This window comes from Carassius auratus, unplaced genomic scaffold (genome assembly GCF_003368295.1).
Source record: "Carassius auratus strain Wakin unplaced genomic scaffold, ASM336829v1 scaf_tig00005797, whole genome shotgun sequence".
Taxonomy (NCBI): domain Eukaryota; kingdom Metazoa; phylum Chordata; class Actinopteri; order Cypriniformes; family Cyprinidae; genus Carassius; species Carassius auratus.
Genome location: NW_020523696.1, coordinates 5,399 through 77,487, shown reverse-complemented (window position 1 = coordinate 77,487; position 72,089 = coordinate 5,399). Strand labels below are relative to the sequence as shown.

General features: G+C 39.1%; 2 protein-coding genes across 2 annotated transcripts; both read right to left on the bottom strand.

Moving 5' to 3' along the window:
• Positions 1-32,373: 32,373 nt before the first annotated feature.
• Positions 32,374-36,627, bottom strand: LOC113071041 (uncharacterized). The gene is made up of 6 exons (XM_026244407.1): positions 36,128-36,627; positions 35,912-36,020; positions 34,824-34,907; positions 33,849-34,257; positions 33,189-33,348; positions 32,374-32,894 (listed from the first exon to the last, which is right to left on the bottom strand). The coding sequence occupies exons 1-6, from the start codon at positions 36,321-36,323 to the stop codon at positions 32,722-32,724; spliced, it is 1,131 nt and encodes a 376-aa protein (XP_026100192.1). The 5' UTR covers positions 36,324-36,627; the 3' UTR covers positions 32,374-32,721.
• A 1,554-nt stretch (positions 36,628-38,181) lies between these two features.
• LOC113071045 (zinc finger BED domain-containing protein 1-like) lies at positions 38,182-40,085 on the bottom strand. The gene is made up of 2 exons (XM_026244409.1): positions 39,614-40,085; positions 38,182-39,230 (listed from the first exon to the last, which is right to left on the bottom strand). Exons 1-2 carry the CDS (start codon positions 40,083-40,085, stop codon positions 38,182-38,184), a joined length of 1,521 nt encoding a protein of 506 aa, XP_026100194.1.
• Positions 40,086-72,089: the final 32,004 nt, after the last annotated feature.

The following is a 72,089-nucleotide window of genomic DNA, read 5'->3' as shown; positions in this document are numbered from 1 at the left end:
ATATCGACTATGCATTCCATTAGTTTTTCAAATTGGTGTGTTTCACCAGGCTGCGAGGAAATATAGAGCTGCGTATCATCAGCATAACAGTGAAAGCTAACACCATGTTTCCTGATGATATCTCCCAAGGGTAACATATAAAGCGTGAAGAGTAGCGGCCCTAGTACTGAGCCTTGAGGTACTCCATACTGCACTTGTGATCGATATGATACATCTTCATTCACTGCTATGAATTGATGGTGGTCATATAAGTACGATTTAAATCATGCTAATGCACTTCCACTGATGCCAACAAAGTGTTCAAGTCTATGCAAAAGAATGTTGTGGTCAATTGTGTCAAACGCAGCACTAAGATCCAATAAAACTAATAGAGAGATACACCCACGATCAGATGATAAGAGCAGATCATTTGTAACTCTAAGGAGAGCAGTCTCAGTACTATGATACGGTCCAAATCCTGACTGGAAATCCTCACATATACCATTATTCTCTAAGAAGGAATATAATTGTGAGGATACCACCTTTTCTAGTATCTTGGACAGAAAAGGGAGATTCGAGATTGGTCTATAATTAACAAGTTCTCTGGGGTCAAGCTGTGGCTTTTTTATGAGAGGCTTAATAACAGCCAGTTTGAAGGTTTTGGGGACATATCCTAATGACAATGAGGAATTAATAATAGTCAGAAGAGGACCTATGACTTCTGGAAGCACCTCTTTTAAGAGCTTAGATGGTATAGGGTCTAACATACATGTTGTTGGTTTAGATGATTTAACACAGACACTTTCTCTAGCAGCCAGATCTTCTAACAGCAGCTGCGGTGACTTTAACATTTCAAACCCTTGCCCCCAGAGAGCAATTTAAACCCCCTGGAAGGAACCAAACCACACACCTGAATCTGATTTTAACACAATACTTGATCAGGCCAAACATCTGTCGATCAATACATGTCAAAAAACTCATGTGGTTTAACAGTCAAACATGCAGAATCATGCTGAAATATTCAGGATGAGAGATACATATAAGACTGAGAGAAGAGAGGAATAGAAACTGACACATTTATTTTTGTGACTGTAGTCAGCTTTAACAGGAACAACCACACGAGGTTAATGTTTGTCATTTTGTTCTATAAAATGAAACAGATGTCACTGGGAAGAATAATTTCTTCTGTTGGCCAGTAAGATATTGTGTTGTGGGATGCAAACTACTTGAAAAATGAATCCACATATCTTGCATGGTCAAGACTAAAGATGTAAAGATAATCAAATCAATGAGTAAAACGAGGCTATATAAAATTAAAACTACATAGGTTGAATTTACGTAAATTCTTTCCAAACGAACAATCAAACTCTTGGACAAAATGTAACCTGGGGCTTTTTTCACAGTACAGTGAATATTAAAAGGTAACAACAACAACACCAAAGAAACACCAAAGAAAAGTGCCGTCTTCTTTAGAGGAAGCCCCGTTACACTGTAACAGCCAGCTCATTTTTTAAAGATTGAATTTTAGGTGTCAGCTCACCCTTTCCCAAGTTGGGATTTACCTGCTTGATGAAGTGGAAAGTGTTTTTCATGTACTTCAGATAGTCCAAGTGCAGGGCATCAAAAGTGCAGGGCAGAGTCCGAAGAGAAGACAGCAGGCCTGGGGCAGGTTTCCTGGTTCCTTCACTAAGCTCTGAAAGGGTTTAGCTCTGGACTTTCTCGATCCAGGCAGACCATTCCTACTGGAATTTGTTGGTATGAGTCCTTGTCCTTGACATCCTAACAAAGAAACAGATTGACAAGACACTATCATGTCAGTTAAATAATACGGTGTTGTCAACTTTAATGTAATTCAACTAAAAATGAAAATCACCAATGTAAATAACATTTAAAATGCATAAGAAAAAAACTGTAACGTTATTCGTTACTGGATATTTTACACACTTTCAAGCCACATTCAGTGCAGTTTTGCTACCAATACTTGTAATGTATAATCCCATTCTCCTTCAAACTCAAAAGACATTAGTAAAAGGTATTACTTGCAGTTGTACTTGAAGGCTCTGTTCACCCAAACATTTTAATTCTGTCATTAATTACATTCCAAACCTGTAAGACTTTCATTCATCTTCAGAACACAAGTCATTATAATTTTTAATGAAATTGAGAGTTTTCTGTCCCTCCATTGACAGTCTGCCAAACTGTAATTTTCTTTATCCATAAAAATAGTAAATATAATTATTATAAGTATTCCATATGACGGGTTATAACCTACATTTTATGAAGCAATGTGAATGCTTGTTGTGCGCTAAAAAAACTACATATTGTTATTTGGAAAATAGATATCTGCAATGCACATTCACAAGCACCAAGACGCTTTACCACCTTTCTAGGTGAACTGGTAGTTACATAGACTGACACTAAAGGGTCTGTTAAATCTGATAAAGCCCTCAGATTTCAATTAAAAGATCTTCATTTGTGTTTTAAAGATGAACAAAATCACATAGGTTTGTCAGGACATGAAGGTGAGTAGTTTTTATTTCTGGGTGAAGTAATCCTTCAAACTGCAGAAGTTTAGTTTAGAGTTCTGTTCTTTGTGTACTTCACTCTTGTGCACTTTGAAAGTGGAGTAGACATCGCTTTAAATGTACAGTCTTTGTAAGTGCACATGACTTTATGGTGTACTTTTAAATGTGCAGTATGCAGGTGAGGGAAGTAATCAGGCTCAGTACAAAACTCAGCAAACCCACAGGACAGACAGCTAAACTTAACTGGTACATCTGCACCTGACTGTTGCTCAGATGATTTGGTGTGAAATTGGGATAAGTGAACTTTTAAGACATTGAATGATTTAAATGTACATAGCCATTCCTGATGCAAATAAGGAAATGGTTCAGTTCTAGCATTAAGTTCATGTTTGAGTCTATAAATAGCTGTGATCTTTGTTTTCAAAGTTAACAGGACAATACTTACACTTCCAAAGCAGTTCTTCCTGTCATCTGCAACACAATAAAAAAGACAGCTTATCAATAGAGGGCATCCATCCGTTTTTTAATGTATAACATTTTCATCAACAACAATTTGTCAAAATGTAAGTTTTTTCTAACTTTAGTTTAAATTCGCTCACCAGATTTAGTAAACAGTGGTCTTCATGTCTCTCTTAGCTGTAAATCTGGCTGTATGTGTCGAACATGAAGGGGTTAAAATGGAACAGCCATGTGCGAGTGAGAAAACAGGTTAGGGTTAACAGGTGAAAATGTCACGACCTGTAATAAGCATGTTATTGCTCACAAGCAGCCCATCAATAATAATAAAAATCTCAAAACAATAAACAGACGAAAAAAATCAGATTCATTGGTCAGGAGATGAGCGGGATCCTGTTCGCCGCACCTGTTACACTAACTCACAAACATAATTTTGATGGTGAGAGAGAAAAAAACAACTGAACAGCCGAAACTATGTCTGCTAAATTCGCCTGTGTTTCAAGTTCAAGCGGGACTAGTGTGAAGAAAGTTAAAAATGACTAAAAAAACGTTTACACTAATGTTACTTGCAAACAAAAATAGGTGAACAATAAAACTGGCTAAAATATTTGCTTTATAACTACCAAAGTCCTTTCAGGCAAGTCGTGCCACTCTGCCGCCCGCTTGGCAACGCCTCCTCCGGGCAGCTATTTCAGATTAACAAGACCAGCTCCTATCTAAATGAATGGGCAGAGAGTCAGAACTGCACTTTCACTGGTCACCGGGACATAGAAACAGCATGAATAGAAACAGCAGTGAAATAGGATAAAAATCGCTGTCTGTGTGTGTGGTGGGTGGGGGAAGGGGCGTGGTCAGTACACAACAATTTTAATCCATTAAAACAGTGTATTTTTCTTTGAAAGTATTTACAGAGAGTTTAGAAAGAGCCTTGCTTCCTCCGACTTTGTGCACCAGATGTTTTCTATGGGTGAAAGATCTGGACTGCAGGCTGGTCATTTCAGTACCGGTTCCTTCTTCTACACAGCCATGATGTTGTAATTAATGCAGTATGTGATCTGGCATTGTCATGATGAAAATGCAAGGTCTTCCCTAAAAGAGACAACGTCTGGATGGGAGCATATGTTGTTCTACAATGGAAAATTATTTCACCCACATTTTGATATTTTATTTTCCCAACACATTTACATTTTTTACTTTTGCTTTCTATGTATATAAGTCCACTTTTGTAAATCTATTTTGATGTGGACACTTAAACACAGTACAGACCAAAAGTTTGGACACACCTTCTCATTCAAAGAGTTTTCTTCATGACTTTATTTTCATTTTCTTGATGAGCTTCAAGAGGTAGTTTAAGAGTGACTATCTCCTGAAGCTCATCAAGAGAAAGCCAAGAGTGTGCAAAGCAGTAATCAAAGCAAAAGAAGAACCTACAATATGACATATTTTCAGTTGTTTCACACTTTTTTGTTATGTATATAATTCCATATATAATTCCACATGTGTTAATTCATAGTTTTGATGCCTTCAGTGTGAATCTACAATTTTCATAGTCATGAAAATAAAGAAAACTCTTTGAATGAGAAGTGTGTCCAAACTCTTGTTCTGTACTGTATATATATATATATGAACACACACACACACATATATATAAATAAATACCCAGACAAACTAAACCTTTTTTGCATTTTATAGGTTTCTGTGGTTTGGGAGTTTGTTGGAATCGATTTAACTGGTCCATTACCCAAAACTGCAGAAGGCTTTCAATATATCCTAACAGCTACAGACTACTTCTCAAACTGGATTGAGGCCTTTCCTTTAAAATCAAAGATAGCAGCTGAAGAACAGAGTAACTGGTTACTCGTGTTCAGTGCAGAGAAAGAGAGACACATATCACGGACAGCGACACTGAACCGAGCTCTCTTCTGCGAAGAGAAAGGCGTCTCAAAACACTTGAACATCGAATTTGCTTATTTTTGCTCTTGTGCCGACAAATACATAAAAAATATGTCAAAATATCCACCTTGGAAATTATGCTCGGAAAAACTGTCAGTTATTTCTTAAGTGAAAGTAAACAGTTGAGGAAAAATGGGATGTGTATTATATTGGACGTGTTCATTATCTCTTAAAGGGACCGCACCTAATTTAGCGACTGGCTGCTGTACTGTTAATCCAAGAAAATGAAAATCACTCACTGAATTTCTTTGTAGTTTTTACAGTCAAACCTAAAATTATTCAGACACCAGATATAATTTATTTTACATATTATACCCAAAGAATCTTCATACAGTGAGCTGCTAGTGAAATTGATAAAAATGTTAAATATATATATATATATATATATATATATATATATATATATATATATAAAATGCCCACTGGTACAGCCTTCACCGGGGGCCTCGCAAACCCCAGCTGATTCCAGTGTTGACACATGCTTATGATGCTAGGGTCCTAAACTAAACCTGGATTTCCCCAGTTTTTTTTAGATATTTAAATATTTTTTTTATATAGGGTGGGGGTGTGGGAGGGATGTGGAAGTGTAAGTCGTGTAGTCTATCTCTGTCTGGTAGATATGACCCACTAAAACATTTCAGACTTCAGCATCGGCATTTGCAACGTTATCCATGCCCACACATAAATTGCCCATGTACTTTTAAGACATGGAATGCTTTGCACATTCATTTAAGTAGAGTCCATCCTAAACAAAAGACCCAGGAGCTACAGGAACTGTCAACATTTAGTTGTCATTTGTGCACTTGTAGTGATCTTCCTACAGAGAATGATTATTTTTCACACATTGGAACTCATTTTAAGAGTAATGAATGAGTTCTTTGTATGTTTGGGGGTTGTAATTTTCAAACAAATGAATACGCAACATTTCACTCTCACAATAACAGGAAACACATTCAACTTACATTGAAAGATTTCAAGCCAGATGTAGTAAGACACACTCGAGTTTCACAAGAATCCTCGTATAATCCTGAGGGAGTTGACTCTGCAGTTGAAGCAGACAGTGCATGTTCAAATAGTGATGTAGAGGTAACCACTTATTTGCCTGAAGTAATTGAGAATAATTTTGCAGCAGCGTTGCTCAAGTTAGAGCATTTTGCACATGTCCCAGGCAAAAAAATTTATGAGTTCTTAGAGGAACTGCACTACTTACATTCAGCAACAGAGTCCATCCGCATTGGCGTTGGTGGTTCCAGCTCGATGTCGCACGTCAAAGTGGAAGTCCTGGAGCGCTAGGAACCACCGCGTTACCCGGGCCATCCACTGCAACGGGGCATGATCGGTGAAGAGGGTGAATTTCCGTCCCAGTAGGTAATATTTCAGCTCCAGGACTGCCCACTTGACGGCCAGCGCCTCCTTCTCCACTGCCGCGTATCGTTGCTCGGTGGTGGACAGCTTTCGGCTGATGTAGACCACCGGGTGCTCCTCACCGTCTTGCACCTGGGACAGGACGGCTCCTAACCCGGTGTCGGATGCGTCCGTCTGCAATAAGAAGGGACAGTTAAAGTCGGGAGCGCGCAACAGTGGCTCAGATGTGAGCGCTGCCTTTATCCTTCTGAACGCCTCCTCTTCCGGGGTTCCCCACTTTACCTTCTCCGGCTGTCCCTTCTTAGTGAGGTCTGTCAGGGCTGTCGCTAGGGAGGAGAAGTTGGGTATAAAACATCGATAATACCCAGCCAACCCCAAGAAGGCCCGTACCTGTTTCTTGGTGGAGGGCCTCGGGGCCGAGAGAATGGCTGTCACTTTTCCCTGTTGCGGACGGATTAGGCCCCGGCCCACCTGGAAACCGAGGTACTGTGCTTCAGGTAGGGCGAGGTGGCATTTCTTGGGGTTGGCGGTGAGCCCTGCCCGCCACAGCTCAAGAAGCACCCTCCGGAGCCGCTCCAGATGGTCCTCCCAGGTCTCCGAGTGGATGACCACATTGTCAATGTAGGCAGCGGCGTAGGCTTGATGGGGTCTCAGCACAATGTCCATCATCCTCTGGAAGGTAGCCGGAGCCCCGTGCAGCCCGAAGGGGAGAACCCGGTACTGCCAGTGGCCAGTAGGGGTGGAGAAGGGGGTCTTTGGTTTGGTGGTCTCTGTTAACGGTATGGTGAGATCGAGCGTGGATATGAACCAGGCTCTCCCCAGCCGCTCCAGCAGCTCATCCACACAGGGCATCGGGTATCCGTCGAACTCGGAGACCTCGTTTAGGCGGCGGAAGTCGTTACAGAACCGGAGGGTGCCGTCCGGTTTTGGGACCATGACTATGGGACTGGACCAGGGTCTGCGGGAGGGCTCGATGACCCCTAGCTTCAGCATCTCTTGCACCCCCTCTTCAACCGCGTGTCGCCGGGCCTCCGGAATTCAATAGGGCCGCTGCCGCACAACGGTCCCTTGTGGTGTGCGGACATCATGCTGCAGTAGGTTGGTCCGCCCGGGCCGTGGGGAGAACACATCGGAGAACTGACCGACCAAATGTTGAAGCTCTGTCTTCTGGGCGGCTGACAGGTGGGGGCTGACGTCAACAACCACGGGTGAGGAGGCGGCTAGGGCCGCAAGCTGAGTCCCCGTCCCCTCCCAGCGATTCAGGAGATTGATGTGGTAGTTGGCTTTCCTTCCAGCGCCCCGGCTGGCGTACTCTGTAAGTCACGGGTCCCACCTTCTCCGCGACGATGTATGGGCCTTGCCACTTGGCGAGGAATTTATATGCCGCTGTGGTGACGAGGACTAGAACGTAATTCCCTTGCTGGAATTCCCGTGGTTGGGCCGCCCGGTCGTATCGTCGACGTTGAGCTTCTTGGGCGGCCGCCAGGTGCTCCCGGACGCGGGGCATGACGCGGTCGATCCTCTCCCTCATCTCCCTCACGCGTGCTCGATCGTGGTTCGATGGGCGGTCAGCTGCTGCTCCCAGGCCTTTCGGGTGACATCGAGCAGGCCACGGGGCTGCCGTCCAAACAGGAGCTCGAATGGTGTGAATCCAGTGGAGGCCTGGGGGAATTCCCGGATGCCGAAGAGGACGTACGGCAGCATTTGATCCCAATCCCGTCGGTCGTCCGCAGCCACGCGGCGGAGCATCTGCTTCAAGGTTTTGTTGAACCTCTCGACCAGCCCATCGGTCTGTGGGTGGTACACGGTGGTCCGAAGCTGCTTGACCTTTAGGAGGTGGCAGAGGTCAGCCATCGTCCGGGACATGAAGGGGGTGCCCTGGTCGGTCAGTATCTCCCGGGGTATGTCGACCCGGCTGCACAGCAGGAAGATCTCCTGGGCGATGGCCTTGGACGTGGCTTTGCGCAGTGGAATGGCTTCGGGGTACCGGGTCGCATAATCCACGATGACGAGGATGTGTTCGTGTCCCCGGGCGGACTTCGGCAGCGGCCCTACGAGGTCCATTGCTATCCGCTCAAAGGGCACCTCAATGATGGGCAGCGGGATTAGCGGAGCTGGGGGAGGAGCTTGGGGGGACGTCCGTTGACAGTCCGGACATGCCTGACAAAACCGCTTGATCTCCGCCGGTATCTGGTATCGGCCTCGATATCACATTTTCTAAAGTACTCATACTCGTTAAAATTCCCCCGATACCGGGGACCGATACCACGGTCTGAGAAATGTCTATGTTTGAGCGGCGTGTAAGGGGTTAATCAAAGGCGCCGAGTGTCCGCCCCCAGGCCCCGCCCCGGTCAAAGTGAATGAAGACGACAAAACAAAGGCAGACTGCAAATTGTGCTCAGCGAAATTGTCCAGAGGAGGCTCAAAATGTAGCGCATTTAACACAAGTAATTTAATCAAGCACCTAAAATCCCAACATGACAATGAGTACAAAGAGTTTACCCACGCTTCCAAACCAACACAACCCACGCTGCAGCAAATGACTATTTATATATAAACTAACAATGAGGCAATAATAATTGGCTCAAATAAAACATCAAAACCAAAAAATTACATGATTGTATTGAACACCACTGTTAAAATACATACTGTTTACAAAGCTCCTGTGTAAATACGTGCTAGATGGATATATTTGACCATTTCGGCTCACAGCTTTTTGTCGCGTTCCTCCATTCATCAGGGCTGCGACTCTGCAGTTGAATACTATTATGTGCGTCTCGTGTTAATAAAAGCAAAACATTCTTACTGACTACTAATATTAGTTAATGTCATACCATTGGTTGGTTGAACGCATGGACTCAAAAGTGATATCAACAAGATTTATTTTTTTATTATATTTTTTGAAAAAAATACTTGAGTTGCACTGTCACTGTTTAATTTTTTTTTTTTTAATAATTATTTATTCTGTAATATTTTGCATACAACATGCTTTTCATTTAAAATAAATGTTCTTAATTCCAAACTAGTCCCTTGTTTTTTGTTAAATTTATATGACTAAAGCGGTTACCTGTAAATTGAAATCATGTTTTTTTTATTAAGTACTCGGTATCGGTATCGGTATCGGCGAGTACTGAAATGCAAGTACTCGTACTCGTACTCGTACTCGTACTCCAAAAAAGTGGTATCGGTGCATCCCTAATAACAACGATTCATTTGCAGTCAAAGTTCCTCTCCGAGCTTGATGTTCACTCTGGAAACCTGATGAAGGCGTATGCCAAGAAAGGTGGAGTTCAAGGGAGAAAAATCAAGATCAACATGGCACCCATAACCCAGCTTTGATACCAATGTAAAAGTGACAAAAATCACTTAAAACTTGATCACTGTAGAAATTACTTTGAGCACCACATCTGTTCCCCCATTAGGGGTCATTGTTTAAGAGTGAGGGGAATCATTTAATCCTGAAAAATCTATTCTGAAAGATCATAAATCTCTGGAATCTGTTGGAAAGCAGTTTTGAACCACAGAAAAAGCATTGGCACTGTATACACGTCTGACATAAAACACTCAAAAGCTGTCCCTTTTATTGTCCTGTCTTAAATGGAGATGGAGGGTATTTTTACATTGGACACTGTGATTATCATTAAAGGGATACTCCACTTTTTTTGGAAATAGGCTCATTTTACAACTCCCCAGAGTTAAACCCCAGAGTGTTAGCTTTTTCGAATCCATTCAGCCGAACTCCGGGTCTGTAAGTACCACTTTTAGCATAGCTTAGCACAGATCATTGATTCTTATGAGCTCATTAGCACTTCTTTCAAAATGTCCAAAGAGTTAAGATTTTTTTTCCTATTTAAAACTTGACTCTTCAGTAGTTACATCAATACTAAGACCAATGGAAAATGAGAAGTTGTGATTTTCTAAGCCTATACGGCTAGGAACTATACTCTCATTCCTGCGTAATAACCAAGGATCTGTGCTGCTGTACATGGGTGCTGCAGGGGCAATGATATTATGCAGTGAACAAACACAAACTTAGTGCCAGTGACTTTGTAAGTCTACCCATCTATCTGGGGACTATTTCGGGCGCTGCGTAATATCATTGTTCCTGCTGCACTCATGGTATTGCCACAAATACCATGAGTGCATAAAAGTAAGTACATAAAAGCGGTACTTACAGACTCGGAGTTAGGCTGAATGGATTCGAAAACTGTAAAACTGTTTAACTCTGGGGGAGTGTTTTTCCAAAAAAAGTGGAGTATCTCTTTAACGGATGTAAAGTGGAATGGTCTGTTTTTCACACATTTCAGGCAAAATTATGTCTTTGGTGACATCTTCAGGTAGGTTAGCTAGGTTAAAAGCTTGACATGATTAAAGGAAAACACAAAATAGTAAATGATAGTAAAATAACAAAGATTTGTCTTTTAAACGGACCATTAACATGCATCCAAGCTGTATACAATACTAACAAACACTTATGTTGTGACTTCCTGTGTGTGAACTTACACTGCTGGTTTGTTGAAATGGTGGTAATAAGGGTGTTTTTTTTTGTCCTCTGATCTTTATATTAAGACTGACTCTTTTGAAGTCAGAAGAGAATGCATCCTCAAAGGTCTGTGTACCTTAATGAAGATCCAGAGAAGCTGGTGAAGCATTACCTGGTAAGTTATGTGTAAAGTTAAGTCACTTGCTGTTGTGGACTTGGGAAGTTCTCACCTTTCTCAGACGGAGACAGGAAATAGTTGGATAATGACAGATGTCGCAATTACATTTATGATTAAGTGAGTTTGTGAAATGAAAATTATTCGGCGACTTAAAAACTCACTACCACATAAAAAAAAAATTGTCATCGTATAATTCTTCTATACATGAACAAAAACAGCGTATCAAATGTCTGTTTGAGGAAAAGTAACTTATCACTGATTCTTTTTGGAAATAACCGGGGTGGTTTGGGAGCCTCTCTCTTTTGTCTTTCTCTCAAACAATAACACACACACACACACACATTTGCCATACTTTAACTCCTTATTTTTCCTTTAATAAGACAATATACCTTATTCGAATGGAATAACTAACACTGAACTCATGATTACAACAGACAGGCCCTTGGTATGGCTTAGTTGTTGAAGTATTTCACAGACTCAGCCAACAATTTCAGTGTCAATTGGTTATTTGATTACTTTTGCATTTATTATGATTATGGATTAAGTTATTAAGGGTTGGAATAAGGGATAGCTGTTTTACAGTAATACTGTAAAGATTGTGTGCTATAAATATGCACATCAGTAAAAAAAAATCTTTGTCCTTTTTTTTTTGTCACAGGATGTCGATGAAAGCAGTCAAATGGCCATAGCAGAGATGGTATTTGGAATCTTTGTCATTCGATAAGAAGGTGCAGAGCGTGGTGATGACCCTGTGGATGTTGGGATAGTGCTGGAGGGGGTGGAAGTGATGAGTGAGTTGGACAATGCACTAAACCTGAGCTACCCCCAGGAACTCAAGTACACTTTTGAGGTTTTGCAGAAGATCATTGTGGAATTGGATGGAAACAAACTATCCAACAAAGGACAAGTTCTCAAAACACGGCTTTCCCGTTATGAAACATCGCCATAGTAAAAGCTACACCATTCTAACTTGAGGGAAAATTAAGTAGTTCTGGTTCTCAAAGTTGAGCAAATTTACTGATACTTTATTGACTTTGTTATATTTGGAATTTGTTTTCTATCCTAAAAACAGTGTCAAAGACCACCCCATTAGTGGCTAAAAACAATAAGAAAACTTGTACCTTCTGTTTTGTTGTTTAGGTACACCAGCACATTAAACTACAAGTGTTAGTAGGTGCAAATCTTTAAGATGAACGTGAGAATAAAGACAGGGACCCATTTCCCAGTATATCAGTGATCGGCTCAAAACGTCTCTCTTATGCAAGGTTTAGTCTATTGACACTTAAGGAATGCTGTATGCTGAATTATTTTTTTTAGTTTCTCATAAATAATTAAGACTAACCTGTGTTTAAGGTTTTTTTTTTTTTTTTTATGTTTAAACATTTACATATTTCGGGAGTTAAACTTGACTGTAAGATCTTGTTTTTACCCTTGATTCTAACCATACTGTATAAATTGTTGAAACTTCTTTAAAATGTCCCTATTTTCAATGTAAAAATATATACGTTAACATTTTTCTGACTTCAGTAAATATTTTTATTAACTTCTGTGTGAGTTCACCATCACATAAAACCACAGGTGCAAGATGTAGAAAGTGCAGATGTTAATAGTAGATTAAGAGGGTCCATTTCCCTGTATTCACAGACTTGAGATATATTTCCTTATCAACAAGCAACTGTGTGAAACAATGTGCATTATAATTTGGGAAATACAAGTTGTTTGTGTAGCTGGTTCAAATATGAATATTGTTATGAACTTCATCAAAACTTATGTTTTTGTGCTTCATATTTTTATTTGGAGTTATTATGGGGCATAATGTACATAATTAATTATAGTAGGAACCGTTCATGCAGAATACTGTCTTGTATGGGGCACATATTGGTGACGCACATGATACCTCGTGCGATTGGCCTACAGCGCCATCTTTAGAAGCACATATGCTGCTGACGAGGTCGGTTGTGCTGTCTCTCGCTCTTCAAATGAGAGTGCTGGTAAGGACATTCCTCCAAGTGTAAATGATGTCATCGATTAATTTCATGAAATAAATAATGTTTAAGTGTAATGTAAGACTGTGATGTCATCAAATTTAATGCAATGAATTGCATTTTGAACATTTTACCGAGATTGGTTTTGCTTACTAGCTTCCTCCATGCTGTACGGGCAGACTGAAGGGGAGAGAAGGTGTATCCCAAAAAAAAAGTTTAATTGTGCTCTGTGTGTTTCTGCAGGTATGTTCGTTGTTTATTGTGTTCATACATTGAGAAATGTTTGAAATGTTTATGAAGTTTATGAGTTTGATAAATCCAAAAAAGAGTGAGGTCTGTATTCAAACGTGATGTTGTCAAAATTTATATATATTTTTTTGTGTGTAAAATGTCATTTTTGACATTTTTTTTCTCCATTTCATTTATTCACTGTTATGAATAAGTGGTGAGGAATCTATATTTTAAATTATTTCATATGCCATATAATGATGACATGTTTTTGTGATTTATTTAATTTTATCTTTTTTTGTTGATGTCTTATATTTTGTAACTGTTAATTGAGTAAATTAAGATCTTGAGAAGCACATATGCTGCTGACGAGGTCGGTTGTGCTGTCTCTCGCTCTTCAAATGAGAGTGCTGCTTCCTCCATGCTGTACGGGCAGACTGAAGGGGAGAGAAGGTGTATCCCAAAAAAAAAAGTTTAATTGTGCTCTGTGTGTTTCTGCAGACCTGCTTTTTGCAGAATAAAACATCCTGAGACCTCCTCCAGCCGCATTGTCTTCATTGAGAACAACAAAACACAACCAGAGTAAACCTGTTACATAAAATGGTGCCGTGACCTACTGGATCAACTGGATCAGCCGCAGCCGATCGCCGGAGTTGTTCAACGTGCTCGTGGTGTCTGAATGCTGCATGTTGAGACTGAGGAATCGATTTCACCACTGTTCTGGTAACTAAATAAGGGACAAGACCTTTTCTGCGGACTGACACTTTGAACTGTATTTTATTTTTTTATTTATTTTTTTTTGTTTTCTCATCATACTTATCAGACATTATCTGAGGGTTGTTTTCTTGTGTATTTAGTCTACCACTGTTGTAAGTGTACACTATGGCTGGGGTAAGGAAAGACTTTGATATGACGACACCATATCTGGGTAGAGGCAGAGGGTTGTTGGGTGTAGAAAAACCTGTTGTTGGTAAACCTAGAGTGTTAGTTTATAGTCCTCAATCACATGATACCCTACCAGACCAACCTATTGGGCCGACTGCTTCTACTCCTAGTGACGCAAATGATAATGTTACACAGCAGTTACGTGAACTCATTGGAGAATTAGGCAGTCAAATAGGGGATTCCATCGTCACCCGGCTATTAAGTAGTCAAAGCCCAGTCACCCCCTCCAGTTCAGTCCCATTCAGTTCTGTTGCACCTGAACCATCTAACGCAGGCCGAAATCTTACTAATGTTAGCCTCATAGTTAAGCCTGATGTCAAAGAACCCCCAATGTTTAGAGGAGATGGAACGGACAAATACACAGTTCTAGAATGGATTGAGTTAATGGAATTGTATCTCCACAAAGCAGATTGTTCTGACAAAGATCAGGTAGATGAGGTACTGAGCCATCTGCTAGGCAGGGCCCGGAGTATCGTAAAGGTTAGACTCAAAAGCAGCCCTGATGAAGCCATCTCCCCTGAAACCATCTATGATGTGTTAAGACGTTACTTCAGTGAAAGCCCTGGATCATGTCAACCGCTAGCTGACTTTTATGCGACACAACCCAAAGTTAACGAGTGCCCTGTTGATTACTGGGTCAGATTAAATGCAGCTGCTGAGTTGGCAGACAGCCATTTGCAGAAACAAGGTGAAAAAATGAAAAACATGAGTTCTGAAATTGCTATGATGTTCATCAGAAACTGTTCAGAACCGAATCTCTCTAGTATGTTTAGGTGTAAGCCCATCAGTAAATGGTCAGTCACGGAAATCCAGGAGGCCATTGATGAACACCAGAGAGAAGTCCAGTCTAAAAAACTGTCTGCTGTAACACATGACGTTAACACTGTCCAAGTCGCAGCAGCTAAAGTATCAACTGTCCCCATCAATGTCACCAATCAATATAGTATGAAGGCAGATGCACCTGTTTACGTCCCTGACACTCCTTTGAAGGCTGCTGACCCTGCAACTTCGGAAGCTGGCACTTTAGAGCGTGTTTTAAGTATGCTAGAAAGGGTTTTGGAGCGTACCAGTCAGAATGCTCCCGTCTCACAGCCGAGAACAACTCAGTGGCGCAGCTATCCCCCGTGCAGAGTTTGCGGTGATAGGAAACATTCCACCCATTCACATTGTATGAGAGAAAGGAGATGTTTGATGTGCCTGGAGATTGGGCATCAGCAAAAGCAATGTCACAAGGTCGTCGGGCCTTCTATTCCATCTGCTTCTGACCCGCATGCTCAGGGAAACTAACACACTCACATAAGGGAGGGGACTATGTGAGTGGGGAGTGTCAAACCCTCAATGTGGATGATGATTTATTTGTTTATGATGAATGTTGCAAGTCTGTCTCCAGTAACAGTATCGTCTTATTCCAGAATATCTCAAGGTTGGAAAAGGCTGATAGTCTGTTCTATACCTCAGTTCTGTTGAATGACAAACTCACAGTCCAAGCTCTTCTGGATAGCGGATCCATGGCGTGTACGATCAATGAAGAAACAGAGCGTGATCTTTTGAACATGGGGATGTCTGCACAGGTTGACCAGTCACAAATCGATGTTATTCTCATTGGCTGTGGTGGTGTTAAAGTCAGACCAAAAGGAGTCTATCAGCTTAAGATGGATGTGTATGGCAAGTTAGTGAGTGTGCCTACACTAGTTGTCCCGGGACAGAGAGACCAGTTAATTCTAGGAACTAATGTTATCAAGTTCATACTTACTCAACTCAAGCAAACCTCTGGCTACTGGAATGTGATGAATCGTCCTGAGACATCTGGAGAACCTGAAATTGAGCAGTTTCTGAACATGTTGTCAGGCATTAACAGGTGGAAGGGTGGTGAAATCCCTGATGTTGTGGGTACTGCAAAACTAGCCCAGTCCGTCACTCTCTCACCCAAACATGAACACCTTGTGTGGGGTAGACTTCCGTCAAATGCCCCTATTTCCATGGGAAGTGCTGTTGTGATTGAGCCGTCCAAGGCGCAGACCCACAAGAAAGGCATAATGGTGGGAAGAGTCATAGCCTCTATATCTGGTGATGGATGGGTCCCAGTCAGGATCATGAATCCCCTTGATAAGGCTATTACACTGAGAAGGAACACAAAAATAGCTGATGTCTTCCCTATTATTGCTGTTGAGGACCTCAATGTGTACCCGGATCGCAAACACAATGAGATGGTGAGTGTGCAGAGTCAGAGTATCATCGGAGGCATTGATGAAGGAGATTGCCCTGCCTTCAAGCTCAGTGAAAGCCTTCATAAACTTGGTCTTGGCGATTTAGACATTGAGTCATGTGAAGTATCCCACTATTGGAAGAGTCAGCTAGTACAACTCATTATGAGGCATGAGGATGTATTTTCCAAACACAAACTAGATTGTGGTGAGGCTAAGGAGTTTGTCCATCGTATCCATTTATCAGATGATCGTCCCTTCCGGCTTCCTTACCGCCGCGTTCCACCAGCACAGTACCAGAAGTTGAGGAGTGTTCTCTCTGAGATGGAGGAACAGGACATTATACGCAAGTCCAACAGTGAGTGGGCTTCGCCACTAGTGTTGGTATGGAAGAAGAATGGAGACCTTAGAGTGTGTGTGGACTACCGTTGGCTAAATGCTCGGACTGTTAAGGATGCCTACCCCTTGCCTCACCAGGCGGACTGTTTAGCAGCTTTGGGAGGAAATGTGATCTTTAGTGCAATGGACTTGACCTCTGGGTTTTATAACATTGTAATGTCTGAAGAGGACAAGAAGTTCACTGCCTTCACGACTCCCATGGGCCTGTATGAATTCAACCGTCTGCCTCAAGGGCTCTGTAACAGTCCAGCCAGCTTTATGCGACTCATGACCAACATCTTTGGGGATCAGAATTTTCTCACTTTGTTATGCTATCTGGACGACCTTCTTGTGTATGCTCCAAATGAAGAAGTGGCCATTGAGCGGCTTGAGCTTGTGTTTTCTAGGCTCAGTGCACATGGACTGAAGTTAGCCCCGAAGAAGTGTCATTTTCTACGAAGAAGTGTGAAATTTCTGGGGCATGTCATTGACGGCACTGGTGTAGCAACAGATCCAGACAAGGTTAGCGCCATCTCAGCCATATCTGTATCTGATCTGATGATGCCGGATGGAGTGACACCTTCAACTAAAAAGATAAAGTCATTCTTGGGAATGGTGTTATATTATCAAAACTTCATTCAAAACTGCTCCAGTATTGCAAAGCCACTGTTCGCCTTGACTGCTGCACCCAGAGGAAAGAAGACCCCTCTGAGAGGTATTGCATCATTCAAAAAACTTAACCCTAATGATTGGAAGCAAGAGCACAGTGTGGCGTTCGAAACACTAAAGACAGCTCTGTTAGAATCCGTTGTACTGGCTCACCCCGATTTCAGCCGGCCATTCATTTTATGCACTGATGCGTCTATGGATGGGTTGGGAGCTGTGCTATCACAGGTCCCAGAAGGAGAAATTAAGGCACGTCCTATCGCCTTTGCCAGTAAAGCTCTCACTCGCGCACAAGCACGATACCCTGCACATCGTCTAGAGTTTTTGGCTCTGAAGTGGTCTGTCTGTGACAAGTTTAGTCACTGGTTAAAGGGACATGACTTTACTGTGTGGACAGACAACAATCCTTTAACATACATTATGACAAAGCCAAAACTTGATGCATGTGAGCAGAGGTGGGTGTCTAAGCTGGCCCCCTATAGCTTTAGCATCCAATACATACCTGGCAGTAGAAATGTGGTCGCAGACGCTTTGAGTAGGCAGCCCTTCATCCGTGGATCTGTCAGTCGGAGGTTGATGTGTGAGCCGTACAGTGTGCTGTTGAGAGAAGCGGAGCAAGTCAGAGAGAACTCCATACAGGATATCTTCAGGTTAAGTGCTAACAACTGTAATGTTGAACAGTGTCCATGTGCAGGTTCAGAATCAAGTTCACTCACTAATGTTGAAGTGTCTGCAATCCTTGATATTCATACAGAATGGGAAGTAGGCACGAGGGATAGGGCGGTCCAGTGGCTTACTCAGGATACTCACCAGTTGTTGTCTCCAGGCCCTAGTCCCCTGCCAGTTTTCTCATTGAGAGAGTTACAGGAGAAGCAGCAGGACGATGCAACCCTGTCAAGAGTCTTGTTCTATGTGAGCAGAAGAAGGAAACCATCTAGACGTGAGAGAACTGGAGAAACTCACAAGGTAATTAAAACACTTAAACAGTGGGAGAAGTTCAAAATTCTTGATGGTATACTATACCGAGTGTGCAAGGATGTCCTGACACGGAAAAGAAGATTGCAGTATGTTGTTCCTAGTTCGCTGGTGAAGCAGGTTCTCCAAGGCATTCATGATGAGGCTGGGCATCAAGGTCAGGGTAGGACTTTATCCCTTGCGAGACAGAGGTTCTTCTGGGTCAGTTTGGAACGAGACGTACGCGAGTATGTTAAATGTTGCAGGCGCTGTGTAGTGAGCAAAACTCCAGAACCTGAAGGAAGAGCTCCTCTGGAAAGCATCAAAACATCGAGCCCTCTAGAATTGGTCTGCATAGATTTTTGGTCTGCAGAGAATTCCAGTGGTCGCAGTGTGGATGTCCTGGTCATAACAGACCACTTTACCAAGATGGCCCATGCTTTCCCTTGTAAAGACCAATCGGCAAAGCAAGTTGCAAGGCTGTTGTGGGATAGGTACTTCTGCGTATATGGCTTCCCAGAAAGGATCCATTCGGATCAAGGTGCCAATTTTGAGAGCCAGCTTATTCATGACTTGCTGGAAGTTGCTGGAGTAAGAAAGTCTAGAACGACTGCATATCACCCGATGGGCAATGGGCTAGTCGAACGGTTCAACAGAACCCTGGGTGGTATGATAAGGGCGTTGCCACCCAGGGCAAAGCAGAAATGGCCACAGATGTTGCAATCGTTAACCTTCGCTTATAATTGTACTGCCCATGAGTCGACTGGGTTTGCGCCTTTTTACTTGATGTTCGGCAGGGTTCCAAAGCTCCCAGTGGATGTGATGTTCAGCAGTGTGGAGAGGGACGATGTCCTCATTGACTATGATGCATACGTGAGGAGATTGAAGGATGATTTGAAAGAAGCTTTGGCCCTTGCTCAGAGGAATGCTGAGGTCAGTCAGCGACGTCAGGCAGACCTATACAACAAGAGGTCCAAAGGTTGCAGTATTGAAATTGGGGATCAAGTTTTACTGGCTAACAAAGGCGAACGTGGACGAAGGAAATTGGCAGATAAATGGGAAGCCTCTCCATACATAGTTATTGCCTTAAATCCTCAATGTCACACCTACCGTATCCGCAACACCCACACTGGTCAGGAAAAAACTGTTCATAGGAATTTGCTGCTTCAAGCTAACTTTCTGCCAATTGAGGTTGAGGTAGTTGAACCCTCATTCAGTGACTGCAGTGTACCAGCTGAAGACTGTAGTGAAGCAGCTTTGAGCGTTGCCATAACACCCATGTCTGAATGCAGCAATGCAGATCGAACCGCCACCTGGGTGGCAGGGACTCTTGCCCCAGATGATGACCAGAGTAGTACATCCTCTAAGACAGAGAGTGTCCCTTCATTGGCAGTGGATTCTGTGACCACACAATCTGTGTTTCCAGCCACGCAGGATGATCTTATGGAATGTGATGTTTCTGATCATTCAAGTAATTCAGGAATGACTTGCGACACCGTGATCTCTCCATCTATGGGAGGTTCAGTTGATGTTCAGATCTCTGATCCTGTGGATTCACTCCCAAATCAGGTGGTGACTCAAGTTAGAACCAGATTTGGCAGGCTTGTGAAACCTGTGAACAGGTTGATTCAGAACATGACCCAAAACATGAAGATGAACAATTCAGTTAATGGCGTTACCAGGTCTTTATTGTCATAAGATGATTAAGATATTACATTGATCATGCAATGTTTTTTTTTTTGAGGTTATTTGTTACTTCGAGTTGAGAATGCCAACATTCAGAAGTCTTTCAGACACATTTAACAGTAGCTGTCGCATTGAAATCATAATGGTGGTGTTTGGGGCACCCTGTTTTCAAGTGTTCTCTTAGTAGGCCTGATCACCCTGCTTGGGTCACTTTCCCTGTATGCTGGGAAGCATATGTTGCTGTATTGATTTGTATTGATTGTCAGTTGAGTTATTCTGTTTGTGGCTTTTAGATTGGCTGTTTATCCTTATTGAACAAGTTTTATGAAGTTCAGCGGGGAGAATGTAGCTGGTTCAAATATGAATATTGTTATGAACTTCATCAAAACTTATGTTTTTGTGCTTCATATTTTTATTTGGAGTTATTATGGGGCATAATGTACATAATTAATTATAGTAGGAACCGTTCATGCAGAATACTGTCTTGTATGGGGCACATATTGGTGACGCACATGATACCTCGTGCGATTGGCCTACAGCGCCATCTTTAGAAGCACATATGCTGCTGACGAGGTCGGTTGTGCTGTCTCTCGCTCTTCAAATGAGAGTGCTGGTAAGGACATTCCTCCAAGTGTAAATGATGTCATCGATTAATTTCATGAAATAAATAATGTTTAAGTGTAATGTAAGACTGTGATGTCATCAAATTTAATGCAATGAATTGCATTTTGAACATTTTACCGAGATTGGTTTTGCTTACTAGCTTCCTCCATGCTGTACGGGCAGACTGAAGGGGAGAGAAGGTGTATCCCAAAAAAAAAGTTTAATTGTGCTCTGTGTGTTTCTGCAGGTATGTTCGTTGTTTATTGTGTTCATACATTGAGAAATGTTTGAAATGTTTATGAAGTTTATGAGTTTGATAAATCCAAAAAAGAGTGAGGTCTGTATTCAAACGTGATGTTGTCAAAATTTATATATATTTTTTTGTGTGTAAAATGTCATTTTTGACATTTTTTTTCTCCATTTCATTTATTCACTGTTATGAATAAGTGGTGAGGAATCTATATTTTAAATTATTTCATATGCCATATAATGATGACATGTTTTTGTGATTTATTTAATTTTATCTTTTTTTGTTGATGTCTTATATTTTGTAACTGTTAATTGAGTAAATTAAGATCTTGAGAAGCACATATGCTGCTGACGAGGTCGGTTGTGCTGTCTCTCGCTCTTCAAATGAGAGTGCTGCTTCCTCCATGCTGTACGGGCAGACTGAAGGGGAGAGAAGGTGTATCCCAAAAAAAAAAGTTTAATTGTGCTCTGTGTGTTTCTGCAGACCTGCTTTTTGCAGAATAAAACATCCTGAGACCTCCTCCAGCCGCATTGTCTTCATTGAGAACAACAAAACACAACCAGAGTAAACCTGTTACATTTGCACCTGTTATCATTTGTTGTGTGTTGTTTCCACCATTAGAGTATGGTAAAGTTTTAATTTATTAACACTCAAAAGCTATTCTTTGAATGAATGTAATTAAATCATGGAAATGATTTCCACTTCATTAAATGCCTTTCTTTCAGAATTAAGCACTTTTGTTTGACTATATTAGAGTAATGATGCTGAAAATACAGCTTTGATCACAGGAATAAATTACTTTTTTTTTTTAAATATAAAAATATAAATATAAAATAATATATTCAAATAGGGAAAAAAGTTATTTTAAATATATATATATATATATATATTTTTTTTTTTTTTTGCTGTACTTTGTTATTTACTATTAAAGACTGTGCTGCGCAACCGTAAACTATTCGATGTTGTTTAAGCCCTGGCCCGACACTGGAGATGCGGCTAATGACAGGAGAGGAGTTTCAGGCCCACAATTACATCTTCCCAGGGGCAGCGTTAGGGGTGGGCTAAGGGGGCTGGAGCCCCGGATGTTTTCAGTAAAGCTCCGAATGTTTTTATTGCCACCATGCCATCAATGAGTTTTCATGCCCAATAAAGTAATTTATATTAGAATTTAAATAAATAAATAAATATCTCTCGACTCTCAGGTCTACAGTGTCTGTCAATTTACGCGTTGTCATTCACACCCGACGAAAACCACCCACTGAGTCTAGTGCTTCTGATTGACAGGTAAACTGCCATGCGGTTAGTCATCATTGTTCTTTGAGCGCGGTTCCAGCGTGCCTGCCTGCTGCTACTATGCCACGATGAGAAGGAACACAACCTAGTCTCGTCAAACTTTATTTCTTTTATTTTCCGTTTGAGAGTTTCGTGTTCTGAGTTAAGTTTTGTAACGTCGAGTCTCCGACGCCTGACCTCGGATGCCCGTTCAACTTCGACCAGCGCACACGACTCTGCACTTTCAGCCAACGCCCAACAACCACGGGCTTCCCAAGACGTCACTTCACTACTGAACTTCCAGCCAATCAGCGACACCGGGATAGCCCTTTCAACGGGAGTCCCTTTCACAGGAAACAAAGGCAACGTATCCCCAGATATTTGTTGTGCTGGTGTATCTAATATAATTTTAGTCACATTGAGGAACTCAATGCAAGGGCTAATTACGTGATTGATGGTTGTTCATGTCTATGCAATTTAACGTATTGCTGTAAACTTGGGATCCCATATTTCCATTCTCTTAAACTCATCTTTCCCTAACTTTCGATCTTCCTGCAACTTGTGTGAATGTGTGTGTGCGTGCGTTTATGTGTTAGATTAGTTTATATGTCTTAGATTTATCTAATAAAGCCTTATTCATATTGAAAAGAGAAGTATCTTGTGTTTTGTGCTTACAAGTTAATGTCTTAAACTGCCGATCTTGTTACTGTGATAATTGATAGTGTTTCACTATAGTTTGGATATTAATATCCAGCGCAGATTTGATGTTAAACGGCTGGTTCACTGAATCGCAGGCGCGTCTCCGTGACCAGCCGTGAAACAGTGATTCTGTTCAAATTCCCTTTAAAATCTTAAATGATTCCCTTTGAGCTAAATGGACCTGTTTCCCTTACATTATAATGGTGGAGAAAAATGCGGGCAGTTTAATCTAAATTGTGAGCATAAACCAAGTTATTTAATCTTTGATTTTGCTAAAGGAATGAAAGATGAGAAGCATGCGAGACCTGAGTATGTGTGTGTGTGTTTGCGTGACGTAAGCAGCGCGCGCCCTCCCGCTTGAATGAAAGGAACTAGAGGAGACTTTAACTCAAGTCCGTCTCCCCGTTGTTAACAGCAGTAAGTGAACTTAAAAGTAAACATCTGAGAACGTACAATAAGGTAGAAATTGAGCGTGTTCCTCATTTGTGTAATGCCTTGTTTTATAGCTGATTTGATTTCACTGCGTGTTCCAGTGTCTCAAACGCTATCTCAGTCACTGTTTGCTGAACGGAGCTAAACTGTTAGTGTTTCAAAAGGGATATAAATCGGTGAATAAAGAATAGTTTTGAGCGGGTTCCTCAATCTATGTATCAAAGTCCCCGTACCCTGTCAACACACCCATGTGGGGCCCATAAGGGATGGATATGGGCAGTTAATTTTGTCCGGGGGTTCCATGGTGGCCCCATGTGGGCAAGCCCAGATGGGCTGAAGGTGGGCTTCACATGGGCCCTAGCTAAAACCTACTTGGGCATCCCAGGTTTCTCCCATCTGGGGCCCACACTAGCTGGGCCCCATGTGGGCTGATTATGGGTCCCTGCTATTATACCCATATGGGTAATAACCATTATTATTATTATTATTTTTGGGGAATTGGAATTTGAACAAATTCAAATTTTCATTCTTATTTTACAGTCAGTCCATACAGTTCTTTAACAATTGTAAGATGTAGCTGCCGTCAGATGCAACTTCTCATATATTTCATTTATTACATGCACTTTACATTTAAAAGGTCAATTAATAGTTAAAATGTTCAGAATAATCATTAGAATAGATAAGTAATATATTTTTGTTAATACATGTCAATTAATTTCATATTATTCAGCTAAAACCTTAGAAAAGGGGGAATCCACTTATTTTTTATTTTTTGTTCCGCTTGGGAATTATTTAAATGTTGCTATCAGAATAGTTTCCGGTGCACTACCTGTAAGAAGAGCTGCACGAGGTGCCGTACTAGTAACCCATGTCTGTAAGAGTTAAGCATATGTGGTGCTAAGAAGAGATATCAAGTTTTTGTTTAAAAGAAGCTGTAACCCTCCAAGTTTATTCCTCTTGAGTCAGAGAGGCCAATGAGGTATGTGTTTTATCGTCTTAACTGGCTTCCATATGTGAACGTTTGTTACGTGATCGTGTGTTAATGTATAATTAGCCAATTAAGTGTATTTACTTGCTGGTGGAAATGTGCACTTTATTTATTCGTTTGTATGTATTTTTTTGTTTATTATTATGTGTAAAACATCTCTTTTAGAGGGTTAATTTAAGTTTGTGTATTTTCTTTCATAGTTCTGACGGCATTGTTGGGACATAAAAAAGGCTAAAAGACTAGCATGTACAAGACATGTTGAAGACTCGTGTCCAAATAAATGTCTGTTAAAACCAAGAACGACCTGAGCCTTTAATTCAACTCGAGGGGAGTAACAGTCAGAACTCAGCCTGTTTCGTGCTGGAGGAGAGGACAGCAGTGCCAGTCGCAGCGGAGCCGTAAATGAGCAGCTCGTTAAGTGGTGACGTCGCTCTCAAGCTTCAAAGGAAAGACGGGACTGCATACACATAAAGCCCAAATCAGCGCCATCCGGGGTCCAAGAGTGCAGCGTGGTTAAGCTAAGAAGTAGTAAAGCATTTAAAACAAGTTAAATGTGAAGAAGTAGATTAACCTTGCTAACTTTAAAGGGACTCTATTAAGTGCTTAAAGTTGTAATGTAAAGTGCAGTGGCCAAAAATCTAAGTGCAAGTTTAAATTATTGGTTGTTTAATATAAGGTGACTGTTACTAACCTTATTTGAAGTTAAGTACAAGTATTTTTGCTAATTTAGTTATTTAAGGGTGAAGTTTTTACTATTTAATTTTTTGTTTTATATTGAAGGTCATTTGTTTTTTATTTTATAACAAGTGAAAAGTATATTTCTTATTTTAAGGTGTTTGACACATTTAAGTTTATCTTTAAAGAAAGAAGCAATTTAAGTTTATAAGCATATTTAGTAGTGTGATATCACTTAATTGAGTTAAGGTCACACATAACAAAGTCTAAAACACACTAGAATAGTGACATGGCTGATCAAGAAGAATGTGACACTGAAGCTGTGGAGTTGCAGCAACAATTAAGTCCTGATTATGAAATTCTGGACACAAGCCCTCAAGAGCCAAGCACATGTCAAGCTGCTAAAGAAGAGAGCTTGAGGAAAAGCCAAAGAGTTAGGAAACTCACTGAAAAAGGCCAAGCACTGTATGAAGAGAAAGTGAATAAGCTTCAAACACGCTTTAAGGCAAGCTATGATGAATGGAAAGCTGCTGCAAAACAAGTTAAAAGAGCACTTGAAGCACCTGTCAGTATGAGATTATATGATCACATTGTCCAGATCCAACATACCTCAGCAGAAGTAAAACAAGCCTATGACAAGCTACGCAGTCATGAAACTCCAGATGGAGACACTCGTCGCAGAGTGGACACATGTGATGCTGTTTCTCAGAAGCTCATACAACAAGCTCAAGAATGTCTTGCAGAAGAAGGAAATGTAAAAGATCCAGCAAAGAGATCAACTCGCTGGAGTGAAGCCGGTTCAGTATTCATCTCAGCAGCGTCCCAAAAATCCAAAAGCTCAAGAAGTACATGTTCAAGTTCAAGCAGGTTGTCTATAAAGAAACAAGAAGCAGCAGCGGAACTAGCTGCAACTGAAGCCACTCTGAAAGTTATGGAGGAAATGGATCGCGAAAGAAATGAGCTTGAAAACCTTGAAGTAGAAAACCGACAAAGATTAGCAAAACAAGAAGCAGCAAATGCTGAAAAACTAAAAGCATTAGAACAGAAGCGAAGAGAGCTAGAACGTCTTGAAACTATAAAGAAAATGAATGCTGCCAAAGCACGACTGAAAGTGTATGAGCCAGAAGTTAACTCAGACGAAGAAATCTCAGACCTCCTACACGACAATGATAAAGATAGAAAAGCTGCTCCTAAACCAGTAAGTCTGCCTGAACGTCAGCTCGCACCATCACAACCCACTGCAAATCTGCAACAGTTTTCTGCTCCACAACAGACCACAAGGTGGCATCTTACAACTAATGCTACACAAGAAGATAGCACCACAGCACTAGCTAAAGCGTTAGCAGAGTCCATTAACATAAGCCGTCTACCAGTACCAGAGCCAGCTGTTTTCAATGGCGACCCTCTCAAGTACAAAGATTGGAAAATGTCATTTCAGACACTAATAGACAGGAAAAACATTCCAGTGAATGAAAAGATTTACTATCTCCGCAAGTATGTTGGTGGACCAGCCAGAAGAGCTGTCGAGAGTTACTTCCTGCTTGGTACAGATGCAGCGTACTATGCAGCATGGGACACTCTGGAGGAGAGATATGGAAGTTCATTTGTAATTGCCAAAGCCTTCAGAGATAAGCTAACAACATGGCCAAAGATTGGAACAAAGGACAGTGCTGAGTTACAAGAGTTCTCAGACTTTCTCAGAGGCTGTGAAGCTGCCATGCTACAAATCAAGAATCTTGAAGTTCTAAATGATTGCAGCGAAAATCAGAAAATGTTAAGCAAGCTTCCTGATTGGCTAACAGCTAGATGGAATAGGAAAGTCATTGAGGTTGAAGAGCAGCAAGGTTCTTTTCCAACATTCAGTAACTTTGTCGACTTCATCACAAGAGAAGCCAAGATAGCGTGCAACCCAGTAACGTCACTCCATGCTCTCAAGGGAAGTGACTCGGAGAGGGTTAAGCCTACAAAGACTCGAAGTGTTGGAGCTAAGGTACTGGCAAGCAGTGCAGAAGAGAAATCAAATACGAAGAAATGTGTCTTCTGTGAAAGATTATACCATAGCATTCACACATGTCGAAAATTCATAGACAAGCCAATAATGGAACGAGTCAAGTTCGTACAAATGAAAGGACTATGTTTCGGATGCCTCAACTCTGGACATCATTCAAAGAAATGTGGAAAGAGAAGTGTTTGTGACACATGCAAAGGAAAACACCCAACCTGTTTACATGAAGAACGGGACAAGGAAATCAGAAAGAACAAAGAAAGCGAGAAGGAACAAAAGGAAAGCAAAAGCACAAATGACACAAAAGAAATCAAACAAAATAAAGAAGCACCAAACGAGGCAACATCGCACCGTGTAGTCCAAAACAACAGCAGTAACCTCACATCCACAATTAGTCCAGTTTGGTTATCCACAACAAGCGAACCAGAACACGAAATCCTGCTGTATGCCCTTTTAGACAGTCAGAGCGACACAACATTCATTCTACAAGAAAAGGCAGATGCTCTGGATTCTGAAAAGAAACATGTACAGTTAAAGCTTTCTACACTGTCAGCCAGAGATACAGTCATTTCAAGTGAAAAGCTGTCAGGGCTGCAAGTCAGAGGCTTTTATTCCTCAAAGAGAATCCCTCTTCCTGTAACATATACAAGAGAGTTTATTCCTGCCAATCTAAATCACATCTCAACTCCTAAGACGGCAAGAGCATGGCCCCACCTAGAGCACCTTGCAGAAGAGATCGCCCCTCTCATAGAATGCGATGTTGGTCTGCTCATAGGTTACAACTGTTCACAAGCACTGTTACCCAGAGAAGTTGTGTCAGGAAAAGACAATGAGCCATTCGCACAAAGAACAGACTTGGGCTGGACAATAGTTGGTGGTGCTGACCCTTGTGTTGACTATGGTGATTCTATTGGAAGCAGCCATAGGATCATTGTCAAAGAAGTGACACCTAGCCAGTCATCAGATCAGTTACCAAATGAAGTCCATTACATTTGTCGCACACAAGTCAAAGAAGTAGTCACACCACCAGATGTGATTAAAATCCTTGAGTCTGACTTCAACGATAGAAAGGTGGAAGATTCTCACTTCTCTCAAGAGGATCTGCGCTTCATTTCTATAATGGAGGAAGGAGTTAAAATGAGAGCAGATGGATTTTGTGAGCTACCTTTGCCATTTAAAGAGGACAGACCAAGTCTGGCAAACAATAAGAGCTGTGCAGAACACCGACTCAAATGTCTAAAGAAAAGACTTGAAAGGGACAAACAATATCACAAAGACTACACAAAATTCATGAACGAAACAATTGAACGTGGAGAGGCAGAGAGGGTTCCACCTGAAGAATTGAACAAAAGCCTTGCCTGGTACATTCCACACCATGGGGTGTACCATCCCCAAAAACCTGGGAAAATAAGAGTAGTGTTTGATTGTTCAGCGAAATATGAAGGCATGTCATTAAACGATCACCTGCTCACAGGACCAGATCTAACAAACACCCTGATAGGTGTCTTGTGCCGCTTTCGCAAGGGTCCAGTGGCAGTGATGTGCGACATAGAACGTATGTTTTATCAGTTCAGAGTCAGAGCCGAAGATCAAGACTACTTCCGTTTCCTGTGGTGGGACAACGGAGACTTTCACTTAAGTCCATCAGTCTACCGAATGCGAGTCCATTTGTTCGGAGCCGCCTCTTCACCAGCCTGTGCAAACTTTGGCCTCAAGTACATTGCGGCGCAAGGTCAAGGCCAGTTCAGTGAAGCAACTATAAGATTCATTGAAAGAAACTTTTATGTGGATGATGGTCTCATCAGTTTCCACTCAGAAGAAGAGGCTATTAGTCTAGTCCATGAGGCGAAAAAACTCTGCAGTACTGGAAAATTGAGACTGCACAAGTTTGTTTCCAATAGCCCACAAGTTCTTGACTCTCTCCCTAAGGAAGATTGTGTAGAGACGGTAAGAAACCAAGATCTAGCCCTGGGCGAGCAACCGATCGAAAGAGCCCTAGGTGTTAAATGGGGGGTTGCCTCAGACCAATTCCAGTTTCGAGTAGTTGTGAATGAGCGTCCACTCTCCAGACGAGGAGACTTGTCAACTGTGGCCTCCATCTACGACCCACTTGGATTTGTGGCACCTTTCGTTCTACTTGGCAAGCAAATACTGCAACAAATGTGTCGTGACAAGACCGACTGGGACGAACCACTTTCAGATGAGCTCAAGCCACGATGGGAGTCCTGGCTTCTAGATCTCAAGAACCTTGCTAATGTCAAGATTGATCGCTGCTACCTTCCAGCCGATTTTGAAGAAGTTCAGAGATATGAACTCCACTATTTTTCAGATGCAAGTGTTGCAGGATATGGTGTCTGTACATATCTAAGAGCAATCAGTAGATCAGGACAAATCCACTGCTCACTTGTCATTGCCAAGTCCAGAGTAGCACCCACCAAGGTAACCACTGTGCCAAGACTGGAGTTGTCTGCAGCAGTAGTAGCAGTGCGCATAAGTGACCTGCTCAAAGGAGAACTAGAGTTGGAAAATGTTCAAGAATTCTTCTGGACGGATTCACAAGTTATCTTAGGATATATAAGCAATGAAGCAAGGCGTTTTCATGTCTTCGTAGCGAACCGTATCCAGCGCATCAAGGAAAGTACTAAACCAACACAATGGAAGTATGTCGCATCAGAAGACAACCCCGCTGACCATGCGTCTCGAGGACTCAAATCTAAAGAGCTCATTGCTTCCAACTGGTTTTGTGGTCCAAGTTTTCTCTGGCAAGATCAACTTCCCAGTGGAGAGATAAAGGTGGGAGAACTTGATACAGAGGACCCAGAAATACGCAAAGTTCTTGTACATCAGACCTTAACAACAGTGAATTCGCTGGCAGAACGCTTCCTGAAATTCTCCAGCTGGACAAGACTAACTAAAGCTATTGCAAGACTTACCAGATTTGTAAAGGAGTTTAAAGGCTCAATAAAGAGAACCAATAAAGCTACAAGTCTCGAAGAAAGGCAAGAAGCTGAGCTTACAATCATTGCCATAGTACAAGGATTAGTCTTCTCCAAAGAAGTCAAAGAACTTCAGTCCCAAAAGGAGTTAACCACTAAAGACAAAGCAAGCAGATTGTATCGTCTCAATCCCTTCCTGGACCACAAGGGCATCCTCAGAGTGGGAGGTAGATTAGGACATGCATCTCTACATCCACACATCAAACATCCGGTTATCTTACCAAAGACCAGCCACATCACCAAGTTACTGATTGATCATTATCATCAGCAAGTGAGACATCAAGGGCGTGGCATGACCATAAACGAACTGAGATCTAATGGCCTATGGATTCTCGGCTGTAGTCAAGCAGTATCATCGTTTATTTACAACTGTGTCAAATGCAGGAAATTCAGACGTCGAACAGAAGAACAAAAGATGGCAAACCTGCCTAGCGAAAGAATGGAGACAACTTCTCCCTTTACATATTGTGGGATGGATTGTTTCGGTCCGTTCTATATTAAAGAGGGAAGGAAAGAACTAAAACGCTATGGACTGCTTTTCACATGTTTGTGCTCTCGTGCAGTACATATAGAGTTGCTTGATGATTTATCAACTGATGCATTTCTCAACTCACTTCGTGCTTTCATTGCTCTACGTGGAAATGTCCGTCAACTGCAATCAGACCAAGGCACCAATTTTGTTGGAGCAAGACGGGAGTTCTTGGAAGCAGTAAAAGAAATGGACCAAGAATGCCTAAAACAACTAGGCTGCGAGTTTGTCATGAACCCACCCTCTGCCAGTCATATGGGTGGAGTCTGGGAAAGACAAATCCGAACAATCAGAGGTGTGTTAACATCCATCCTGGATCAGTCATCCCGAACCCTTGATAGTTCATCCTTAAGAACCTACCTATATGAAGTGATGGCAATCGTAAATAGCAGACCTATAACAGCACACCTACTCAATGATCCTACTGGACCTCAGCCACTTACACCCAATCTTCTCTTGACAATGAAATCGTCAATAATACTGCCTCCACCAGGAGATTTTGTAAAGGAAGACCTTTACCTTCGTAAAAGATGGCGTAGAGTGCAGTACTTGGCAAACGAATTTTGGCAAAGGTGGAAGAAAGAATATCTGTTGAGCCTACAACAAAGACAAAAGTGGCACAAGACAAACAGAAATGCAAAAGTCAATGACATAGTGATCATACAAGATGATACAACACCCAGAAATGATTGGAAGCTGGCTAAAGTTACTGCCGTGTACCCAAGTCAAGATGGATGCGTACGAAAAGTGCAGCTGCTAATCAGCGACTCAACATTAGATGACCATGGGAAGAGACTGAGTAAACCAGTTCATCTAATAAGACCAATTCACAAGACTGTCACATTACTGGAAGCAGATTAGTACAGCTCATTTTGGAAATCACAAGTGATTTGGTGGGAGTGTAGCTGCCGTCAGATGCAACTTCTCATATATTTCATTTATTACATGCACTTTACATTTAAAAGGTCAATTAATAGTTAAAATGTTCAGAATAATCATTAGAATAGATAAGTAATATATTTTTGTTAATACATGTCAATTAATTTCATATTATTCAGCTAAAACCTTAGAAAAGGGGGAATCCACTTATTTTTTATTTTTTGTTCCGCTTGGGAATTATTTAAATGTTGCTATCAGAATAGTTTCCGGTGCACTACCTGTAAGAAGAGCTGCACGAGGTGCCGTACTAGTAACCCATGTCTGTAAGAGTTAAGCATATGTGGTGCTAAGAAGAGATATCAAGTTTTTGTTTAAAAGAAGCTGTAACCCTCCAAGTTTATTCCTCTTGAGTCAGAGAGGCCAATGAGGTATGTGTTTTATCGTCTTAACTGGCTTCCATATGTGAACGTTTGTTACGTGATCGTGTGTTAATGTATAATTAGCCAATTAAGTGTATTTACTTGCTGGTGGAAATGTGCACTTTATTTATTCGTTTGTATGTATTTTTTTGTTTATTATTATGTGTAAAACATCTCTTTTAGAGGGTTAATTTAAGTTTGTGTATTTTCTTTCATAGTTCTGACGGCATTGTTGGGACATAAAAAAGGCTAAAAGACTAGCATGTACAAGACATGTTGAAGACTCGTGTCCAAATAAATGTCTGTTAAAACCAAGAACGACCTGAGCCTTTAATTCAACTCGAGGGGAGTAACATAAGATGTTAATATTTTTGTTACACAGCCAATATCCCCGAGTCTGGTGGACCCACCACATTATTAGGCTTTTAAATCAATACAGCCACAACAATTTATGTAAAAATAGTTAACAGATGTTTACTTTAGCTCAATATTACCAATGGTATATACATAATTTATGGTTCTTATTCGCCATTTACCCCTGTGAGATAACAATTATGATCATATGATAGTTTTTTTTTGTGTGTGAGAAAACATGGAAATTCAATTATAAAAAATAAAAATAAAAAAAATAGAAACAAGATTTTTTATCATTATTGGTGCTCATTTCTTAGAACTTTATTTAGAACAGGTGAAAGTGCTTGAAATGTAACAATTTTGTTACTTTGTGTGTGAATAGCAGGTGCAGAAAAAAAAACATTCGCGCACACAGACAAGACACAGCAGGCCCAGTTAGGAGGAGGACACAGTTAATAAATAGCGTAACTTTTTCTTTTAGCAAACATTGAAAATGGGTCTCACAGACCCGAACACCTTGGGTTAAACAAGCTAAAATAACAAGGATACCAGTAATAGAATTAATTACATTTTATTTAAGTAAAATTTATGACAACATGCTTTTGCACAGTGTTCCCTCACTGTCACATACAGAATTAGTTTCTTTCCACCTCAAACGAGCCTGAAGCCTGAAGTCCTTGTTGAGGGGTTGACTGTCGGGCCTGTCTATTACCCCCCCGGTCCCTAGCACCAATGAGCCACTTGGAGACCGCCTTCTCTGCATCTTTACGGGTGATTTGGCTGGTCATGGCGTTTTTCTTTAAGCCTCCTTCAAGAAACAAATATAACGATGACTTAATTCATACATGCCAACACAACACTCAGCCAGGACTGTAGACAACTATGTTAAAAAAAGAGCTATATAAATTAAGATTATTATTAGAAATAACACTCTTGAACACACAAGCTAAGCAACTGAGAGACATGTGCGAACACACTGCTCAGCCAGGACAACAAACGCTTCATTCACAATATTTAAAATTGACATGTTTATAACGTTAGGGTATTGTGACACCTTTCTATTATGGGTACAACTTAAAACATTATCCACATGCACACCTACCATATATTACTTCATACAGTTTTAAGGCCTTGAACTCTCTCTTCCCATTTCGGCCCACAAAGTTATACTGCCTGGATAGGCCATGGTCTAGGAGAAAAGTCATCATCCTTTTTGTGGCCTCGTCAACAGTCCCCCCTCCTATGTCAGTCACAGCTGCAACCTGAGGGGGAACAAAGGCAATACAAAGCAAATTTATCTACAGTATATTGCTCACTGGAGTAAACCACTCAACATGAAAGAACTGCCAGAAGCATGGGTGTGAGCTAGGCGTGGAACGGTACATGTATTCGTATTGAATCGAAATGGTAGGGGCATCACTACATTGATTAAAAAATAAAAATCTAATGTTTTTAATGGTAGTATTATTTCATACAGAAATAAAGTATTTATAATTCAGATGAGAATAAAGTTAGTGTTAATTAAAATGAAGGAAAACAAATATATTGATCTGAAATATAGCAAATTAACTTTAAATTCATTCAGATACAATTACCAAACATATCTCAAGGTATTTTTTGTCTCTTTATTAATTTAATAAACTAATTATCTAAAACTTGTCAAAAAGTTGTGAGCACACTTGGGAAGTTTCAGATCAAATTCACTGCAAGCCCCCCAATAAAATTTAATTGAGTTGCACTACCCTAGACTTAACATGCATACCAGTTCGGACATGAAGTTTGGGTTTGCCAGTTTTTCTTCCACGATTTCCACATCCCTAACTGTCTTTAGGGGGAAACCCTCGGGGGTAGAAGAGAAGGTGGTGCCGATGTTGCCACGCTGTTGTAGAAGCATTTGTAACATCCTCCCCTGGATTTTTTGTGTCTCTTTCATCTCCTCAATCAGTGTTAAGATGCGAACAAACATGTTGCCCCTGATTTGTCTTTGAGAGGTTTCTGGTGACATGGTGACGTGGTGATGGGTTGAAACATCAGGCCATCTCAGGTTACCCAGAGGTGGTGGAAGTGTCGGCCTAGCAGATGATGGTGAAGAACTGAGGGTGGATGGAGGCGGTGGAGGTGTCAGCACAGACCTGAGGGTGGATGGAGGCGGTGGAGGTGTCAGCACAGACCTCAGGGTGGATGCAGGCGGTGCAGGTGTCAGCACAGACCTCAGGGTGGATGCACCATACAAAAATCAACACTGTAAAAATCTCGTACAACAACAAAAAAAATCTTAGTACTAATTTCTCCTAGCTTTTTCTTTTTGACTCAACTTTTGTAAATAACAGTACGAACTGAAAATAAGTTGTCTGTGATAAAAAAAAAAAAAAAGTTTAGTTGAGTCAACTTGACATTATTTGTTTTCTGGAGATGTGCCACTATTCTGTAACAAATCTTTTGAAGTTGAGGCAATTCAACATCTTGTGTCTATTCGAAGCAAAAGTTCTTATTAAGAATAAACAGGTTCAGATGTTCTAATCTTTTTTGTCAGAAATAAGATTAGTGATTTATTCTAGTTTATGAGGCTGAAAACTTGATCATCTTGGTTTCTTTCTAAGCAACAAATTATGTGTTTTGCTAAACACTGTTCAAAGACCCCAAACTCGCACAAAAAAAGCCAAGAATCAAACCACCCAACCAAAGGAAATGATCATCACCTAAATGGTAAAAAAATTTACAGTATGGAGGTGATTACCTGAGGGTGGATGGAGGTGTAGGCCTGATTTGGCTGCCGGACCAATTGACATCATCCTCATCGTCACTGGACAAAATCACTCGTCTAGAAATTCATAATATACAAGCACATCAATGAGTTAAAGCACTTTAAAAAACAGTTGGTTAAAAAAATATATATATACATTTTGGACAACAGATGATACCACTAAACATAGGGTTCGTACACATTTCCATCAGAAAATTTCCATGACTGATCTATATACAGTATGACAACACTCTGGGTACCAGAGAGACACTCGCATGGATCCTTAGCATCTGTTCCAACACCCCATTCCACCTTCAGGCATGCACACATCCATTTGTATACATCTCTTTTAACCCTCTAAACATGTGATTGTTACTTTTATTAATTGATTACATTTAATTTTATTATTGGTTAATTGTATATCTGTTGTCTACCTCCCTAGTTTTGACAGCTTTGAGCCAAATACCGTATTTTTCGGGACTATTAGTCGCACCTAAGTATAAGTCGCATCAGTCCAAAAATATTTCATGATGAGGAAAAAAACATATAAGTCGCACTGGGCTATAAGTCGCATTGATTTAGAACCAAGAACCAAGAGAAAACAATACTGTCTACAGCCGCGAGAGGGCGCACTATGTGTTCAGTGCTCCTGTCACCTATCAGATCGGCTGCATATTTATCTACCTGCAGTTTGTAATCTGCAGAATAGGATTTTCTTTTGGGGGCATTTTGTTTGCATTCAGTCTTTTTCAGTTGTCTTTAAGTTAATATTTCAGTTAACAGATTTCAGTTGTTTTCAGTTAATGTTTTCAGTGGTATGCTACAGGAGCACTGAGCAGCATAGAGCACCCTCTCGCGGCTGTAGACGGTAATGTTTTCTCTCCGTTCATGTCAAATTAATTTTGATAAGTCACACCTGACTATAAGTCGCAGGACCAGCCAAACTATGAAAAAAAGTGTGACTTATAGTCCGGAAAATACGGTACACTTAACAAAACTCCCACAAAACTTGTCCTTCCTGTGTCATTGGGAAATTCAAATTTTCATCATCCATTTAGTAGTAGTAGTTCAAATACCCTCACCTCTTTTTGCGCTTCCCCCTTCCCATATTCTCTGTAGAATCAGATTCGGTTGGTACATCTGTGTTCTGTTCATACTCGACTAATTTTGTGCGGGCAATTTCATACGTTGCTTTGGGAGACAGACAAATGAGTGGCAATTAGTTTCATTCAGAGCTAATTTAAACTGAACCAACAGTGAACTCATGTCAGATAATCTCGTACAAATGGACACCTTACCGACTTTTCTCTTGACAGTCAACTTGTATGTCGCCCAGTCAGTGTGAGGGTCCTGTTGCTCTATGACCGCCTTTGCCATGTTCATCCTTGCTGGTGGCCAGTAGCATTCATCTTCCTCAGGCCCAATAAACCACTTGGTCGGTATAACTGCCAATCCTCCACTATTTATAAATCCAACTATCGCGAAAGGTAACATGCTTAAAGAAAAACAAATACATACAAAAAAAAAATTAAAACAAACAATAAAAAATAATAATAAATAGCACACTAGTGCAGGAGTGGCAATGCCACGTATCCAGTCTTGAGTGGCAATAACACCATTTTTGTTTTTAACTCCTCCACAGGTAACAGCTGCAAGTCTTCAGATAAATTAAAAACAAAAAGAATTCCAAGACATGATGAGTCCATTGGATAGGTGAAAAAGGATTTGGCAGTTTCAAAGAAATTACACAGGACTTTAACAATTCCAGAATGTGACAAAATGTTCCGCACAATAAGAATCCTTCCCCTACAGAAAAACAGTCATCACCACGAGAGGAGGAGATCAGTGTCTGTCCATCATTGTAACGCCTGTATTGTTCCCATGTTGCAATTGAATTAATCAATGGTCCAGAAAAGTGGAGCTGTTTAAGTGAGCTGAAAACTGATGTGGTCTTTTGGCTTGCCACTTTCTGCTTCTCATGGATTCGCCTGACGAGTTGTTGGACAGGGTTTTGAGGCCGACGGACAAGTTTTTTCAGTTTACCTAAAAATGTCTCAAAGGGAAAAGCTGAAACACTATCTAACGGGCCGAAATTTCGTGCATCTTGAGCTAGGTGGATCAATGAATGCATGTTATAGCTGACAAATTCAGCACCATAAATTGCAGCAAAATCTGTTACAAAGAGTTTCAAAATCTCCTCAGCATAGTCACAATTGTCAGGAGAACATAAGGCAGGACTCAGAAGTATTCTCATAGATACTGATAGAAGTAAAAAGTTTCTGTACATTATACTGGGTATATTATTGAGGAGAACAACAGGCCCAGTGTAAAGTAAAAATTGCCGAAGCTCTGTAGCTTTCCATGTGCTGAATTCAAACAAGGATCGTGGTTTCCTTGCAAAATTGCTAGGTAAATATTGCCTGTAGGGATGGGCGATATGGCCTAAAATCCATATTGCGATATACATTGCAGCCTCTTGCGATAACGATATATATTGCGATATATAAATTATAATGGAACCATTTCAGAACAGGTTACACAGACCCTTAGGAAAGCCAAACAGCTAAATGTTTTTTGTTTTTTTTAAGAAATAAAGAAACGCATGTTGTTTTGATTACATTTATTGTGCAAAAGCAAAACTGTAATTATACAACAAAATGTTGCAGATAAATAAGTCTTTCCTTCTAAAAGACACTATACTTAAAGTCCTTGGTTCTTAAATGCCACTCAAGTTGCAGAGAACAGAAAAACTGGTGTTTTTTTAGTTAAGGAACATACACTGTACTGAAAATACTTCCAGTATTAATTAGGAAAAGAAAATTATTTTGTGTAAATGCACAGATACTTTAAATAAAAACATATTTCAAACCTGCAGCCGAGGTAACGCATTTGGTTTTAAACATTTTGTTCTCCTAATGAAATTAAAACTGGTGTCTTGTTAATAAAGGAACGGACACTGTGAATTAGGGATATACTTCCGGTATAAGGCATGGCTATTTTAAATAAAGAAAATTCTTCCAAGTGTAGTGCACATAAACTTCAAATGAAAACATTATAAAGTGCTAAATGAAAGCACAAAATGAATAAATAACATACTTTCAGTATAAGGAACATATACGTCAACTAAAGAAAAGTTTTAAAGTATTAAAGTTTCTCTACAGTAGTGCCATGCCATATATAAAGTAAAAAGTGCAAATGTAGTTTTAGTTATTTTCTTAAAGGACACAAAATATGCTAAGAACAGGAAAAACTGTCTGGTGTCTTCTCAGTTAAAAAGCAACAACAACGAACCCTAAAATCAGGCACTCACTGAGATTTTGTTTAATACACACCATTTGTCATTTGTTAAGCCCTAAAGATTATTAGCCAGGAACACAAGCTTGTCCACAGTCTCTGGCTTCAACAGAGACCGGTGGCATGTAACAATGTTGCCACCAAAGCTAAATGCCCTTTCCGAAGGAGCACTTGTGGCCGGGATACAGAGATATTTCTGGGCCAGTCTAGCCACCCTTGGAAAATTAGCTTGGTACAGCCGCCACCAGTCCAGTGGATCAGTCTCTCCATCAACCTGCATTGTCTGCAGGTAACTTCTTAGCTCCACTTCGATGGCCTCTCGGTCAGCAAGAGCAGCTGTGCCATCGGAGGAGGCCTTTTTGAAAAAGCTTCCCAGGCTCCGTTTTACCTTCTTTGATTGACTCTCAACAGCTACTTCAGCAGCTTCAGCACCATCAGCTGCAGCTTCTGTGCTTGTGTGTGGTAGTGGCTCTCTGACCATTGCAGCTTGCACCTCCAACAGTGACAGAATTTCTGCTACCGCTCTGGTCTTGATCAACTCCTGGCGGTCATCAGCTATATATGCATCTTTAAACCGTGGGTCGACCAAGGAGGCCATATCCAGCAGGTCAACCGTTTTTGGGTCCGAGTACTTCTCGTTTAAGTACTCTAGGATGACTCTTTTCATGTCCTTGGTCAGCTCGGTGTCATCATCAGCTGCAGCAAGAACAGTGTTGTTGAAAAGATGGAGAACAGGTTTGACATACGACACACTAACATAATCTTCACCACACAGCGCGTCTGTGAATTCCAGCAGTGGGCCGAGGGTCCGGCTTATAGATTCCAACACATCTGTATCTTGCCAAGTGGGTACCAGGTGTTTGGTTTTCTTGTCTGCTTTCAGTACCTGTGATAGTGCCTTCTCTTGTTCAAGCACCCTCTGGATCATCATCTGGCGTGACCCCCACCTTGTTGGTGTTTCTGTGATGAGCCGATGAAAGGGAAGATGGTGCTCTGCCTGGGCTTTCTTCAACTCTTTTCTTCTTTTCCAAGAGTATGAAAAGGCACTCACAATCTCCTTGCATACGCCAACAGCACGGTCAGTTCGGGGGTCTTTCATACTTTTTTCTGTTGACAAATTTGTAAGATATTATTAGTTAATTTCATCTATAATCTCTCTCTCTCCCCACACACACTGAACAACCATCATTACAACTATTGAAATGTTTGATTAGGATTGAATGAACAACATTTAACACATATGCAACATTAAAATAGCATTGGGTAAACAACTGAACAGAGGCAAATTCTACATCTTTAAACGCAAATGCAACATTACTATGCAGTAATATAGGCAACTATTACAGTATAACTTTTAAAATATTATAATTATGCACTATTATAATTATATATATATATATATATATATATATATATATATATATATATATATATATTATTATTTTTATTTTATTTATTTATTATGCATTTGCACAATTTTTTTTACCTACCGATGGCGAGGTGCAGCCTGTGTCCAAAGCATTGCAGCCTGGTCCAATCATTCAGAGACGCTGCCTTGACCACGTTCGTTCCGTTATCAGTAGTAATGCAAACTTGGCTTTCTTCTTTAAAACCCCATGACTCAAGCGCTTCCTTGAGTCCTTGTGCTATCTCCTCGGCCGTATGTTCAGCGGGGAAGTACGACGTCTGCAAACACCGGCTGCCAAGATTCCAATCATCCGTTATATAGTGAATGGTCAGACTGAGGAAAGGCTCCATGGTACGGCTCGACCATAGGTCCGTTGTAGTAGCAAAGTATTTCAAGTCACACAGCTCTTTTTCAACATTTTCGCGGAGCTCGGCATACAATTTTGGCATCTCGGTTTCTGTGAAGTATTTGCGGCTTGGCACCTCATATCGTGGAACAATAGCTCTGATCATGGCTTTAAAGCCGCGTCTCTCTACCGTTTGAAAAGGGACCATGTCCTTACACAAGTAAACAGTTATGGCCCTGGTAATTTCAATCCATCGCGGGCTCTTCCTAATATATGGAGTACCTTTTGAAAATGACTGTTGGATTGAGGTTTGGATCAGTTCCTGTTTTTTCTGTCCTGCGTTCTTCGTACTGGACTTTGCGGTTGGCTGCATTGCCTGGCAATGCTGGTATTCAACGACATGTTTAGTTTTGAGATGGTAGAACAGATTAGTCGTGTTACCGCTCTTAGCTGGAACTTTTGCCCCACACACTCTACAGAGTATATTTTTCTGCTGCTTATCGGACGGCATAAATCCAAACCAAGTCCAAATAATAGATGTTGCACCGGTCTTTTTCACGAGCTCCTCTGTTTCGCTGACGTTTTCAGCCATGTTTATTAAAGATGACGATGAATATGATGATTCGTTGCAGCCGGCTGCAGCTCGTGGCTCTAAATTTCGCGGGTAGGTTGCGTCATCAACATGCATTATCGCGATAGTGCAATAGAATTAAAATCTCTATCGTAGGCCAATTTTGTATCGCTTATATCGCATATCGTTTATATCGCCCATTACTAATTGCCTGATAGAAACCATATATGCTGACATTACAACAAAAAACTTCATAGATTGCCTGCATTTCAGCGGCCCCTTCAACCAAAGAAATATTAACTTACGCATTGCCCCCAAGCAGACAAGGTGCATATAATCTAACACAAAACTGGTAACTAAACCTATACCCAGGTCATTTAGGGGGGAGGCTGACAGTTGGTGCTGTTGATAGCCTTGCCTGCCAAATTGCTCATCTGTCCTGAGCTCTGCTGATATTTCAGGATAAGCCACCTTCCCATTAATGTACTGGCCTTTTTGAGTGCACCTCTCACACCCATAATAGCCCGTATGGCCTTTGGAGCATTTAAGAAAGGCACGAGCAGGTGCATCACAAATAAAAGCATCAGGTAATGGTACCCTGAAATGTACACCATTGTACACAATACCACTCTGAGAAATTGCTTTCATATCTACAATGAATTCTTGTAAATACTCTTGCACATTTGTGGGTTTGGACACACCAGAGTACACTCCAATTACAAAGACACTAGAATTTCCTTAATCATACCCAGAATAGGCCACAGACTCAAACTGGAGCTACGGAATAAGGGCAATCCATCGATGTTAATTCGAAGTGTGAGAGTATCAGTCACATTTGCTAAATGTCCTAAAGATGTTAGTTCAGCTATGAGAGCATTTTCGATTCCAAAGTGGTAGTAGGACCCCCCAGCCATATTCGCCACATTGCAAGATCTGTCAGTTGACATAAGAGTTCTGCCATCCATTGGGATATCAAGACCCTTTCTCCTTAGGATTTTAAGAAGTGCAGACAGCGCTGTTTGTGGTATGTTGAATTCTGCAGCCCACTCTGCAATCCCATGCGAATCATCATCATTGTCATCTTCCAAGTCAGAACACACATCTCCATGCAAATCACAGTCGCTATCACAACCAGGCATATCACCTGGAACCCGGTTTTCAGAATCCAAATCATCAAATGAGGAAATGTTAAAATCATAAAAAGAATCTGAGGAATTTTCATCTTCTAAATCAATTGATGAATTCTCAAAACAGTTCTGATCACAAGCATCGTAGAAAGTGTCCATGGAATCTTCGCTTTCAGTATGCTCTAACAAATCATCCAGTTGGTACTCGTTTTCAGAATCATGTGCCAACAAATCATCAATCATAGACTCCTTTTCAAGGAAACGCAAATGTTCCTCCACTTTCGCTGATATTTTCCTCCTTTTAGTTCTTTCTGAACACTCCATTATTCTATATTAAAAAAATAGAAAATAAAAAAAAGCATTTTAGTTTTTAGCTATGATTACAGGGGATCGGGAATGACAAACTCTAGAGTACAATTGCAAATCATATAGTTTGGTAAGCTGGTATTAATGTGGCTGATTCTACCATCTGTTCTAGTAGCCTTCAATTTTATAAGTAAACTATTTGAAAGATAGCATTTATCTCTCTGTTAAGGCCGAACCCTTTACTATCGTGTTTCAATTGATTTTGATTAATATGCGCGAGGGAGAGAGAGCCAGACAGCGCTCGTGCTGTTTGAAGACCGCAAGAGTGTGCAACAAGTGCAAACATTAAAATGCCACCAGATGGTAAAAGCGGAGAAATTGACATTTTAGAGGGTTTTTTTTTTAACAGCTTGCTAACTGCCTGTTCGACTGCCTTGCTAACAAGTTCGCAATCAAATCCTTCTAAACAATATATTCAAATCAACCACTCAAAATAAGCTATGCATGATATTTACTTGATAAATTAAACTCGTCTGTTCAACGCATGCTTAACCAGGTTCAATTGTTTACATTCGCGAAAAGCTAGTCCCTGGCCTCTTAACTAATACTTTCCAAAAAAGCTTTTGGTTAACATACATCATACTGTAAAATCATCCCCTGTTTATTATACATTGAAGCAGAGTCTTACCTGTCTTTTGTCCAGTCGACACCGTAATGGATCCTTAACGGACAGCAGACTCAAGGCGAAGGCGGCAAAATTGTTGCTGGGCAAACTTCTTTCGCTCAGTGATGGGGGTGGAGCTTTCCGGATGTGCGCTGCACACAGTGCGCACTGCTTAGGTTTGAACATTTTGTGCAACCTGCTGTGGCAAACTTGTCTGTTGAAAGTTGTATAGTGCTTCAGACCACTATTAAATTGCTATGGCTTCTAAATAGCTTAATAGTCTAATAATATTCATATAAAAAGTGACCCTAGCCTAGTGGCTATTGTTAAAAAAAGCATCCATGTCTGACATAATTAATTTTGAATATATATATAAAAACATAATATCTTGTGGAGCCCTAGCTGGAGCCCACTGAGTTTAGCCCATCTACTGCCCATGTGGGGCCCAACAACAAAGCCCACTCTGAGCCCATGCCCAGCCAAAGCCCAACTAGCCCAAGTGAGGCCCATGTGGGCCCCAAGTGGACGTGTTTGCAGGGTATTCATATTTCATATAGTTTGATTGCCAGTGCGTGTTCCACTGCCGAATCAAATTTGATATTCGACTCCCCTAAGTTAACGTTAAACATTAGAGAACAATGTTTGTCCATTTGTATCCGTTCACAAAGTGAATGCAATCTCGCGTAACACTGCGTGTGTCCGAGAGTAATTTGAATGGGAGTGTTTTAAAAGCTTGATCAAGTAAATTTTAACTGTATACGAACAGCGAAGGAAACCTTTTGTGTTTGTGTCCAGAAAAACTGGCACGGAGATTCAGATTGCTGAGATTGATATAATAACTACAGCAGGAAGCTGCTATTTGAATTAAGATAAATTTAACTCTATACAAACTGAGAGTTTAAGTGCCACATCGCAAAACCAACTGAAGGCGGTGTTGTTATTTGTACAGTGTTGAAATGAGCCGACATTTCATGTAACATGCTTAACTGTATTTGCAACGATGCAACGATTCATGTGCTAATCCACTAGAATGTGTTTTGGTTGCCATAGTGACGACCGTGACCCGGAAGCCTAACGTACTTCCGGAGCAACTCTGAACTGTGCACGCGCAGCGCACAAACTCTGCGGTGTCGCTAAGCTAACGAAACCATTGCATTTACATTGAAGTCTATACTAAAGCCACTAGCCTCAAAGGTTAGCCATTACCATCCAGTGGTAGAATAATGTGTGTTTGGGCAACGCTGACGTGAATTAACCATTTTAAACATCTTAACTAACACTTGTTAGTCTCTTTCTTTTTATCGCTCTCTTTTCTCACTAGACCACTTATTTTCATTTTACTAGAAAGGGAAATACTGACTCACAATTATTAATTGTCAAATTGAAATTTAATTGAAACATTAAATTTATTTGGAAGCATTTAAAATTTCCCTCTCAGATCATTTTCATATGATCTTTCATTTCTAGTATTCTCTTTTGGGTCTAATTATTTTAGGAATGAATAAGCCTTGAACTTTATTACAGGAGTGCCTTTACTGATGAGATGCGCATGAAAATCGAATTCGATTTTCACAGCCCTAATGTTATAATGTACACTGTATACCTTTAGATGTTTATATGCCTTCTATATATCTATTTAGAACGAGAAATAAAGAGAGGGAGACTGAGTTAATAATGTTATAATGTACAGTAGTATATTTCCAGGACGTGCGTTCAGATCAGGGTTGCCAGGTTTTCACAACAAAGCCTGCCCGTTTGCTTTTCAAAACTAGTCCAAAAATAGGCTCATTCGCGTTTCCATGGGGTTCCCCGATCAAAATTTCGTTTTGGCAGAAATGCTTTGGTAAAATTTGCATTTTAGGGTCTAAATATCACGTTATTGGGAATGGGATCGCTTCGACCCGCGGACATGAAAAACGACCGTAGACTTGGCAACACTGGTTCAGGTGGAGCGGCAGTTACTGCACAGAGCCGTACGTAGTTTACAGACAAGCTACACATAATCGCTTTTTAAATCGGCAATAAATCGCCTGAGATTTTGAAATCGATTTTGTGTAGATTTTCAGTGAACTACTGCTATGTATTAAAGTCCAACCAGTGTTGCCAAGTCTGCGGTTGTTTTTCGTGTCCGCGAATAGAAGCGACCCCATCCAATAACGTGATGTTTGGTCCCTAAAAATGGGAATTTTACCAAGGCAACCCTGCCAAAAAATGTGGATTTTATCGCCTGGAACGAAACGCAATTGGGATAGTTTTGAGAAGCAATTGGGCGGGTTTTGTTTGAAAACCTGGCAATCCTGATCTGAACGCTTGGAGAATACTAGGAGTGCCTTCGATTTTTTGCACAGCCCTAAATTAACGTTTAATCCTCTCTTTCTCTAAATAGATAGGATAGGTACACAAGACAGGAAGCATATAAAAAGATATACAGTGTACATTATCAACTTATTCTCTACCTCTCTCTCTATAGATTCACAACAGACAAGCACATAAATTACTTTTTTTTAATCCATTTTACCACTCTTGGCTCTCGTTCCAGTTCGTCAAGAGTAAAATCTGAGGACGAGTCTGATGAAACTTGGGGAGAACTGACCAAATCCTTTTCCATCGTGCATACAAACAGTCGTAGCATTCTGAGTTTACTCTGCTCATATAGTTCATTCACTGTCAGACTGAATGGAATAGTGGTCTGGCTGAAATCTCGCATCTCAAAAGTATAGCTTGCAGCTGGGCCTTTTGAAGAAACCCCTTTAGGAAAAAACAAATCCTTCCCAATCATCATCAGTTCCTCAACCGAAGTGTTCTTTTTAACCGTCACATCTCGCGTTCCTCCTCCATGTCTTGTCCGAACCTGGTGAAATTCTCCTTTATAAAAATGAAGCCACCCAATTTCCAGTCGTCTGGTCTCTTTAGATGCATGTTTGTTGCCGATACCTGAAAGTTTGAAAATAAACCCCCGTCATTTGCTGATGTACTGCCTCTTTTTTGAATCTTGTCTCTTAATCTCTGCAGTGCAGTGGATTTGGTGGTTTCACATGCTGCGAGTCTTTGACGGCAAAATGCTTTAACTGCAAGACGATCCCCATATCTAACAATATATTTTCCAAGTTCGTCTTCGGTCATAATTGCAATTACACTTATGTTGATCTAAAAGGAAATTTCAGCTATAAATACATTGGCAACGAAAGCATGCATATTGATTAATTATCCTAACGGTAACAATTTACCTTATCCTCTTTTATTTTCTCAATCAAATCTTGAGAAATATCTCGTGACCTCAAAAAATCAACAAAATCTTCTTCCATGTTGAGATCTTTTGAAAAATTACGCTCTAAACACTCTCACCCACACATTAGTAATGATGCTAAATCAAAATGCATAAAACAGAAATTGCACGACGTGTGCACGCCATAGGTTTCTCGTGCTCACGCAAAAGTCTGTGTTTTAATTTTTTTGCAAAGGTCCTTTTAGGGGCTCCGTAGATTCATAAAATATTTAAAGTATAATATTACACACTATATAATACAATATAATATAATATTGTATTATAGCCTAGTTATTATATCCAAGTTGTCTGGAACGCAGCATAGGTTAACATTTCAGTAAACGATCGTGTAGCCTACTACAGTTGTAAGGCATTCTATAAGACGACATTTCAGCACTTGACAAACGGACAGCGACTCCTCTAAGTAGCACTTAAAGCACAACTACTGCAATTGTCTTAAGTGCATTTGTGGGAAATGCACATGAAACAATAATGAACTATCGTAAAATGACTGTCGTTATCGGCAAACCCCCGCCCAGGTCTAGGCCTATGTTCGACTGAATGTTTCTCCCATGACATACAGTGATGGGCAAATGGTAACCCCATAGTACCCCATACATTTATACAATTTATATATAGTTCAAAAATAAAATAAAAATGTTTAGCACCAGTCAAGCGGCGATATCAAACAGGACCACATGGAGATGCCAAAAGGTGAGTAAACCTGCTGTCTTGACCTGACTGTACAGGTAACTATATGAATCCATTCAGAATCAGTACACCGACCAGTGCATAATCTAAAACACTTTCAGGCTTCAACCAGCATCCATTATAAAACCCCTAATGCTTTTAAGCCAAATATACACACTGCAAAGAATAATTCTGGGCGTGTGACTCTCCAAGGTCTCTAATGAAATCTGTTGGGTTTTCTCTTTATAAGAGCTGTTTTGAGCTTACTGTTAGTATTCGTTTACTGGATCCTTAGACTGAAAGGTTTACAGGAGTTTACCGGTTTACTCAAAAACCTGCTTCTTCTTTTTTTATTATTAAGGTATTGTTTTTGTTACTGATTCAAATTAGTAATCAATAATTAATTATTTTACCACTATGAACCTCCCCTGACATGCACACACACCAGACCAACTCCACTTGTATTCACTTGATTTGTGGAGAAGAGAAATAATCCACGATGACCCCTCCTGGGTGTCATTTCTACTCACCCAGATAGTGATGCTTTGACTCTAAGTACCGGTGGCAACATGCGAGAAGTGCCACTGTGTATTACACTCAACATTAAAATATAAAAGTGCTGGTAACGTGTACCGGCCCGATTTTGACTGACATTTTCATTTGAAGTTGTAGTTTAAACAGCAGCATCTCTGTCGCCGTCGGCATCATCTTTGACTGGGATGGGGGACGGAGCGTGAACAGGCGCAATCATCAATCATATTTAAAGAGAAGCCAGCACATCCTGGCTGCATCACTGTCTTTACGAAACATTTGCATTTATTCACATGCCATTTGATTAGCTACTCATATGGTGGACTGTCATGATTTTGGGTAATGCAGGACACTATACTGAATAATGTGCATCAGATGGGATTTAGAAGTGGGTATACGCAAAGCCGACTGATAAAGAGGTGGGTATAGCCTATGCCGTATTCCTGCCCTCCACTACACCACTGTTAATCAAATATAGCTTTTGCAGTTCAAACATTACACAGAGATATACAGCATGCATGAAATTGCTTCCCGTGAAATTTTGAGCGTTGCATTCATATTCTGACACTTAACATGTAATTTAGCACAGTTTGCTTCCATATTCTGGGCTATTCTGCTTGTCTGTAAATAATAGCCTGTATGTTTATTATTCACCCTAAGGAGTCTAAGGGTATTTTTGGGGCCTGGAGAAGTTTTGTCATGCCCTGATATTTGTGCTTTTTTCAGTTTCTTATAAATATCTAAATGGGTAAAGTCTAATATCACTGTAATCAGCACAATCTGGGCTATAATAATATGTGAAATGTATGTACATGATTGTGTTTTTGAGAAAAAAAATGTTATGCATGGTTAGTGAAAAACTACAAATGTTAAATCACTTGAATAAGGCCATAAAACACATACATAACATTGGTTCCCGGGACTGTTGAGAACTGGAGCTTGTAGCCTAGAATTTTTCTTTCTAAATTATGTGAAAATCATCTTGTTTACTCATTCACAGAAAACAATATATTGATTTAAATTTTCTAAGACACTTTTTGTTGGTAAAAGTCATATGCGAGTAGGCGTCAACTATCATGAATATCATTGTGATTTACACCTGAGAAGACAAAGGCCTGCATAATGAGCTGCATAATGAGCCGCATAATGAGCCTCTCATTCAGCTGTGCCACTCTGAGGGAGGATTTACAAGAAAGAATGTGAGAACAAAATAAAAGTATATAATTTTATGTTTGTAGTTTATTAAGAATATATTTAATTATCCCACAACATAATTTAATATCCACTTGGGGGAGCAGTTAAACAGTTTATTAGGGACAATCAAAGCTGACTTTCAAAACATTTTTTTGGCATCCTTACTCCAGTCACACAATCCTTCAGAAATCCTTTTAACAATCTGATTTTCTACCAAAAAAAAAAAAAAAACATTTATTATCATCATCATCATCATTATTATTATTATTATTATTAATGTTGAAAAGAGCTGAGAATATTTTTCAGTTTTTTTAGGAGGAATAAATTGAAAGAACTGCATTGTTTTTACATTTGTTAGAGTTATGTCTATTTGTTACATTTATATTATTTACATCAAGCTTTTGAATGGTATAGTATTGTATATTGTTATTGAAACTTCATAATGTTTCACTTGATTATACATTTAGTCAGGAATTATAGTTTGGAAAAAGTATTTGTACTTCGATATCATACCCCGATTGGTCTGCTCAGTGCAGCTCAAGTCCAACACTAATATGCATATATTATTTGCATCGCTTTGACCGTTCTCTGTGGAACGCACCTTCTCACACAACACAAGTGGTCAATTACGTACAATGTCTGCATGTTATTGGTCAAACAGTCATTACCTTCATGAAGTATGAAAAAAGGAAACCAAAGCCGAAACCTGGATATTTTAGGCAATATAGAAATCCTGGCCAGGATGTGTCCCTGGAAAATGGCACTTGTTTAGTTTAAAAGTAGACATTTCAGGCTTTCTATAGATATCTCTCTCATATCTCTTCTTTGAGTATTACAGTTCATTTTAGTTACAGTTCATTTTAATGACGTGTTTGTAGACAGCGCACTTTGTTTGTTATCTTTATTTTATAAGTGCACAAAGGTTTTTTGTTATTATGTCTGTATCCAAAAAAAACTAGACCCTTTACAGATTCGATTGATGTATTGCTCTTATCTGTACGATTAATTTAAGTTATTTTCAGGGGTTATCCAGAGAAAATGACTCAAAACGCATATATGCGTTAATCTACTTCAAATTTAATAAGGGGTCTCCTCCAGTGTCACTGATTTAGTAAGATAGCCGACATAAGCCACGTTGTGAAACAGTCTGCGGCCACACCCCTGCGCTAATGGTACAGCCCACAGCGCATATTGTATGATAAAAAAAAAATTTTAAAAAAAAGGAAAAATAGAAAATTATTTAAATTTTGTTTATTCAAATTATCAATTTCTAAAGTCGGAATTTAGCAAAAGTTATATTTAAAAAAGGAAAGAAAATGGTAATTGTTCATTTATGAAGTAGCTGAAATAATAATAAAAAAAAAAAATGAATGTTTGGATTAATTTTTGCATTTGCGTTACACGGACCAGTACCTCAACCTCTTCCAGTCAAACGGGGAGAGTGGGAAAATGAGAAATTATTGGAGAGTGCTGCAGGTGTAGCAGTGTCCTCTGCTTTGATCCAAGTCTCTGACAGGGCCATGAGATTAAACTTTAAATGATTAATAATAGAAGTAATTAAATCAGCTTTGTTTACAGCAGCGTGGACATTCCAGAGACCAATAGAAAAATAAAATGGTGTATTAAAACAATAAAATAAAATGTATATTTTGGAATAATAATAATTATTGTTGTACTTTTTTTTTTTTTTACAGTGGAGTATAATTATTGCAATAATAAAATGTTGAATTGACAATTAAAAAATATATATTTTAGAATTTTAGAAATTATTTTTCTGTAGATGTTTAAAATGATCAAATAAAATAAATAATTTGGAAATAAAGTTAAAACTGAATTAACAATTAGATTAATAAAAAGGTGCCCATTGTTGATACAAATATTTCATCTAATATTTCTATATTATTATTTGTTTAAATCACTTCAGCAAAGCATACACATGTTTGGACACGTTTTGACATTTTCGTGAATAAAATGTTCAGTGAATAGACTGTCATTAAAACATTTCAATACTCAGAAGAAAACAGATATTTCAGAAAATATTCGGTCAGCTTCTTTCACTGCAGGAGCTCACATAACGATTGAATATGTCTTTACTGTAGTTAGAATTAATATATATTTATCACATGCTGTGATTACTGTCATATTTTGTAATTTAAGAAACTCTTCTGAAACTGATTTCAGTCAATTAATTGATTTTATTCATAATTCATGCAACATTCAGACATTTCACACAATCATCATCAATTAAAATGTGATCTCATGATAATTTGACAATGTGTTTCATTACAAATAATAGAGAAAAATTGGATGAATGATAATATATAAGATGTTATATAAGATTTTGATAGTAATAATACAAGACAGCATAAGAGTTTGACACACACACAAAAAAACACACAGATTATCTTACTGTCTAGATGAGGATTTGGAACACATTAGGGTGACCAAACATGCATTTTTTCCAGGACACATCCTGACCAGGATTTCTATATTGAATAAAATATCCAAGTTTTGGCTTTGTTTGCGTTGCACTGACCAACTGTTGTATGACAAAGTACTGTGAGGGAGGGAGCATATGGCTTCTTGTGCTTCTGAATCGCTCTCTAAGTACTTCGATATCATACCCCGATTGGTCTGCTCAGTGCAGCTCAAGTCCAACACTAATATGTACACTGTTCAACATATTGTTTCTTAAATGCGAACAACTAAAGACTGGATTAATTAAGATTAATTTCTCACTGGGCAGTTACGTCCAGTGGACGTCTTTTTTATGTCTTTGCAGATGTTAAAAAGAGATGTTCACTGAGGAGACAGAATGAAAGTTTTTATTAGGTATTTTTTACGTGTTCTGTACGTAAGGTTTAGACATTCACAGAACCTCCTTACAAGGTTAAAAGCTAGTTCAAAAGTGGTCAGTGGACATATTTTCAACATCATTTAAGGTTCATTTAGACATAATTTATACTGTTTCTGGACCAAATCAACACTCTCAGGATGCATTAGATTTATACTCATGTTATTTCAATGTAATTTCCAGACAATGTGTTTGTCCTAAAATCAAGAAAATAAAATAATCTTTATGAAATAATGAAATAAATGATGATTGAGCATGTGATAAAATCAACTGCAAATCAAAGACATTAAATCTCTGAAGATCTCAGCAGAGGAGGATCAAACATCTCCACAAACAGCTTCACTCATTAGATTGACTTTATTTCTGTCAGACATCTAGAGAAGCTCCTATTGAGAATTAACAGAGGTTTAAATGTTGGTTGAGTTGGGTCTTGTCTCTGGTTGCTATAACTGTGTGTTTGTGAAACACTATTTTTGCGGCAAAGGGAGACAAAATTAAGAGAGCTCAGGTATTATCAACTCTTTGTTGAGTATGAAAAGGTCATCATGTAATAAGTATCTGAGGTCATGAAATTAGTTTTGTTCATTTTTTTTTTTTTTCATTTATAACCCCAAACCTTTTGACTCTACAGTACAGGCACCAAGAGCAAAATCCTTGCTTATTTTGAAGATAGACAAAGTCCAAGCATTTGAAATCTTTGAAGTGAAAGCATCATGTTGTCACACACAGACATCAAGATTTAGCATATGCATCACAACAACGGTGATGGAATAGCTTCATAGCACAAACTCATCCTTATTTTTGCAGGCTTTTTTGTTTTGATTGTCACCATTGATGCGTATCCAAAATATTGATATCTGTGTGTGACAACATGATGCGTTTTCTAAAAATAAGTACAATATTTTTTTTTACTTGCAACCAAACGTCTGTTTGCAACAAATCTTTTTTTGTTATAATTGTATGATCATTAAAAGCAAGATGTTAACACTTGATCTCAACACTCTATGCCACAATAAGTGTTTTATAACACACAATTATAGTTGCCAGAGACAAACTAACACAAGAAGTAACTGGACCAAGATCCCAACTAAAAAGACATCCACTGGACGTAACTTTGCCCAGTGAGTTATGTTGTTTAAGATAACTTTAAGAAACGGAATATGAAAATGAAATTTGATTATTAAATTATTTTTCCAAAAAGGCAAATTATCTTAATATTTCACATGGGTTTGAATTAGAGTCAATGTGATGGTTAATTTACTCTCAGATGGTGCATCTTACCCACCAACAGTTACCCCCCACCCTGGGGCAAACTGAGCCACAGAAACACTTTTTTAAAAGAGGTCATATTTTAAGAACCCTTTATCATAGATACTTTGTGAGTAATTATAATGACAGGAAACATCCTGAAATTACTCCCGATACTTTCCGTGTACTCCTGCATTTTTCCCCTTATCTTGAGGACCACATTTGTAAAAAATGTCTCATCTTACCCTGCTGAGTTTTTTAGGGCTGGTCCGAACACCATTTTTGAGCTTCGAAGCTTCGGTTTTAATTTACAGCGAATATTCGAAGTTTCGGAGGGAGGGACTGAACATATTCTCCTCTCAACACCGTGTCTACACTGGATGTGAGCAGCTCAGTGTGACAAAATACAATACAACCATATAGAATAATAGAATAGAATAGAATAATACAATAAAGTAATGCTGTCTAGACTGGATGCAGCGCACGGCTTACCACGTCTCTTTTGGACGTTTTTATAACCAGTTATATGTATAAAACTATAAATTTATGTTATTTAAATATCTGTAACACAAAGTATTTATGTATGGTTGAAAAGAGTGTTGCTCTTTCTGGATCAGATGCAGCATGAATGATTCATTAACATGGGCAACAACAAAACGTGCTTCTAACGCTCCACTGACACTTGCGATGTAAAACAGTCATAATAGACATAGCTGAATAGTTAATTATGCAGCTTTAATGAAACCTGCAAAGTGTTTTGCGAGGATATTATCACGTTCTCGCGAGACCATCCGTATCTTACGAGATCTCGTACCACAAGGTCTCGTCACATCCCTTGTAGGGATCGACCGATATGGATTTTTTTAGTGTCGATACCGATTTTTTCCCATCAGCCTTAGCCGATTACCAATATGGGCTGCCCATTTTCTTGAGCCAATATTTGGAGCCGATACTGCTTTTTCTCACTCAATTTACATAATAAAAATTACACAAACATACCAAATGTTACAAGTCTCAATTTAAAAAGGAACATTTATTGAACTTAATATGGATGGGTGTACTGCATATGGTCAACTGTGCAAGGGTAAAAGGCTTTCATCAGCATCTACAACACAGCCTTGATGATGCATTGCTTGCTGACGAAAGCAGTATATAAGACAGATATAATCAGGTCATCACAAAATGTCCTGACTGTCAACACATTTAAATAATTTAAGAAAACAATAAACCTGAAAAGTAGCCATTGAAATAAAGTGCTTGATTTGTAATTTTAGACTGACATGGTTTCAAATTTTCTACATAAAATAAAATGAGCATGCTAAGTAGGGTTGGGTATTGTTATTTTTAATAAATATTATTAAATATTTATTAAATATTTCTTTTTATTCTTGCCAATTTTAAGGAATAACCAATAAAATGGCTGAAGTGAAAGGAGTCTCTTCAGATAAAGATTGCGTTGATTACATTACTCCAGTAGGTGGCAAAAATCTACTGTTATTTTTTTTTCATTTATTCAAGAAGACTCGAGATTCATAAAAAAAAAAAAAAAAACTGTGAATCAATCCATTAATTAAACAGGAATTTATGAATGAGACGGAATTAATTTTTTTTATTTTTTTTATTTTATTTTCAACTTTTTACATGATGTACAAATTAAAACAAAGAAAATCAAACAATACAACCATACTAAAAAAAAACTAAAACAAAAAAACAATGGGGGATGGACTAATATAAACAAGACCTAATCACACATGAATTGTTACAAAGAGAACAATTATACATTATTCAGACTTTGAGGAAATCCACGAAGGGCTGCCATATAAATTGAAATTGGCGGTGAGATTTGGACTCCAAGGACCGTATCCTTTCCAATTGTATGACGTGAAACAATTCACTTAACCACACTTTGAACGATGGAGTGTCTGGAGATTTCCAGTTTAAAATATTATTTTTTTTGCAAGAGTCATGCCCATCAATAGAGGTTGTTGCTGAGATCTTGGAAGACCATTCAATGACTCTGAGTCTGAGTATGTGTCACGGAGTCCTCGTCTAATGTTGATGTTAATCCGTAGTCTTGCCCTTGCCGTGTGTTATTATCTGTTTTCATGTTGTTTGGATTCTCTGGTTTTGACCCTGCCTGGACTGTTTACCCTTGGATTTGCCCTTTAATAAAAACTCATACCTGCACTTGGATCTCTCCTCGTTTCCTGTATCACCGTACGTGACAAATCAACCTGTGCCTCACATTTATTGAGCAATTTGGATCTTATTGAGACTATCATTCCAGGTTTCATCAGACACTTCTTCCTCAAAAACCTTAGCCCAGGATTCTTTTATATGATTGGTGTTCACAGGCAGTTGGAAGGAATTAACGCATCGTGAGATCAGATGTTTAGAGCTTGGATTTACCAAAAAAAACTTGTTCAAATGTATTAATCTCAGGTTTGTCAGTAAATTGTGGGATAACCATTTGAACATAATGTCTTACTTGTAAATATCGAAAGAAGTCAGATCTTGGGAGATTAAATTATTAGCGATGGGTGTAAGAACAGAGACGGCAGGTGTTTTAAGATGTTTCCTTATCTGATTTAATATTCGTAATGAATTTTTAATTATTAAATTCTTACCAATTCGTTTTGTTGAGGGAGAAACTTTTGAGAAAAGTAAAACTGGGAGACACGATGTTGTAAGAGAAAATGTCTCTAATCTAAGCCATAAAAGGTCGGCCACAGAGAAAGTTTATCTAGGAATACCCCTCTGCCAGTAAGATAGAACCCTGGCATTTGCTGCCCAATAATTATATTTAAAGACTGGGAGTCCCAGCCCTCCCATCCGAGTGGGTTTCTGTAGGTGCGCTTTTGCTATTCGAGGAGTCTTGTAAGCCCAAATAAATGGTAAGATAACTGAGTCCACAAGCTTGAAAAAAGATAAAGGTAAATAAGTAGGCACATTTTGAAAAAGGTAGAGGAACTGTGGTAAAATAACCATTTTAATTGCATTAATTTTGCCAATCATAGATAGTGGAAGGAGCCTCCATCTTGCTATGTTATCTTTTAACTTGTCAATTTTAGCCAAAAAATGTAATTTAAATATCTGTTTGGGGTTCTTTGTTATCACTTTACATTCAAGATATGTAAAGTGGTCTGTGACGAATTTGAAAGGCGATGGATCAATCTGGATGGAACTTGTGTGTCCATCCAGTGATATGAACCCACTTTTTGACCAATTAATGGTATTCCCAGAAATTTTACGGAAAGCATTAATATAATCAGGCAGATAGAGAACTGAATTGGCTGGATCAGAAAGATATATTAATAAATCATCAGCATATAGACTAACCAAAGCTTCATCCTTTCCCATGCTTATTCCATGTATATGTGGGTGACTTCTAATCCCTACGGTTAAGGGTTCCAACGCAATATCAAAAAGAAGAGGAGAAAGGGTGTCTCCTTGTCTAACTCCTCGATGCAACTCAAAAGACTTAGATTTGTTAGAGTTTGTTAGTATGGATGATCGAGGACATAAATATAGAGTTTTTACCCACTTGATGAGACGACTCCCAAACCCAAATCACTCAAGTGCTTTTAGCATAAATGGCCATTCTATTTGGTCAAACGCCTTTTGGGCGTCTAGTGAGATGATTACTCCTGAAGCTTCCTTATCATGCTTCTTATAAAGAATATTGATAAGAAGACGCACATTGCAAAAGGAAAAACGACCTGGTATAAACCCAGTTTGGTCTGGGTGTATTATTGTTGAGATATGCTTTCAGAGTCTAATTGCTAAGACTTTTGTTATCACCTTCTGATCAAAGTTAAGAAGCGATATAGGTCGATAATTGGCCGGATCCGTGTCGTCTTTTCCTTTCTTTAAAAGAACACAAATATTGGCCTCATATAATGAGTTGGGGAGTCTGCCATTTTCCTTGGAGTCATTAATCATTCTTAAAAAGTATGGGGCTAGTTTTGAAGAGAAGGCTTTATAAAATTCACATCCAAAGCCATCTGACCCTGGTGCTTTGTCTGACGGGAAAGACTTGATGGCCTCTAATATATCCCCTTCAGAAAACACGCATTCTAGTTCCTCTTTTCTAATTTTATCTAACTGGGGAAGATTAAGAATGTCAAAAAAACATTCATAATCCTCCTGGCTGGCATTGCATTTTGAAGTATACAGATCAGAGTAAAAATCCCTAAAGGATTCATTAATGTCTTCTGGATTGGTTACAATCTCAGCTGTGTTTGTCTTAATTTGATGAATTGTTTGCCTTGCTTGCTCAGCCCTCAATTGTCTCTCTAATAAAGTTTCTGGCTTATCGCCTAATTCAAAGTGTTTTTGTTTCAATTCAAGTAAAAGATTCTCAATTATTTTGCCCAGAATTGAATTATATTCATATTTTAAATTCAGAATCTTATTGTAATCTTGTTGTAATCCGGAGATTCTATATGCCTGTTCTAATGATGTGAGTAAATTTTCAATTCTCAAAAGCTTGCTATTTCTATTTTTCTTACTAGCGGTATCAAAAGCAATAATATGTCACCTTATGACTGCCTTAAGAGAGTCCCATAAAGTTCAATCAGAGACTTGGCCATTGTCATTATTCATGTAGAAATCATCCAGTTTGGCATTAATGTAGCTTTCAAAAGCTGGGTCTTTAAGTAAGTAAGGGTTGAATTTCCAATGATAGCTTGAGCGTGACAGGACTTTATTAATCTGAAGTGTAACGGGGCTATGGTCTGATATCAGAATGTTATGGTATCGTGTATCAGTTATTCTGTGCATCAGTTCAGAAGTAACTAAAAAACGGTCAATCCTAGTGTAAGATTTATGAACCTGTGAGTAGAATGAGTATTCCTTTTTTTTTCTTGGTGTTGCAAACTCCAAATATCTACCATGTTCCTTTCTTCAATCAGTCTATTGAGGATCTGCACTGACGTTATACTGGGAGGTGGCTTTGTGGATGAACGGTCTAAAAGCGGATCTAAATAACAATTGAAGTCACCGCCGATAATTACATTTACACACCCAGATGGTATTAGATCAAAAACCTTTTTAAAAAATTGAGGGTCATCAATATTGGGACCATATATATTTAACATTGTGATTTGCAGAGAGCTAAGTTTTCCTGAAATCATGACATATCTGCCATGAGAGTCTACAGTCATAGAATCAAGCTGAAATGAAATACCCTTGCGAAGTAGAATTGCTACCCCCCTGGCCTTGCTGTTGAAAGGAGTCTGATATACAAGAGAAATCCAGTTTGCCCTAAGTTTATGCTCTTGCCCCACAGCTAAATGTGTTTCCTGTAAAAATAAGATGTCTGCTTTCAAAGATTTGAGATAGGTAAACACCTTGCCTCTTTTAATGGGATGGCCTAGACCTTTAACATTCCAAGATGCCAAAGTTAAGATAGGATTTCCTCTATTAGTTGTATCGTTCCCTTTCATTCAACTTTTGTATCACAGAGAAAGAGCATAATACCATTCCCCCTCCCTCCGAGAAAAAAAAACAAAAAACATTTGAACCTCCAACTTTAAGCCCCCCCCATCCCATTGCCTCAAATGACTTCCCCAAACGAAGCATTATGGCTCCCCCTAATGACTAGAGTACGCGATACAAGAAGCAAAGAGTTAAATTACACTAACTTGCACAGTTAAGTAGAACAATCAGCATAAGAGAAAAAAAAATTGGTAAGACAGGAGATGCAAACTCCACAACCGAATCTTATCTGGAAAAGGATAATATACACTTACAGTCTCTATACAAACTGCATAGCACTACACATCATCAATTATTCTTGATCCGTTTCAGCGACTTGTCTCAGCTCTTTGTCTATGTATAGCTTTGCGTCCGTGGGAGATGTAAATATTCCTGTATTTCCATTATGGGTGATGCAAAGCTTGGCAGGGAAGCGCAGAATATGACGCACGTTAAGCTCTCTTAACATTTGCATCACTTCGTTGAAGCTCCGGCGTTGTTCCATTACTTCAGCCGTATAATCCGGAAAAAACAGCACTTTACGCCCCTGGCATTCAAGATGGCGTCCCTGTCGAAGACGCAAGATACGCTCTTTGTCTTGAAAGTAATGGATTTGTGGATTAGTGCGTGCAACCTGGTTCCCTCCGGGGGCTTTGGCTGCGGTACACGGTGTGCCCAATCAATGATTGGGGGGTCGGAAAAAAATAGGCTCTATTAATACATTTATAATGTATCATCTGATGTGCAAGATTTTTAGAAGCGGTAAAACATCTGGCCCATACCACATCCCAATCAGGTTGAACAAGACCATCCCTTTCCCAGAAGTGGATAGCTGGAATATAAGTATACTGTAGTATGAGAATGGAATTATAAATCTTATAAACTAAACCACTAGAAGGAGTATCAATGTTCCACCATTCCCACAGAGGATGAGTAAGCATATTGGTGGCCCAAGGAACGCCGTAGGCCTTTAAAGCTGACCTCAGTCTTAAATCTAGAAAAAAACAGAATCCAGGTAAAGAAAACTGTAAACTTAAGTCCTGAAAAGATTTGAGGCCATTATCACAATAAATGTCAAAGTATGAAGACCAGATTTTAAAAGTAAAGGGTTTGTTGCCGGTGCATAAACGGTTATTATGCCATAATGGAGTTGTTTTAGTATATAAGAAAGGTCCACCCATAATTTTCTCCACCTTTTTCCATACATCAAGCAAATATTCAATAAATGGTCCCTAAGTTTTCTTTAAAGATTTTGAAATACCTGAAAAGGGGAGATCTTGTAATCGAACTGGATGGATAATATTCGCTTCCAGAACTCGCCATGAAACCGGAGAATCTGAGTTAACCCAGGTTCTGATTCCTCTTATTTGAAAGGATAAATTATATAGTTCAAAAATAGGTAAAGACAGACCTCCATCTAGTTTCTTACGCTGCATCGTCTTAAGTCTGATTCTGGGTTTTTTCTTCATCCATATAAATCTAGAAATGGCTGTATTAAGCTCCTTGAAAAAAATTTCAGGTGGAGGAAGAGGCAACATGGAGAATAAAACATTAACCCTGGGGAGCACATTAATTTTAATTGTAGATATTCTACCATGAAGAGCTAAACATAAGGGGGGCCGTTTATCCAAATCCTCCTTTTTCTTATTTAGGAGAGATTTATAATTACAATTAGAAATTAAAGCTGCAAGCAGCGATGAACGGGCCCTCGCACCCGGGCTCACCGGCAGCGAGTGGCTTTAGTTAATAGGTGAACGGTGAGAAATATGCGTTTAAACTCATAAATATAAGTAGAATATATCAATGTTTATTCCATATATGTGCCAATCTTCCTGTTGCCAGCAGGTGGCGCTATCATTATAATGGAATATTGGCCTTCAGATGTGTTCAGGGCAGGACTTTTATCGAACATGTGAGGTTTGGGGAGGATTGGACATTTTATGCCTGAGTTACAACAACATCCTATTTCATGGCGAAACAATGAAATTTGTCAGGCCGCCATGGACACGCCCTTTAACGAATCCTCAAGATCTTCGCAATTTAAGATCGCAAAAGGCTTTAGATTACACTGACCAAGTTTGGTGTTGATCTGAATAAATATCTAGGAGGAGTTCGTTAAAGTACAACCCCTGAAAATGGCCAAAACAACACTAATTTTGCAGAGAAAATTCCAAATAACTGACTTCCTGTTGGGATTCGGATTTCGTACCAAGAGACTTTTTCGTAGATATTGGTGTGTTACATGTGTGTACCGATTTTTGTACATGTACGTGAAACATAGCTCAAGGCGCACTCCGTTTAAAGTGTATACGCACTCCGTTGAAAGTGTATAGGTGGCGCTATTGAGCCATTTTGCCACACTCGATGGAATATTGGCCTTCAGATCTATCCAGGCCAGGACCCTTATCACACAAGTGAAGTTTGGGCAAGATCGGACATTTTATGCCTGAGTTATAACATCTTTTATTCCCATGGCGAGACATTGAACTTCATCACGGCGCCATGGACACACCTTTTAACAAAAACTCAAGATCTTCACAACTAAACATCACACAGGTCTTTAGATTAGACTGACCACAAAAAAGACATTGATGTCATAAAATTTCTAGGAGTAGTTTGTCGCAGTGTAAAATATGTAACTTCCTGTTGCCAATAGGTGGCGCTATGACTATAACTGAATATTGGCATGTAGATCTGTTCAGGTCAAGAGTCTTATCCAACATGTGAAGTTTGGGGCAGATTGGACATTGTATGTCTGAGTTACAGCAACTTCCTTTTTCATGGCGAAACATCGAAATTTGTCAGGCCGCCATGGACCCGCCCTTTAACGAAACCTCAAGTCCTTCGCAATTTATTATCGCAAAGGGCTTTAGATTACACTGACCAAGTTTGGTGCAGAGCCATATAGAGAGAGAGTTGCGACAACGGAAGTTCGAAATGTTTGGTTGTCACGTGATTCGTGTAGACTTCAAATAGTTCCAGGAAGTGCTTTGGCGGCCATTCAAACTGATAGAGTAGAGTGACAGAACTGCGATTTCTGGTAATAAGGAGTCAATAAATGCATTTATTTTATATGTTTATACAACACACTGACATATGTACGTAGCACGAGTATGTAGTTACAGCGATGTTGTTTTTAAAATATCAAATCGGGTAATATTTGAGGATTAGTGTTCAATTAGCGTTATTTTAAAAACGTATTTCAGGCTAACGTTAAGTTTTATAAACACGGGTTCCTGTTGCCTTTTTACGTTACATATTGTCCATTTTTTCACTGATCTAATGTTAACTCATGTCATATTGATGACTTTCAGGTAGTACAGAGACAGGCTGGTGACAGGTGATTTTCAGCTGGCACCGCACTATGGGTCAATTAACTGTTAGCAGCAGTAATTAGCATGTTAAATAAATGTAAAATGAAGCTTACTGTTTATAATTCTTACAATTACATATAGTAATATAAATATGTATTATAAATAGTATACCTATTATATCTAGTATAATTCTTACAATACTTATTCATGTACACAATATATTCAGGTTTAAAACAACTTAAGCATACTCGTATATAAACATGTACACTGCCATTCAAAAGTAATGATGCTGAAAATTCAGGTTGGCGTCACAGGAGTATATTCCATTTTAAAATAGAAAACAGTTATTTTAAATTGTAATTATACAATTAACTATTTACAGCAATTCATGAATACATTTCTAATAAATGTAATAGCATGACAAGCATTTTGTATGTGTCCTTTCTTTCATGTTGTCCTTGCATAGTCTCCACCGTGGTTTACTGTGCTGCATGGGGATGCTCCACTCAGTCAGAGAAAGGTGTGCGAATGTATGGCTTCCCCGCTGACATAGAGAGGAGAAAATAATGGTTGGCTCAAGTCAGCAGGAGCAATCTAAATACAAATAAAAATTACATCAACAAAAAATTGTTAGGTAATTATACTTAAATTTATTTGAACTTTTTAACATTGACAATGTTTTACTAGAAATAAGGAACAAGCAAAGCCTTGCAAAACCCAGGGAGCTGAGACTCATGGTGAGACATTGCAGGGAGTCATCAGTGTTACCTATAACTGTGCATTTAACCACCATGTGATATGTACTGTAAGTGGGTAGACAAAAAAAAAAGGTGTGTGTGTAAACTAAACTGAAGTCAGTATGCAGACAAATTGCGGCAAAGCAATTTGTCATGACCAAAAAATTCAAGAGTAGGCTGAGACCAGATGCTATTCCCACAATCTTTGTACATCGTCCTGTGGTCAAAAAGAGGAGGGCCCTGCTCCACGATGCACCCCTAGACCTGTGAACATACAAGAAATGGCTACTGATTACAGCTGTTATTTCAGGTGATTCATATATAATAAGTACAAACTCGTACTAGTAAAGTGATGTGATATTTTCAATATTTAAAATTAGCAAAACCATGTATTCTACCTCTATCAGTTTCAAAGGTTGAGGAAAAAAAGAACAAGGACACTCAGAGAAGGGAAAGTGAGAGTGAAGAAAAAGGACATGGCTAGAGAGGAGAGACAGGGACAGGTGACACTGCCCAGTCAACCAGCAGCAAGTCAATCAGCAGTCAGTCAGCATTCCAGTGAACCATCAGCCAGTTACCTGGGTCTATTAAATAAAATGTAAGAGACCAGAAAAAAAAATCAAACAATGCAAAGGCAGCACTAAGAAAAATATTGAAAATTCAGCTATCAAAAAAAAGGTCCCCTCAGCTCTCCTGACATGCATCATCACTGATGCTCCATCACAGAACACTTCAGTGGCACCACTAATCCTCCACCCACCAGAACCCACAGAATGTTACAGTATGTTACTTTTATACACTAACAAGTTTAAGTATATAATAGAGTATTATTATATAATATAGACGGGTAATTCACTCTAAATGTACATCAATAGGGTGCATTTTATTATTAAGTAATTTAATACGTGTAATAAGGAACAAACTTTATATCCTCATTTTTACCACTTCCACTCACCGCTGTCACACGTTATATTGAACTAACGTAATAGGCTGTGTAACGTTAAGTAACTTTCCCCACCCTGCCAAAAAATATGTTTATACTCCTTTTTTTCTTATTGCAAACACGATGGATGAAACTGAATTATGAGAACAGATTTTACAATTATTAGGGTGTTCGTTACTAACTTTATTCAGCTCCAATCCTAGCCTAATCTGTTAGTTATCTGATAACAAACCTTAAATCTACTCATTTAATGAGTGATAATCTACTAGAAGGTTTTAATTTGCAATTTATTGTTATTAAGACGTACTGATAATATTAAATCTTATTATTTAAACGTCTTACCTGTTAAAAGTGCGTCGCGAATGGTTTGTTCTGCTGCATCTCTACGGCGCGGCATCAGTTTGCTGCTACTTCCGGGAACTATTTAGAGGCTCCACGAGCCGCCATTGCTGTAAAAAAAGCGTTCCATTGGAGTCAATGGAGTTGTCGCAACTCTCACTCTATATGGCTCTGGTTTGGTGTTGATCTGAATAAATCTCTAGGAGGAGTTCGTTAAAGTACAACCCCTGAAAATGGCAAAAACAACAGCAATTTTGAAGGGAAAATTCAAAATAACCGACTTCCTGTTGGGATCCGGATTTCGTACCAAGAGACTTTTTTGTAGGTATTGGAGTGTTACATGTGTGTACCAATTTTTGTACATGTACGTGAAACATAGCTCGAGGCGCACTCCGTTGAAAGTGTATAGGTGGCGCTATAGAGCCATTCTGCCACACCCGGTGGAATATTGGCCTGAAGATCTGTTCAGGCCAGGACTCTTATCACACATGTGAAGTTTGGGGAAGATCGGACATCTTATGCCTGAGTTATAACATCTTTTATTCGCATGGCGAGACATCGAACTTCGTCGCGGCGCCATGAACAAGCCTTTTAACAAAACTCAAGATCTTCACAACTGAACATCGCACAGGCCTTTAGATTAGACTGACCACAAAAAAGACATTGATGTCATAAAATTTCTAGGAGTAGTTCGTCGCAGCGTAAAATATGTCACTTCCTGTTGCCAATAGGTGGCGCTATGACTATAACTGAATATGGGCATGTCAATCTGTTCAGGTTCGGAGTTTCATCAAACATGTGAAGTTTGGGGCAGATTGGTCATTGTATGTGTGAGTTATAGCAACTTCATTTTTCATGGCGAATCATCGAAATTCGCCAGGCCGCCACGGACACGCCCTTCGACGAAAAGTCAGGATCTTCGCAATTTAACATCGCAAAGGCCTTTAGATTAGGCATACCAAATTTGGTGTTGATTTGAAGAACTCTCTAGGAGGAGTTCGTTAAAATACAACACATGGAAATGACCAAAATTACACAAAATATGCTCATAATATTAAAAATAACCGACTTCCTGTTGGGTTTAGAATTTCGCTCCAAGAGTCTTTTTTGTAGGTATTGGTGTGTTACATATGTGTGCCAATTTTCGTGCATGTACGTGAAACATAGTTGGAAGGCTGTTGATTTTCTTGGTATAGGTGGCGCTGTCGAGCCATTTTGCCACACCCTCTTCTGAATCCTATATCAGACGAAAATTTTCACCAGGTTTGACGAGTGTGCAAAGTTTCATGACTTTTTGAGCATGTTAAAGCCCTCAAAAATGCGATTCATTCTGGAGAAGAAGAAGAAGAAGAAGAAGAAGAATTAAAGCTGCAAGCAGCGATGAACGGGCCCTCGCACCCGGGCTCACCGCCATCGTGTTGCTTTAGTAAAAAGGTGAACGTTGAGAAATATGCATTTAATGTCCTAAATATAAGTGGAATATATCAAAGTATATCCCATATATGTGCCAATCTTACCGTTGCCAGCAGGTGGCGCTATCATTATAATGGAATATTGGCCTTCAGATGTGTTCAGGCCAGGACTCTTATCGAACATGTGAAGTTTGGGGAAGATTGAACATTTTATGCTTGAGTTACAACAACTTCTCTTGCTGTGGCAAGACATCAAATTTTGTCATGGCGCCATGGAAACGGCCTTTAACAAAAACTCAAGATCTCCAAAAGTTAACATTGCACAGGCCTTTAGATTAGACTGACCACAAAATATATGTTAATCTCAAAAAAATTATAGGAGTAGTTTGTCGCAGCGTAAAACATGTCACTTCCTGTTGCCAATAGGTGGCGCTATGACTATAACTGAATGTGGGCATGTAGATCTGTTAAGGGCAGAAGTTTTATCTACCATGTGAAGTTTGGGGCAGATTGGACATTGTATGTCTGAGTTACAGCAACTTCCTTTTTCATGGCGAAACATCGAAATTTGTCAGGCCACCATGGACACGCCCTTTAACGAAATCTAAAGATCTTCGCAATTTAACATCGCAAAGGGATTAAGATTACACTGACCAGGTTTGGTGTTGATCTGAATAAATCTCTAGGAGGAGTTCGTTAAAGTACAACCCCTGAAAATGGCAAAAACAATGCCAATATTGCAGAGAAAATTCTAAATAACCGACTTCCTGTTGGGATTTGGATTTCGTACCAAGAGACTTTTTTTTAGGGATTGGTGTGTTACATGTGTATACCGATTTTTGTACATGTACGTGAAACATAGCTTGAGGCGCACTCTGTTGAAAGTGTATAGGTGGCGCTATCGAGCCATTTTGCCACACCTGATGGAATTTTGGGCTTCAGATGTGTTCAGGCCAGGACTCTTATCACACATGTGAAGTTTGGGGAAGATCGGACATTTTATGCCTGAGTTATAAAATCTTTTATTCCCATGGCGAGACATCGAACTTCGTGACGGCGCCATGGACACGCCTTTTAACGAAAACTCAAGATCTTCACAACTTAACATCGCACAGGGCTTTAGATTAGACTGACCACAAAAAATACATTGATGTCATAAAATTTCTAGGAGTAGTTCATCGCAGTGTAAAATATGTCACTTCCTGTTGCCAATAGGTGGCGCTATGACTATAACTGAATATGGTCATGTCAATCTGTTCAGGTCAGGAGTCTCATCAAACATGTGAAGTTTGGGGCAGATTGGTCATTGTATGTCTGAGTTATAGCAACTTCCTGTTTCATGGCGAATCATCGAAATTCGCCAGGCCGCCACGGACACGCCCATTAACGAAAACTCAAAAGCTTCGCAATTTAACATCGCAAAGGCCTTCAGATTAGGCATACCAAATTTGGTGTTGATCTGAATGAATCTCTAGGAGGAGTTCGTTAAAATACAACGCATGAAAATGACAAAAATGACACAAAATTTGCTCATAATATTAGTAATAACCGACTTCCTGTTGGGTTTCGGATTTTGCTCCAAGAGACTTTTTTGTAGGTATTGGAGAGTTACATGTGTATACCGATTTTCATACATGTACATGAAACGTAGCTCGAGGCGCACACCGTTGAACGTGTATAGGTGGCGCTGTTGAGCCATTTTGCCACACCCACTTCTGAAACCCATATCAGACGTAAATTTTCGCTAGTTCTGAGGTGTGTGCAAGTTTCATGACTTTTCGAGCATGTTTAGGCCCTCAAAAATGCGATTCATTTTGGAGAAGAAGAATAATAATAATAAATATAGCTGCAAGCAGCGATGGCGGGCTCAAGCCACCAATGCCATAACCCCCCCGTGGCATCAGGTAAACTGTGGCCAGCGGGCACATGCATTCACAATATCCCTCTGGCAGTGAGGTTTTAAAGGATACGGCAGTTAAAGGGTTAATCCGAATCATCTAGACTTTAAAATCACATTCACAGAACAATATATATATATATATATATATATATATATGTATATGTATATGTAAATATATGTATATATATATATATATATATATATATGTATATATATATATATATATATATATATATATATATATATATATATATATATATATATATATATATATTAGTGCTGTCAATCGATTAAAAAAAATTAACTAATTAATCGCACAATTTTTTAAAATTAATCGCGATTAATCGCGATTAATCGCAATTAAAAGACTGAAACTTTTTGGATATGTAAATGTAAAATGTAAATAATTAATGTAAACTCAAGACAAAGAAACTATTTAAATTCAAAATATGATTGTTTATTGGAATTTTTGTTTAACTTGTAACACAGATTTTCTCATGTAAACAACATACCTGCAATAAACCATCAATATCCTCCAAATTAACTGTTGGCTTGAAAGCCATATTTATTACAGAAATAAAAACACAGGCATGTAAGTACCATTTGAATTTCAAAACAATCAATGCCAATAAAAAACAAAAATGATTTCCATGTTGAATTCTAAGTGGACTGCAAAAAAATTCCAAAGTATAGTCATTGCCAGTGCTTTAAGTTGGCCGGTATGCACCGGTACTCAGTACTGCCACTTCCAAATATAGCTCTTGAGCGTACCGCCACCTCTCCGTGCGCCCAGAACGTGCTTGTAGAGTACCGGTACGCTCATTTGGACATCTGTTTTAATAGAGGTTTTAATCTTTTACCTGCACTGCCGATTTTCAGAGCGCCCTTCACAATGCAAGCTTCCTAATTCATTCCACCCAGAGCAGAAACTACATTACCCATTCACCCTTAAGTTATACAAGTGAATAGCGCATTCGTCGCTTTTCCCACTGCAAAGTGTCAACAACTCAACGTGGCCGGAGAAGGTGTGTGAAACTCGTTGTGAGTTATACTAAAGCAAAATCTTGAGTATTTATTGTCTGATAAACATTAAAAACTGTCTGCGGAGGTTGAGTCGTCCTGCAGCCCCCGCTGGCTGTTCATTGGCTGCAGCATCTTTTTTCTAAGTTCTAAAAAAATACCGTAGACGGCAAGGCACAAATTTAGATATTCATTTATCGAATTAATCTATAGCCTATGCACAAAGACAATATGATCTTTTTGTCCCCTTTTTGTTTTAAAGCTTGATGAAGAGAGAGAGCGCAAGTTGCTGCAGCTGCGAGGAGGACAGTGATGCACACGTACAGGAGTGATTGACAGTTCGCGGCACCGTGTACAAAAAATACTCCGCTACACAATTATTTCTTTATTTTCGTTTAAGCTTATTAACGTTAGCGTTACAGAAAGGTCTGATTTACGCACTGTTACAGTCATACAGTCATAATGTTTCTTGTGGCAGACTGAAGAGTAATCCGGCAGAGTTTTATACTGAAACTTTCCGTCTAAAAGTCCTTCCTTGGTCTTATCCATATTTCTTTGCACGATGAACATACATAGGCCACAACTGGAAATAAAAAAAACTGCAACCGCGTTAATTGCGTTATTTTATTTTAACGCGTTAAATATTTCAAATTAATCGAATGCGTTAACGCGCTAATTTTGACAGCACTAATATATATATATATAACTTTAGTAACACAGTACAATAAGATTTTATTTATAAACATTATGTTAACATGAACAATATTTATATAGCATTCATTCATATCAGTTAATATTCCAAACTTAAACATGAAAACATTGTTTTATTGTGATTTTTTTCCAAGTACATTTTACCAATTCCAAACCATATCAATCTTAATAACTACCATTATTTTTTATTTAATCATTTATGAGTGCTATACAATAGTCCAGGAAAGCTGGAAGAGAAAAACTCCTTGGGCCCTATCTTGCACCCAGCGCAATTGACTTTGTACACCGACGCATGTGTCATTCCTATTTTGCACCTGCGCAAAGCGCGCTTTTCCCTCCACAGAAGAACGTCGCTAAACTAGTGAATGAACTTGCGCTCCCTGGGCGGTTCAGCGCAAAAAAGGAGGCTTGTTCCGGCGCAAACAATCCCTGGTGCTATTTTGCTGTTCCATTAAACAATTGCGCCACTGACCAGAAAAAACCTAGTCTAAAGTCAAACGCGTTGTTCATTATGCTGTTTTAAGGGCGCATGCTTGACCATAATGTATAGCGTGCACAACGCGCATACACTTTGCTCATGTAATCTACACAGATGCAACAGTTATTTTTGCAAATCATAAATTGTTACACTAAAAAAATATTAACACATGAGATGACGGAAATCATGACGCTATTTTGGGTGGGTTTCTCCCATCCTCATACAACACAACTTCTCTGTCTTTCACTGCTCTTACAAGAACATCAGTCTCCTCGGCTGTGAACCGCTCCTGGCGTGCGCCTGGTAAATACGCCATAATAGCAATCCATAATGGAACTTGCGCACCTGCTTTTAAAGGGAATGTTGGATGACGCTCTGATTGGTTTATTTCACGTTACGCCCAAACCACACCTATGAATAATGAAGCTACTTCAGACCAACCCATTTTAGATTTGCGCCGGGCGCAAGAGCCATTTATCCCGCCGGGAAAATAGCAACAGCGCCGAGACCCGCCCACAAAGTTACTTGCGCTTCGCGCTTTGACACTTGCGTTTCAGATCGTTTAAATAGGGCCCTTATATTCATGTGTGCAGAATTATTAGGCATGTTTTCTTTTACAGATGAAATGCGCTAAAATAGAGTTTTAACTCAAACTGTAAGGTCGAAAATTATGAAATACCCATGAGAAATATCAAACACAAATGCAATACAGAAATTGATAAGTTAAGACTTGACCATTGTACAAAAAATGCTGACTGGGTCATGAGGTCAGAAAAGAAGAAGAAAAAAGCAGGTCAAGAAGAACTGACAACACACACACACACACACACACACACACACACACACACACACACACACACACACACACACATTACCCACAGTGACAGTGGGACTGAGTGACATCAGATGTATGATAGTTTTTTAATTTTCTATCATCCATATAGTGTTGTATAGTCATGAAACTATGCATATTTCCTCAGAATAACTTGTCTTCTATGTGTACATTTTTTTTTTGAAGTGTTTAGAAGCTGCACTTTAAAAAAATAAAAAGACATTTACTGGTTCCTTTTTTACTATTATTTCAAAAAATCACCACGACAAAACCATTCAAGCTATCCAAAATTCATTCACACCTGTTGTGTAAGATTAATTCTTTAAACAGTGGTAAAAGAGGATGTGGTGCTGAACCTTCAAGAGTCACTCAAAACGTATCTGTCCATAAAGCCTATAAAGAATTATTCTTAATATACAGTTCACAATACTTCAGCTTGTTATTCTAATTAAGTGAGGGTCACTTTATCAGTAAAATACATACAATTCATATTATTTTTTTGAAAGATTTCTATAAATGATTTAAATTATACTCGTTTCTACAATAATTATTTAAAAGTAATCCTATAGCTCCCTCTGGTGGCCATTATTGGTACTAAGAATTGCAAGCTTGATTTATAAGTTATGATAGTTTTAATTTTATGCTGGCTCTTGAAAATGATAAAGCTATGAAACTTACTGTGCTTCCTTCAAATGATGACTTCTACTTATATAAAAAATTATGAAGAGTTAGAATGAAACATTTTAAAGATATAGTAAAATAACTATTGTATTTTTTTATGTTACTTTAATAAATCTCTATGGCAACACCATTTAAGCTATCCTAAACCCATTCACAATTTCAGTATATTGGCATCATGTTGAAAAAGGAGTATGGAGTAGTATGAGGAGGAGTATGAATTCATTTACAGGCTGATTTTTTCATAAATCCACAATAAAATTTCTGATTTCTGTATCAATCTGTGTTGTTGTTTGTTTATTTTTATCTTTTATTTTTCATAGGAAGATAACTGACCCTTTACTCTCCTTTTTAATAAATGTGCTTATAAACCAAGGACAAGCTATTTATAGCTGTATTTATAAACTGCTTACTACTGACTATTAATATTGGGACAAGGCTTTATAAAGCATGAACTGACTATTTACTAATGAGTGCAGTTATTATAAAATGTTATCAATGCATTTGCTAATGTTAACAAATTAGACATTATTTTACAGTTATCAAATCCTTAAATGACTCATAAGCATTTGTGAAAGTTCTGCTTGCATTACAGCTTAGTATTGATCTGTGAGCTGAACAGATTTACTGTTACATCCATGAGATTTTGTAAATTCAAATAAATATAATGTTACAGGATGTCATAGGTCAGTATCAAATGAGTTTGAAATTATTATTTGCAGCACAAATAAGGTTTTTTTTTAGGATTTTTAAAAATCCCTAAAACTGTCAGAAAAAGGATAAGGCCTAAGCTATTTATATGTGAGTGGCTAAATTTATTTTTGTTTTTATAATTGTAATACACAAACTATGAAATTATACAAAATGTATAAAAAGGTAAATAAATAAATACGCACACATTAAAAAAGCAGCCAAGTCGAATGAGTTTCCTTTTTTATATAGATTAAAATTGAAGACAGAAGCAAGTGGTAAATGTGGTCACTTTAATATTCAAATCCAGTAGATCCACTTCAGATTTATTTCTCAACAGTTTATGTTCACGTGGCTGTTTTCGTTTATATTCGCCAAGCTATTTTGAAATAATCTTGTCCGTGATGTGTTCGTTCGTACGACGAAAGGCAGAAACCTGCAGCTCAAGAGAAATGTTATTCTGCCAGTCGCGCTTTCAAATAGTCTTGCACACTTAAACGGGTCACAAACACCTGCATTTAGCTCTTGTTGTGTTATAATCGGTGTATTGTGTGCATTGGTGGCAATATTTTATTTAAAAAAGCTCTTATACAAGAATAAATTCGTTTGTTTTCAGCTCGTAACACTATGCGCTGATCGGAGCGGTGATTTCAGATAGGCAGCCGCAAATATTTAATTTTTACACAAACAGTTCAAAAACATCTGAATTTAGCTCTTGGTGTGTTTTAATTGGTGAATTGTGTAATATCGCTGCAATATTTTATTTGTAAAAGCTATAAAACAAGAATAAACTCGTTTTTTCTGAGCTCGTCATTCCACACGCTCATGCTCAGAGCGGTGATTCATCTCTCGTGTTTCTCACGTATCACTGACCATACATCAATTATTAATGAGCCCTGACCCGGTAATAATCAGATATGTTGGTTTAGCTTGTCAGTGTGAATTAAATCTAAGTATTTATTTGTATTTTAACCAATTTAAAAGTGAAAGTAAAAGTCCGGGAATTGAACCTGTAGGGGCGCTATTTCTCTCAGACAATGGAAGTCTGAAGCACATATACTCAAACAGAGGGACAGAGTGAGATGAGATGTCTGACAGTTTTTTAATTTTCTGTTATCCATACAGTGTTGTAAAGTTGTGAAACTATCCATATTTACTCAGAATGACTTTTTTTCTGTATGAAAAAAGGTTTTGAAGTGTTTGGAATTTAAAAATGCAGGACAATTAATA

Excerpts from the sequence above, each read along its gene's own strand:
- LOC113071041 (XM_026244407.1), bottom strand. The coding sequence starts at position 36,323 with ATGTTACCTTTCGCGATAGTTGGATTTATAAATAGTGGAGGATTGGCA. Across the intron at positions 36,021-36,127 it reads GACTGTCAAGAGAAAAGTCG|CAACGTATGAAATTGCCCGC; the intron begins GTAAGGTGTCCA and ends TGTCTCCCAAAG. Across the intron at positions 34,258-34,823 it reads ACACCTCCATCCACCCTCAG|GTCTGTGCTGACACCTCCAC; the intron begins GTAATCACCTCC and ends ATCCACCCTGAG.
- LOC113071045 (XM_026244409.1), bottom strand. The coding sequence starts at position 40,085 with ATGGTCCCTTTTCAAACGGTAGAGAGACGCGGCTTTAAAGCCATGATC. Across the intron at positions 39,231-39,613 it reads CAGGCTGCACCTCGCCATCG|AAAAAAGTATGAAAGACCCC; the intron begins GTAGGTAAAAAA and ends ATTTGTCAACAG.